Genomic DNA, 66,378 nt, shown 5'->3' with positions numbered 1-66,378 from the left:
GAGTTTGTATTCCCCGCAGGTATCACCCGCCTAGTAATCAGCACCTTTTAATCGTTTAATCCCGCTGCAAATGTTTGCACCTGTCCTAAGTCAGGTATCTGATGTACAGTAGTTGTCGTTTGTTTATGTAATATATACGTGTTTCTCGTTTCTCGTTTTGTTTATATAGATTAGACCGTTGGTTTTCCCGTTTGAATGGTTTTACACTAGTAATTTTGGTGCCCTTTATAGCTTGTTGTTCGGTGTGGGCCAAGGCTCCGTGTTGAAGGCCGTACTTTAACCTATAATGGTTTACTTTTTAAATTGTTATTTGGCTGGAGAGTTGTCTCATTGGCACTCACACTACATCTTCCTATATCTATATCATATTTATAAACTAGCTGTTGACAAAACTTTAAATTTTTGAAATATTAACTTGGCTTTTCTTCATGAATAATTTACCTTAGATGTATTTGGCAAAAGATTTAGGAATATTGGTCCTCAATACTCTTTGGCTTCATACGTATTTTGGCCTTTTAAACTTTTTTGGATTCGACCGTCACTGATGAGTCATTTGTCTAGCGCTAACAAAATTTAAATCCTGGTATCAATGATGAGTTTATTTTGCATTGAGTTTTTGTCAAATTTTCGGAATACTCTTGCTTTATCATCAATAAGTTGCAAATAAAACTTTTGTCTGTTCAATCATACTTTTTTTTATAATTTTATAATTAAAAGTTGTCAAGCCGATTTTAGATTTTTTTTTTATAAATCCTTGTTATTTTTTTTAAAAAGTTTTTGAGATAACATGGGCGTTAATATTAAATGTATAAAAATCTAAGATATCTAGAGAGAATAATTGTTGACAATGTTTTTTAGTATTTATATTTTTAAGACATGGACCTTATATATAAATTTTCTGCTTTTTGAATTTTAATATATATAAACTATCAATTTTAAAAAGTGTTTTGAAAAGCTGATACTTTGAAACAAGGGAGCGAACATCCTTAAGGGCATACGATACAGTTACAGGGAAGGTAATGACGTTGCTAAGTAAAATGTTATTTTCGCGACGTCAAACTGTATCATATCGGGAAAAGATGCATTTTTCGACTGATTTTGATCATTCAAACTGATTTAATTGGAAAACGAGTTCCTGGACCCCTATTTTTCAAAACAGCCATTTGTTTCATTTTGCAGGGAGATTATGTGACCCAAATTTTATAAAACTGTAAATAGAGGATTTTTTTTTAATTTTGATAAACATGCAGCAAAAAATGACATATTTTCCGAAATTCATGAACATTTGATAAATATGAGTTATGTCTGAATGCAAAATGCATAATTTTTTTGGGATACCTATAAAATTAAGAAATTACCGTTTATTTAACAAAAAACAATTTGTGTTTATCTTTTATAACAAAAAAGTTATGTCTTTCTTTCGAAAAAGAAATTACGGCCACAAATCTGAATTTTGAGAAAATATCAAAATTTTGACCTCATTTTACTCAAAAAGTAGCACATGAAGGTATATTTTTTATTACATATTTGATTTAATCAGGTAAAAAATAGCCTATATACAAATGTTCACGATCTTGTAAATACAGGATCAAAACTGTATCGTATGCCCTTAATGACTGTATTGGTTGCAGATATTTTTCAGCATCAGTGAGAGTTAATAGTAAACATGGTGAAAAATATCAAGGCTTGATTTATATACACTATGATACAGTATATTCTCAAATTTATGCAAAATTTATATAATAAATGACCCACAAATAAAACTGCTTGACATTAGATATATTTATGTCGTCTTTAGTTATTTTTGTCTCATATTATTAATTAGCATGCGTGTGATTAATTAATGTTTACATTAGTCTGTTAATACAAGAAGACGTCCCAGCGCCTGGGTCGTCGTGTAAAGCCACCACTATCTATGCACATCTGTTTAAAACTGCTTAGAGCTATAGCAGCAAAGCACAATTGTTGTCTGCAAGATCCTTGGTTTGATTAACGATGACAAAAAACCAAGTTATAATTCTTTTGTTTTTGTTTTTCAGCAAATGCAATGGAAAATTTCACAGGATCATGTTAAATTAGTGGGTGAGACTAGCAGTGTTAGGTCAAGGCTAGCGTGTGGTGTACAATGTAAAAGAATTTATGCTTATCTTGGTTGTATCGTTATTGTATAGATGTTTGCATGGCAATCCATAGTATCTCTCAAGAACAAGAACCAGAGACAACCAAACACAAATAATCACACGTATGAATAAGCCCAGCACTAGTCACAATTCGTTATAGAGTATACAAAAGTGACACAGAAAAATATAAAACTATCTAAATCAAATTTATATTAAGAAACTGACTCATTGATACTGCAAATAAGGGGTAAAGTTACAGGTTGTGACCACTTATTTAAACTGCTATGTTTATGCAAGCACCAATGGCACTGCTAGTTAAACTATATATAAAGAACTGTATACACAATAGATTTAGAATCAATGGAGATTCATATTCAATTCCTTTCAATTCGGGAAGAAGAATAAATGAATGTGTGCAAGCACACATACGTCAACACAGAATATCAAACAAATTTTCATCAGAAACTTTGAAATAATACTTTCTTTTTTCAATGACAAAAATTTCTAATTTGAACTCCTTTACCCGAAGTAATAATCGGCCAGTTACGCACTTACTACAATCATGTTTCTATGCAAAAAAGTCGATCTATCTAGTTGCAACCCATGACAATTTTGTTTCATTGAAATGGTTAGACTGATAGATGATTGTGACTGAATTTATCTGAAGGTAAACAATAAAGGCAACAGTAGTATACCGCTGTTTAAAACTCATAAATGCATTGACAAAAAACAAAATCGGGGCAACAAACCAAAACCGAGGGAAACGATTTTTCAAAAGTATTTTCTTAAGCATGATAATTGTTATCTTTAATGTACATTGTTACTTTTGTTTTATGTATTTTATATTTTTTCCAAAAAAAACCCATGCAAATACCAAAAGCATACCTTTTTCTCTTAAGGATATCTTTATTAATAGTGCTAAACATTGTATACATCTAGAAATAACCTTTATCTGGATCGTTACTTTGCGATAAGGGGAAGTGATTTCATAAGCGTGAAATCATACTACAAACTACGCGACGGGTTACTTAATTCAAATATGAAAACAACTTTTACGTATTTAAATGTGCGATTAAGTCGACATTTCTTTTTTTTTCTGTTTAGCATATAAAAAAAATATGCAAATTATAAGAAGCTATGCAAATAAACTCATATATACCAGAATTAATTTTGTATTAACGCCAGACGCGTGTTTTGTCTACAAAAGACTCATCAGTGAAACTTGAATTCAAAAAAGTTAAAAAGACAAAATAAAGTACAAAGAGCATTGAGGACCAAATTTCCAAAATGTTTGGCCAAATACACCTAAGGTAAATCTATACCTGAGGTAGAAAGCCGTAGTATTTAAAAAATCAAAAAATCAAAAGTTTCGTACATGTAAACAGTTAGTTTATAGAAATGATCATATCAATGGTAATTCATGTTAGCACAGAAGTGCTGGCTACTAGGCTGGTGATACCATCGGGGAATTAAAACACAACCATCAGTAGCATCCACCCAATGGTTGTAAATAAAGTCATCATAGTAACAAGGAGTAAATTTTGAATTTATGCCAGACGCGCGTTTCGTGTGCAAAAATACTCATCAGTGACGCTCGAATTAAAAAAAGCTGAAAAGGCCAAATAAAGTATAAAGTCGAAGAGCATTGAGGACCAAATTTCAAAAAAATGTTTTGCCAAATACAGCTTAGATAATATTGTCCTTAAAAAGCCTTAGTATTTCAAAAATTCAAAAGTGTGTTAATACATAAACTCATCATAGATACCAGGACTAAACTTGTATATACGCCAGACGCGCGTTTCGTTCAAAACAGTTGAAAAAACAAATAAAGTACGAAGTTGAAGAGCATTGAGAACCAAAATTGCTAAAAGGTGTGCCAAATACAGCTAAGGTAATATATGACTGAGGTAGAAAAGCCTTAGTAATTCAAAAATTTTAAATTTTGTAAACAGGTAATTTATAAATATAACCATATCAAAGATAATTCATGTCAGCACAAAAAAGTGCTGACTTCTGGGCTGGTGATACCTTCGGGGAAACAGTTAACTTATAAATATGATCATACCAATGATAAGTTATGTACTGAGCTGGTGATACATTCGGGGAAGACAAATTCCTACAGCAGTAGCATCGACTTTCAAAGAATTTCAATTTTTGATTTGAAAAAATTATATGAATATTAGCTACCGAACCACATGGATATGAAACCCACTGAAAAAAACTTGTTAAATCTGACGATACACAATTGAAGACTAAATTTGAGTCTAACGCTACATATGTATTCTTTTGATTGTTAGATCGTGCATTGTTAGAGGACATGTCAAAGAAGAGACCTTTATTGACATTGAATTCATCAGTCGAGAAGAGAGATAATAAAATTATCTGTACAAGTCTAAATAAAGTCAACATGCAATTTTATAGCCTAAGCCGAAATATTTATTCCCAAATATATATATATATATATATATATATATCAACTAAATATACAGCAAACTTTTATTATTATTCTGAAATTACAAAATGTATTAACAGAAATATAGAACTTGTAAGATGAAAGGGGGAGGTTCATAAAACTTGATAAAACCAACAGCTCCTCTAAATCAACCAATGTAACGATTTGAAAGTTTTTTAAGCCACTGTTGTTTTCCTGACTTGACACAGTTATACCATATAATCATACCATTGAGACTGTTTTGTCTGCATAGCGATCATATGGTTCGTTACATAGTAATATGTTTTGTGATATCAACCCTAGGACCTGAAGCACCATTAGCCTACATCTGCATTTGAAGAATATATGTATCGCTTAATTATTTAACTTTTGATGTAACATGTCTTCTGATTGGCTAAAAGTGGTGTGTCTATCAGTTCCTTATAAATAATATCGAAAATAAGATTATGATAACGAGTGTTATTATGTGTGCAACACAATTTTTATGTTATTTTTTCATAGGCAGAAAAAAAATAATCATTCCTTAAATTTAAAATACAAAATAAGAGACTAAATTACCGCAAAAAAAACCCAACAACTACAAAATGCTTGTATATAGAGAAAAAAAGTAGAATTAAGTATTCTTTACGTCTCTTTTTTTGTTTTTGTAGGGTGAGAAGCTATGTCGACTGTATAAATCTGGTGCATAAAAAACCTCTTTATATATGGCATATTTTACTGTTATTTTATAAATCTGGTACATAAAAAAACCTCTTTATATATGGCATATTTTACTGTAATTTTATATTCCTACATGTAAAGGGGATCGTGGAGTAGTAAACATGTGTTTTAATTATGATAAGACATATTTTGACAGTTATCTGTCACTTTTACATGTTCTAGTTATTAATCCCTTTTGTAAAAGCATTAGTTAAATGAAATATCATGGTTTAAGACAGATGTCACATAGCACCGAAGTATCCTACATTACCACTTCTGAAGTTGTAATTTCGTTCGATCCAGCAAATAATCGCTGAGTGGTTCGTTAAATTGAAAAAATGACACAATATATAAGTGGTCGTCAGTCTGTTTGCTTTTGTAATGTATTGAAAGATCGATCATATACATGGTTTATGTATCATAAACGTTGTCCTGCCATGCTTTCATATCAAAGATGATTGGTTGAAACAGTATCATATGTCATAATTGTTTCAATCGTGCATGTTTTCCTTGTTGCTTGATATCGATAGTTAAGTTTTCCAGCTTTGCTGAAATAGTACGTTTGGTATCCGTTGTTATTTCACTTATCAATTTTTCATTGCGAATCATTCTTAAGAAACTATGTAGTTTAAAAAATATGTCTGTCCCAAATAGAAGCAATTTAGTGATGTTCAAATATCATTAATCATGCACATAACAGGAAATAGAACATCCACATCAATATGGGACCAAAATCAAAACGAACCTGATGGTCATATTTGGTCTGTTTCCAACGATGAGTGTCTCTAAATAAATATGTTAAAATCTTGTAACTGTGTGAATAAACACTTGATATAAGTTATCAAATATTTGCGATGATTAATACTGCAGATGTTCAGCAACTAACTAGGTATAAAACGTAAAATTTCAAAAATACAGAACTTCAATGAATATTCGAAATGGAGAACCCTAATCAAACGGCAAACTCAAATACTCCAACACATCAAACAAATAGATAATAACTGTCATATTCCTGACTTGGTCAAGACATTTTCTTATATATAGAAAATGGTGAATTGAACCTGGTTTTATATCTAACTAAACCTCTCACTTGTCTGACAGTCGCATCAAATTTCATATATTGACAATGATGCGTGAACATAACAAACAGACAAAATAGGTATCATTGTCCAAATTACAGCAGTCAACATTGTTTTACAATCTTAATAACTACAAACACATACAAATATGTAACAAAGAAGGAAAAAATGGCTTATAGACCATGAGTTAAGGAATTTTAGCTTTTTATCTATCAAATAGGTCGCTATAAACAATTATATACAATACTGTACACTTAGGCCGTATTTTCCATGAATTAGGAATCCATTGACAGTCAAAGATCCACTTTTTTCATAGTACCTACTTTTTACTACGGATAATATAAATTTTCGATTATTTATCAGTGACGCTCGAATCAAACAAGGTTAAAAGTCCAAATAATGTTCGGAGTTGAAGAGCATTGAGGATGCCAAACTCCGAATCGTGTTGCCAAATACAGCTTAGTAATTATCCAAAAGAACCTTTCCTAAAATGTGTTTATTTAGCAACAGCTAAAGACGAACAATTGTAGAAACCTATATTTGCCAACAGAGATGAGTAGGTGTATTAAAACCCAAAGCCTGAATATCCTTCCATTAAAACCAAACCAAAAACCCATCCCCCTAAAAAAAAACATCCCCCAAACAAATGAGTATCTGATTTCAAAACTATATTATTTAATAAATTTTCATTATTTACAGGTATTTCACTTTCCAAACTAAGTGATATATAGTTATCCATTAACCTTGTTGTAAACTACCTAAGCTGACATGTTATGTATACATGTTATATAACTTTATAGTTCTTTGATGACCTATATAAAATTAATTTAACCACATTTTAGGCCGCCCTGTCTGTCTCATTATTAGAAGAGCAAATATACAGACTCAAAGAAAAATTCAGAACATACAGTCCTGTAATAAATGTAAGGATCAAAAGCTCAGGCATTTCAAACAAATGGAATACAACTGTCACATTCTTGACTTAGTTCAGACATTTTCTTACTTAGAAAAACTAGTATTAAACCCTGATCAATCTCTCACTTGTACGACAGTCGTATAGAATTCTTACTGAAGTTATAGTTTCGGTGACCATAGCAAACAAACAATACGTTTAATTTGCAGACGTAAAATTTTCTGATAAAATCAATCTTAATTCTATAACGACCGATAACGAATTGCAATATTTCACTGGATAATATTATGAAATTAAACAACGACAAATATTTAAAGTATGTCATATGTTTAGAAAACAATGTCTACAGATTAGGTCCAAAGATTTAACATCGCATTGGCACTCTCCCCCATCGAGCCATATTTACAGATGATATCGGAAATGTTCCTTACGTCTTAACTACAACCCCCTTTCTTTTCATGAATGTGACCTACCGGTTTATTTACCGGTTTTTTTATAACATGAGCAACATGACGGGTACCACATGTGGAGCAGGATCTGCTTACCCTGCCAGATCACCTGAGATCACCCCTAGTTTTTGATGGTTTCGTGTTGCTTATTCTTTAGTTTTATATGTTGTGTCATGCATACTATTGTTTGTCTGTTTGTCTGTTTTCATTTTTAGCTATGGCGTTGTCATTGTATTTTTGATTCACGAGTTTGACTGTCCCTTTGGTATCTTTCGTCCCTATTTTATTCAGAAATCGAATCAGATGGAGAAAGAGATTGGGTATCTAGTTCAACTTATCGCCATAAGATTACAATGTATATTTAAGTATATTTTCTTTATGATGTTTTTACTGCTTGTATCATCTTAATGTTTTGGTGGGTACCAACTCTCCCGTTTTTAATATTATTCATTGAAATTGGCAGTTTTTATCTTATAGATCGCTTTTGTGTGTGTTACAATGTCGTTTTGGTTTTTTGTTGCACTTACGTTTTTCTGCTGTTTCAGTTTTTTCCTCTTTTAGGCGATGTGTTTACCTTTCTTTTAATTTGTAACCAGGATTTCTTTTCTCCCAATCGATTTATGACTTTCGCGATAAACTAGTGTTGCCTTTATTAGCTATCGACAAGTAAGAAAATTCAAGGGGACATTTCAAGCTCCTAATCGCTGATTTAATAAGTTTTATAAACTTTTCTGACTTGAACTAGTTTATCATGATTGCATAAGGATAATGTGTCCCTTTACTGCTTAGTGATATAAACTGTATATAATTGTTCATTTTTCAAGCTAAATGGAAGATCAAACATAAATATGTCTAATAAAGCAAGTAAATTTTCACTCACGGTTAATCAAAGTGTGTTTACATGTATGTGCGGTTTCCTAAATTTACTTTTATCTTATATAATAAAAAAAAGCAATTGGAAACCGCACATACATGTAAACACACTTCTATCTTATATAATCAAATCCTCGCCGCGATATAAACTTTTTTTGATTATGCGGCGTAAAGCAACCAACAATCAATTAAATCTTATATAATCATCATTTTTAGGTCAAACATAACAACACGTTTACATAACACTTAGCTGGTATGAACACAAAACAAACTTCTTTCTTCAATGACTCCATAAATAACTGATTGATTGGCGGTTGTTTAACGCCTAACGCAAATACAATAAATAAGCATCACCATAAACATGTTATTGACATATTACAATGTTATACTTTGTATATTACTGAATCAACGAGTCATCTTTTCAAGACTGATGTTTTACAAGATAAAAGTTTGTAGAATGAAATGAAACCGTTATCATAGTATATTTGGAATCTGAACAGATTATTCTTTGATTTTACTTAATACTGTGTGCATGTTTGATTTGCAATTAGCAAACAATGTTGCGATTCAATTACTAATAGTACATATCAACTTTACAAGATAGAAAACAGTAGTTAACTGATATTTTAATCCCATAAATCCAAATAAAATATACAAATGAGGGAAAATAACCCTTGACGAAATTTCAAGACTCTATTCTGAGTGAATAGAGGGGCGTTGACAATGCGAGCGTGTCCTGTCTATGCCAGCATCTTCCTTCATGCAGACAAAAAACTAAGTCAAAGTATCACAGAAGGGAACATGACATTATCTTTAAATTTAAAGATTTGATGCTTTCTTTATATTTTTAGATTATAAAGCGTAAAACATGCATATACATATTTATGTTGCTTGTGAGTCTGTTTACAGACATACCATATCATTCGACCAATTCGTGGTCTCACGTTTTCAACTTCATTCAAAGATTGCCTCAGCAGTATTTGATTTAAGAAAAGAGAAAGATCCTTTATTGTAAAAGAAGCACTTGATTTTTTGATTGATAATATAGTTGTTAGGTTTTGGCGACATGTCTTTCAACTAACAATCGGCATCCCAATTGGATTCAACTGAGTCAATCGTCTTCTTTTTTAATTCCTGTATCCATATTGCAGTATCCCTTAACTTACTGTCCGATATATAGATAGTGTTCTCTCATTAATTATTTTAAAACTTTGTGACTATTTAGAACGCACCCATCCTATCGAACCTGAAAGTAAGAGTACAACAGATACAGTTATGTCTGACTCATCTATTGACTTACACCTAATACTTTACCATGAAAGTCGGTAGGATAAAAAGTTTTCGACTAAAGAGATGATTTCAGCTTCCAAGATGTTATTTTCCCATTTCTATGTAACAAGATTATTGCAACGCCTGTATAAAGAGTATTATATACCTTCCAGTTCAAAAACGATATCCCATGACTTGTTTTTCCTATAATTATTTAGCTGACAAAGGGTTGCTGCTCACAAGTTAAATATGAAATCAAGAGTTTCAGGTAGTGCAGTTAAAATCATCTCTTTGTAAATTTTGTGAACGCTTTTACAAATGTGTTGACCATTATGGAATATCTGTTTCACATATGGTCCGATTAAGACTTAATATTGGTTTTTTACTAACATGAACATGTGACATATGAGATCATATGTGGAGCACAATCTGCGTATCCGTCAGAAGCACCTGAGATCCTTCCCCCTGTTATTGGAGGGATTTTTGTTGCTAAGTTTGGAGTTTTCCACATTGTGTTTTGTGTACTTTTGTTTGTTGGTGTTTTTTTCTTTTTTTAGTAATGGCGGTGTCAGCTTATTTTTGATTTAATATGAGTTTGACTGTGCCTTCGCAATTTTTCGCCTTTCGTTATCAAATGTTTGTTTTGATTTTTATGCCTTTAAATTCATATTTGATTGGGACTTTTAATTGTTGTCATTTGCGCTGCATTATTGAATTGAATTTAAAGCAGAAGCTACGCACGTTCGGTAGACCTATTTATAAATTTAATATCGTGAGCGAATAACAGTGATGACGAATTTGGTACAGTAATAGAGATAAACGTGATTAAGAAATCCCTTATGACTACAAAAACTAAATCCATGAGATCAAGTCATACGTTTGTCGTTTACACTGGATTGCAGATGATCTGTTATCTCTTCTTATTACACGTACTATGTAATATGTCTTAGTGACAAAATAGTTGTCAAAGTTGTCAAAGTTAGAACCTATACTTTTGTGAATATCAAATAAAAAAATATTCAATGTCAAAGTATTATATCTAACATCACATATGAAATATTGAAACGATACGTTTAATTATGTCTTGTGTCCGAATCGCTTTTCTGGATTTACCTTCACCAGGAACGCTCAAAGCCAAACATTTGAAATCCGAAGATGTATAAGTACCGAAACTGTTGGAGAGTTATATGTCAAAATTACTTAAAGTAAATAGTCAATTTCTTCTACATTCAACTTTGCCTGAGAGAGTTGATACCCTCAGGGACTGATAGTCCACCAGCAGAGGTATCGACCCAGTGGTGTAAAATATTGAAAACAACCCATTTAATGATTTCTTGCATCCGAATCGCTTTTCTGGATTTACCTTCATCAGGAACGCTCAAAGCCAAACATTTGAAATCCATAGATGTATAAGTACCGAAACCGTTGAAGAGTTATATATCAAAATTACTTAAAATAGATAACCAAATTCATCTAAAGCCAACTATGCCTGAAGGAGTTGAAACCTTAGTTTCTTTATAATGTCAAAATTTATAAACGGACAATTTTTGTTAAGTTTGTTAAATCATGTCAGTACCGAAGTACTGAGTACTGAGCTGATGATACTCCCAGAGACTGATAGCCCACCAGCAGAGGTATCGACCCAGTGGTACTAGTAAACAATTTGGATTACATGACACCGTGCATGCGATACTGACATTACCTTTCATTACATGTAGTGACGACTGTCCTGTATATACAGTTCCAAAAGTGCAATGTGTACAGTTCCGACAGTGTGGTGCACACAGTTACGATAGTGCAATGGGAACAGTTCTGGCAGTGTGGTGTACACAGTTCCGATCGAGCCATGTGTACAGTTCTGACAGTGTGGGGTACACAGTTCCGATAGTGCGATGTGGGCAGTTCCGGTAGTGCAGTGTGTACAGTTCTGATAGAACCGTCCAGCCAGTTCTATAAGGGCCGTATTTGCTGTGGTGATCGATGGTGATATGTATGCAGATCCGATAGTGCCGTCCAGTCAGTTCTAATGATGTGCAGTTTCTATTATGACGTTCTGCCATTTCTAATAGTTCCGGGTGTGTAGTTTATATCTGACCCTCTATGCAGTTCTAATAGTGCCATGCATACATTTGTTTTATTTTGAAGTGCATATGCATGCAATTCTGATAGTTAACGTCCATACTATTCACCGTCTGTTTATCAATATTTTTTAGATTGCCTTTACTGTATTTTCTGCAACCCTTCGGAACTTTTGGTTTGTCTTCCGACTGGTTTGGTGTGGTCGCCCCTGGTGAGTTTGGTGTGGTCGAAACGGACGTCTGGCGTACTGAATCAACATATTTGATGAGTTTTCAAAGCTTGTCAAATTGACTAAACACCTGTATTCCAACTTTGTATCTATGTTGTTTGATTGGTCATCAGGATTCCAAGTTTAGTTGTTGTTACGTTATAATTGATTGAAACCGTGTTTATTTTTAAATTTTCAGTTGATGTCACTTTTTTTATTTCTTTCCTTTTACAAAACTTTGAATGTTTTTGAAAAACTAACGATTTTCTTATCCCAGGCATTACCTTAGTCGTATTTGGCACAACTTATTGGAATTTTGGATCCTCAATGCTCTTCAGCTTTGTACTTGTTTGGCTTTATAAATATTTTGATATTAGCGTCACTGATAAGTCTTATGTAAACGAAACGCGCGTCTGGCGTACTAAATTATAATCCTGGTACCTTTGATAACTATTTATATACGTAGCATGCTTATAGGCTATCATCTGAGCGGAAACTTGATGCCGAAAAGTTTAATATTTTTCTTTTAATATCTGTATATTTAGCTAGTTTAGTATACTTTATATATCACTTTTTCTTTTAGTACAGAAGCAAGGGTTTCAGTAATAAAAGTTTACAATTTGTTATTCTATAAGATAAGAATGTTCAAGCGTCAATTGATTAACCAAATCGTATAACTTTTACATGACCTATACATAAATGTACTTCAAGAACGATGTAGAATACTTACTAAGATAGATACCAAAATATGATCAATGATTATGTGTGATATCAGTCAGGTTAATTTAAGTAGTGCTTAAAATTCAACATCTTTAAAATTTAAAAGGAAAAATACCACTACGGTAAGTATTTATTTATGAAATTTGTAATCCCCGATAGACAAATAATAATTGCATCATGAAGCAGTTAATAGAAACAAAGCTTAAACAGATAAGATCGAGTCTAAACTCTGTGGGGGGTCTGAAAACATTTTTTTCATCGTTTGGGTTCTTTCTTTTTAAGTTTTAATTTGTTACAGCACATGTACAAATAGGCCAAATGATTTCTTAGTTATGCGAATATTTGTCATTTCCTGGGAAAAGGGGGATAAATCATGTACATAAAGACGCATATTTTGTTTAATTCTGAATTCAGCTAAAGATGTGCCAAAATATATCAATTCTTTTAACATGTTTAAGGTGTTGGTTTGATAAGATACTGATATACACTCGGTCTTACTAACCATCCTATTTTTAAACCTATGTTTTTAACTTCGTGTAATTAAGGCACTAAAACACTGCTTCACACACTAGGTACTTGTTAAATGTCTTCTTATGTATTCAGCAAAAAATTAGAATCGATACTTCATTTGACTTCGGCGAACTGTGTTTGACAATGTGTAAGCAGACAAAATGATCCGTTACTGAAAACAGTACCTGATTAACCAAAGGAGAAGGTCCAGTAATGGTCGATTTTAACCTCAAATTCCAGCTTCATCTGACGAAAGATTTTTAAATTCTACAATGTCCATTTTAATTTATTCAATTAGTTTATGTGAAAGATTTTGACTAATTCACTCATTGAAAACGCTCCGATTCTAGCTTAATTGTGAAAAATCTATCAGATCTGCAAAACAATACCACTTTTCAGATTGTTTTTGTCAAAAATGAAAGTGGCCGCATCCGTGTTCATCCTCAACCTTTATATATGTTATGTAATGTATAATCATTAGATACCACTTACATTTCAATATTAAGAATGAACACCAATGTGGCCACTTTCATTTAAGACCAAAACCTTCTTAAATTTAACAAAAATGCTAAAATTGTGAAGATTTCAGTACTTTAGCATGACTTTATGATGCTAACACCCAATACATGTATATGTACACTGATTTGTCAAAAACAGCCCATATCTATGTAGCAGAAGCATTTTACTTTCTAATAAATAACTAAAAGTTAATATTTTAACAATTTTGTAAAACTGTTATTTTTTGGGACTAAAAAAGGGTCTTACTGGACCTACTCCTTTTAATCATCGTGAAACGAAATACGATAGATGTGTAATTATTGGTACAAATAGTTATCAAAGGTACCAGGATTATCATTTAGTATGCCAGACGCGCGTTTTGTCTACATAAGACTCATCAGTGACGCTCAGATCTAAATAATTATAAAGCCAAACAAGTACAAACTTGAAGAGCATTGATGACCCAAAATTCCAAAAGGTTGTGCAAAATACGGCTAAGGTGATCTTTTCCTGGGATAAGAAAATCCTTAGTTTTTCAAAAAATTCAAAGTTATGTAACAGGAAATGTATTAAAATGACCAAATAATTGATATGCATGTCAACACCGAAAACAAAGATATCGTTTATCAAACAAAGATATATTGTGTGTTAGCTGGAATAGGCATTGAACTAGCATAGAGTTCTAAGTTAATAGAAATTTATCGAATATACCAGGCTTAATTTTTTGCACACCAGACACGTGATTTGCCTTTCTTAGACTCATTAACTGGTAAATAAGATCATTTTAAAGGCAATTTAAAAATTAAAGACCATTAAAAACAGACACTTCAAAAATGTTTGCAAAATAAGACTTGCGCAATATATACCTTGGGTTAGAAAGAAACCCTGATTTTTTTAATATTTCAACATTTGAAAACACTAATTTTACAGAAAATTTTGATTCAGGTGTATTGCCTCGATTTTTTTATTTCCTCTTTTTGGAAATCGGCTGCTTGATATTTCTACAATTGCTTATATATACGATGATGATTAAATGATATGTTAAAAAATAATATGTTTTAATTGCTGGTTTTCCTCTAGAAAACACTCAACGAAAAATCAATAAAGTCTGACTCAATGATATGTGAAAAAAATAATGGCTTTTAATTGCTGGTTTTCCTCTAGAAAATACCCAACGAAAAATAAAAAAAGACATATTGTAATGGGTTTACTTTTCTACATTGGCTAGAGGTATAGAGGGAGGGTTGAGATCTCACAAACATGTTCAACCCTGCCGCATTTTTTTGCGCCTGTTTCAAGTCAGGAGCCTCTGGCCTTTATTAGTCTTATATTATTATAATTTTAGTTTCTTGTGTACAATTTGGAAATTATTATGGCGTTCATTATCACTGAACTAGTATACATTTGTTTAGGGCTCAGCTAAAGGACGATTCCGGGTGCGGGAATTTCTCACTACATTGAAGACCTGTGGGTGACCTTCTGCTGTTGTTTTTCCTATGGTCGGGTTGTTGTCTCTTTGACACCTTCCCCATTTCCATTCTCACTTTTATAAGTAACGAAGAGAAAAGGGGATACCATTAATGCCTTTTGACAATACCTAAATAATGCATCTATCCTTTTGTCGACTTATTGTCTCGATATTCTTCGCGTTCATGCTAATGCTTTAGTTTCTTTTTCTTATGAAGTATACACAAAAGCATATATTAGCTTTTAAATATCAGCAAACTGTACTATAATGTACCAACTCAATGCAAAAGTTTTTCAATGAGTAATTCGACAATACACATGTTACTTTGAATGCGTAAGGGTTAATTTAATTGCTTAATTTGTTTTAATAAAAATTCATTAATAATTAATAATAATTACGTAAAATATTTTCATACAGTCATGTAACTTATCAAACGCTTTTATCTATATCTAGATGAATGACATGGAAATGAGGCATACAAAAGACAATTTGGAGTCACAAGAATATACCCAAAGAGAAAAGACAGTCAAAACTTTATTTCTGATATGTTCAATGTTTGCATTGGTAGGTATACAAAATGAATATGAGGAAATGATTTATTTAGTCAAAAGTAAAAATATAATGATAATGATCAACAGTAATATTTACACTCATGAAAAAGAGGTTTTGCCGTTTTCTTTCCTTTTATTTTGCAGTTCGATAAACTCATTTCTACAACAAATTCAGTTGGAGTTCTGAAACATTTATATCCATGATGTACGGGATGCAACTCTTGTTATACATGACAACATCAGTTTTAGAGAATAAAACTGTCACACGGAAACACACATAAGGAAAAATTAAAAACGATTCAATTTCTTATGTTCTCACAACATTTACCATTATTATTTTTTAAATCTTTGTTTGACGAAGTTACCGGTGTACAAAATTTTCATAGACCTTATAAACCAACTAACCCAGGTAAGGGGGAGGGTTGGGATCCCGCTAACATGTTTAACCCCGCCACATTATTTATGTATGTGCCTGTCCCAAGTCAGGAGCCTGTAATTCAGTGGTTGTCGTTTGTTTATGTGTTACATATTTGTTTTTCGTTCATTTTTTTACATAGATAAGGCCGTTAGTTTTCTCGTTTGAATTGTTTCACATTGTCCTATCGGGGCTTTTTATAGCTGACTATGCGGTATGGGCTTTGCTCATTGTTGAAGGCCGTACGGTGACCTATAGTTGTTAATTTTTGTGTCATTTTGGTCTTTTGTGGATAGTTGTCTCATTGGCAATCATACCACATCTTTTTTATGTAGACTAAGAAAGCATTATAATTCGGTCGTTGCCCGTAACAAAAAAAATCTTAAACTTATTATTCCTCTTTAACCAATAAGCAACAACTATAAACACAACTTGATGTTCTGTTTGATTTTAATACTGTTGCATTCTATACTTTCTCATGATATTTTTGTAGATAATTTTAAGGATTAAAGGGTTTTCTCAAATGTACCAATTGTGTATCATATGTATACAAAATCATTTGGCATATTGCCTTTTAGACCTATAACAGATTTAGAAAAACTAAGAATTTCAAAAATCATCAGCAAGACAAAATCTGAAAATACGGAAGCGTTTTTAGCGCCACACTTAACGCGTAAAACAGCTACATTCGTGCTCCTTAATGAAGTTTTTGATAGAAACTTTGATTATTACAGATACGAACAATTCCATCGAGTATTAATTTGTTATCATTTTAGGGTCTAGAACAAGAACTAACTGGTACAACTTTAAAAGATCTGATTATTCTAACTAATTCAAACTATGAAGTAATGGCACGTGCGATGGTTGGGTCTAGTGTAGGCTATATTATATTAGCAGTTTTAGGTGGGCCGTTGGTAGATAGATTTGGCGGATACTGTGACCTAATGGTTGCTTTATGCTTATCTGTATCTGCATTGGCTACACTACTTACTCCGTATACACCCTTGTTTGGGGTACTGTGGGCGTTATTTTGTGTTAGGGGCATGTGCGCAGGTTTACAAAATATAGGTGAGTAGATAAGTAAAGTAGAAGTGTTTAAGACCTTACATCCAAAAAGTTTTAAAAACAAAATTTGAATAAACGATTTTAAGATTTGAAGACTAGTATTAAGTATTTTAATCAAATGAAAGGTTGGAAACTAATATAGAAAACTAAACAATGATAAGTCGAACATAGATGGAAAATGACAAGGACAAACATACAAGCTACACTACAAATTTAACTAATTATAAAGATTAAGCAAAAAGAACCCTACAAACAACCAGGGAGGCATTAAGGTGCTCCGGACTGAAAGGTGAATGATGTGCCCGATAGGTGCTTGGTGTGATCGATAGACAAATACTGTGACAAATAGCTGAATGATCTGACCGATAGATGAGTGATGTGACCAACAAATGAATGATATGCCCGATAATGGAATGATGTCACTGGTAGATGAATGATGTACCCGATAATGGAATGATGTCACTGGTAGATGAATGATGTACCATATAATTGAATGATGTGACAAATAAGTAAATGATGTTTCCGATAGTTGAATGATGTGACCATAAGTGAATGATATGCCCGATAGTCGAATGATGTGACCAATAAGTGAATGATGTGACCAATAAGTGAATGATGTGTCCGTGAGTTGAATGGAGTGACCAATTAGTGAATGATATGCCCGATAGTGGAATTATGTGACCGAAAGTCGAAGTTTCATATAGGCGAATTATGTGACAAATAAGTGAATGATATGCCCGATAATCGAATGATGTGACTGGTAGGTGAATGATGTGCCCGATAGTCGAATGATGTGACCAATAAGTGAATGATGTGCCCGATAGTCGAATGATGTGACCAATAAGTGAAAGATGTGTCCGTCAGTTGAATGAAGTGACCAATAAGTGAATGATATGCCCGATAGTGGAATAATGTAACAAATAAGTGAATGATGTGCCCGATAGTGGAATTATGTGACTAATAAGTGAATGATGTGACAAATAAGTGAATGATGTGACCAATAAGTGAATGATGTGTCCGTTAGTTGAATAAAGTGACTAATAAGTGAATGATGTGCCCGATAGTGGAATGATGTGACCATTAAGTGAATGATGTGTCCGTCAGTTGAATGAAGTGACCAATAAGTGAATGATATGCCCGATAGTGGAATAATGTAACAAATAAGTGAATGATGTGCCCGATAGTGGAATTATGTGACTAATAAGTGAAAGATGTGACAAACAAGTGAATGAAGTGACCAATTAGTGAATGATGTGTCCGTTAGTTGAATGAATTGACCAATAAGTAAATGATGTGCCCGATAGTGGAATGAAGTGGCCAATAAGTGAATGATGTGTCCGTTAGTTGAATGATGTGACCAATAAGTGAATGATGTGACCAATAAGTGAATGATGTGTCCGTTAGTTGAATGAAGTGACTAATACGTGAATGATGTTTCCGTTAGTTGAATGATGTGACCAATAAGTGAATAATGTGACCAATAAGTGAATGATGTGTCCGTTAGTTGAATGAAGTGACCAATAAGTGAATGATGTGCACGATAGTGGAATCATGTGACCGAAAGTCGAATTGTGTGCCCTATATGTGAATGATGTGCCCGATAGGCGAATTATGTGACCAATAGGTGAATGGTGGTTCATAAAGGCGAATTATGTGAGATGTATGATGTGATGATTAGGTGAATGAAATGCCCGATATAAAGGTGAATGATGTGCTGATAATCAAATTGTGTGACAGATAGGTAAATTATTTGCCCGATATACGAATTATGTGACAGATAAGTGAATGATTTGCCCGATAGGTGAATGATTTGCCCGATAGGTGAATGATGTGACGATATCTGTCGCTGTATTTAGTACCGGTATGCATTCCTTGAGGCCTAAATATGTTATCCTGATAAGACGATTTTACAACGTTTTTGATTTAGTTGTAATTACTTGTTTCGATATTTGAAAACAATTTTCTAACCATTGCCGAGAACAATAATAAAAGTATAACTTTATAAAATTGCTTCATTTTTTTTTATAGCTGGTCAAACCATTTTAATTGGTCTGTGGAAAGAAAAAGCAACAGGACCGTTACATGTTCTACATTTTGGATATGGGATCGGAGCAATTATAGTGCCATTGATACTCAATCCCTTTCTAGCAGTCTTGTCACCTGATAGTACAAATGAAACGTCGTCTATTGGACAGATTCTAAATGTTACAGATCAACATATCCCATTGAAAAATGACAATGAAACAATTAGTCAGTATTTGAAAGTCTCGAGAATTAAAACCGGCTACCTTATTGTTGCAATCATTGTTGCATCAGTAGCTACTGTTTTTGTTTTCTATCAATTCTGTTATAGACGGATAATACATGTGTCAATCAAAACAGTCAAAGGAAAAATCAAAATCCGAGAATTAGCTAAATTTATTGATCCAAAGAAATGTACCGGTGGAAATCGTTTGTACAGTGTACAAATAATGGGACTGTTATTCTTTTATTTCTTCAATACTATTGGAGGAGAGATAATCATTAAAACGTATCTCAGAAGTTATTCCATAGATAAACTGAATTTTTCGGGAGACGATGGGTCAATTCTGAACACTGCTTTTGCCATAAGTTATACACTATCTAGACTGGCAGGATTAATAACCAGTAGATATGTACCAGTACGTATTTTAGTCGTACTCGAATCCTTCGGTTTAGTGGTAACAACAGTACTGTTAGAGATATTCGCTCGAAACAGTAAGCAGGCGTTGTGGATTTTAAGCATATTCCTGGGCATGTTTGTATCTCCTTTATATCCCAGTGGAATGGGATGGGGAAACTACTTTATCAATTTAACAGGAACGGCAATCGCTTTTATCGTAACCAGTTCTGCATTTGGTGCAATGGTGTATGGATGGTTGCTTGGATATTTATATCAGAATTATGGATACGAAATGTTTCTACATCAGACTTTAGCTTGTGGAGGAATGGTGTTTTTCTGTACGATCCTTATGGCTGTAGTTACACATGGTTCTAAAGGACGATATAATAAGAGCAATACTGATTTGAAAGAAGAAAGTGATGAATAAGATACATGTATGACATAATGTAATTAACTTATTAGTCTGAGCCTTTTATAGTCGACTATACGGTAAAGGTTTTAATTTTCTGATTATAAAAACTACAAAACAAATATTTTGACATTGTTATCATTTTTTCATAATTTCTTCAAAAAATATTTATGTGTTTAACGTCGCTTTCAGCACTATTGTTGGTAGCTAGATTTTATTATTGGAGAAAGACGGAATTTCTAGTCAGTTAAGATTGTACTCAAACGTACTTACCATGTGCAGAAAATTATACAATTGCAGATTGATGGTGATAATTTCTTAAACCCCACAAGAAACGGTGTTTCGTGTATAATTGTATAACATAAGAAATAAAACAAACAACATTTTATATAATTTTAATAGGAAAAAATAATCGCGAATATTTATGACCACTCTCTTGTCAAACTTTAATCAAAGCTGCTATATCAGATGACCTCCTGACATGGAGATACATAACATTTAAAATGATAGAGGGACTTCATGCAGCATCTTTAATGAGAAAAAGACGCCTTTCAGTAAACCGCAGCATACATGTACCTAGGCTCATATAAAAGTATGTCCGAATATCCTTTTCGGAAATATGTGGACAAATATTTTTCGATTTATATTTAAATTGTGTTTATTTGTTTCACAAACGTTTCAATCATTTCTTCATTCCGAATAAGGATTTCACCATTTGAAGGAATGCAGTATTCGTAGATCCTCCTCTACCTGCATTACCTGCATTACCTCCACCACGGCCTTGAAACGAATTTCCCCGACCACGTGGTTGTTCATTCCATATTGACCCGCCCTCTGTCGGTGTTGGTTTAGTTGGACCCTCACCTCCTGCTCCACGGGCAAAACTGTTAAACCCGTTATTGTTGTTAAATCCTCCGACATTAGGTGAAAAACCTCTTCCTCCTCCTGCTCCTCCCATGCCTCCCACTCCACCACCTCCTCTATTGTTGTTGTTGTTCATCCATGATGCAGTTGTTGGATATCCCCATGCATCTCTTCCTGTTCCTGAGAATAAACCTCCAGCTCCTTCTACGACTGCTCCCTCTGGAAGATAAGATATGTTTATTATAGCTAGACGGAAAAAGCTTTTGACAGAGTTTGGAGAAACGCTTTTATTTCGGCAGCATATTTGATATTAAAGCTATGCAGCACTGTTTTTATTTTGTTTTGTCTTACTATTTCGTAGTTAATGGTGAATTGACAGGTTATTATATTTATTAGCAATTCCTAATGTTCCTTATGAGAGGAGCGCATTTGAATAGGTATCAATCATTTAGACATTTATAACCAATGCCCGTCAGAATTGAAATGAAATTCTGAAATAGCATGGCAATATGATATTAGCATATTGATCAATACATGTATTCCATTCTTGACTTAAATGGAGAATGGAAATGTGGAATGTGTCTAAGCGACAACAACCCGAGTATAGATCAGACAACAGCCGAAGGCCACCAATGAGTTTTCAATGTAGCGAGAAACTCCGCACCCGAGGGGTCCTTCAGCTGGTCTCTTCAGGATCTTCGTCACTCTATTTTTTTAATTTTTTTGTCAAATAATCAGAATTCTCTAGTTTTATTCATGATGTGCCGAGACAAATGTTGCCTATAACCCACTATTTTTCGTTCCATAATATTATAACATTGAATTAATATAACTGAATGGGGGACTGCAAACAATAGACAAATGTAATTCAAGGTTATATGAGATTGTCAGAAAATATGTATACGAGTGACCATGGACAAGCAAATAGAAATATTTAAATCAGCAGTATACCAGCGACAAAGCAGCTTAACATGCACTTGCACATGCACACACAACAAATCCTTGAAAAAAGCATACGCATAAATCTAAAACTTTTGCTTACTTCAATTTTGATCTAAACATGATATTATTCCGATGAAAAAAAACGGGGAAATGTTAGCAATGGCTTTTTTTTTTGTTTATCAAATGTTGTTTTACATTCAATGATTGTTTCCCTTGTACTGCTAATCTTCTTTATTTATTTATTTCTTAGGAAATTGTTTCTAGTTGGAAAAAAACACACACAAAAAATACAACATATACAGTTCTAGATAAACTTTACACCTATACGCATAGCGTCCCTTAACCACTATTAATTTGTAGTATTATTTCTTCGTATACCTGACTATATGTATTATAAATATATATTTTGTATACATGTTCCTTATATGAACCATTTTATATTGATTTATATACATAAAAATATATACATTATCGAGGTTATTCCCTTATATATGATATATACGCAAATATCTAATAATTCTTAAGCTAAGATGTATACGAAAGCATTTTTAGGGTATATTAGAAAGAATGTTTACCATAGTCTGAAAGAAATATAAGAGGGGAAGTGAATTTTAAGTCCTCTAACTTTTGTCAGGATTTCGTCAGGCTGAATTTAGGTATAAAACTGAATCGATGCTTGACAAAACGTTTAACACGCACATCTATATGTTTGAATATGGATGAAAAGGTAAAAACAAAGAAAAGAAGGTTGAAATAACAATAAAGAGCCTAATTTAATGTGTTTCCATGTCTTCTTTTATTAAGATTGTAATTCAGTTCTGAAATACCGTGCACGTCTATCTTGATAAAATAAAATGAAAAGATTACGCATTGAACACGGTTTTAATCAAATAATTTGGATGCTTTTCTTAATTTTTCTCGTATCATGAAAATAGATAAAACATTTTATTGGATTCTAATACGTCTAACGATTACTAAAACAAATAAAAACATTTCGCCTCTCTTACAAAAATGCAGTTCGGACATTCTTGTGGACGTTAAGACAAAGTGTTACTGTCAATTCGTATCAGACCAAAATACCTCAGTGTTTACATGCCCAAGCAACAGTTCCGTTCAGAAAACAACAGCAAAGTTTTCATCAATATAACATCTTTTCATCAAAATGAAAAGAGTGTTTTTGTCTTCATATCTTAAAAGTGGTTAATATGCATACAAACGATTATCTGGTTTAGAAGGATGATGTTCTATTAGTGTAAAAAATTAAATACAGAAAGAAATACATAAATGAATATTTTGCGCAGAAAGGAGCTAAAATTAATAACCAAGAGAAGTAAAATAAAATCCTTTAGATATTTTAGAATGTTTAAATCCTTGACAAAGACTTTGCCATTGCTTTGACAAAATGAGTATCATGCATATACCTTGTTCTGATTCTGAAATAACAATGTTTGTTACAGCGGTTAAAGGCAGCGACATATCTTGAATACACGCATGCGCTGTTCAAAACGAATCCAGATTGTACATAACGAATAAGATAATTATAAAAACTTTTACCCAAGGAAAAAAGAAATAGTTTCTTTTAAAAGGGTATTTTGGAATTATTTCTATTTCTGCAAGATGATTAAAATGTAAAAAAAAAGTGCAAATACACATTGCTATATCTTCATGAGTTATAAGCCAACAAATTTCATTTTTTTTTTAAGCAATATGAAACTAACGGTAAATGAGCATTCAAAAAAAATATCCAATATGTCGTGTCTATCTGGATCCAACTTTGTTTTAGAAGATCATTAAAATTATCGCATATAACATAAGCATAAAAAGCAATCGAGATAGTTATCTCTACTTAATCATTTGCGCATTTCACATTCAAATCTTTAATATTTTCACTGAATTCTCAAATTTCTAGATCTTCTAACAGCATGTTAAAGCTAAAACTAAATGCTATAAAGCATGAACATATTAAGTTAAGAAGTGATATGGTTTTAAAATTGAATCTAAAAGAAATGAACAATTAGTACTGGTTATATATACTCACTAAACCTTAAAATATGAAGTAATTCATTGTAACTGGTTTTCGCAAGAGGTTTAACTACTAGTGTGTTATTTTGCATGTTAATTTGTGCAATAAATATGTAACTAAGGCACTACAGTTGAATCTCGAACAACAGAAGTTCTTCAAAAGTCATACAATTGACTCTCGAACAATCGAATTCTAGATAGTAAAGATACCTTTTGAACGATCGTAATGTCAGTATTACTGCCAACCCTCGAACAATCGAATTTTAAGTCATAGCTGACTCTCGAACAATCGAATTATAAGTATCTAGAGTTGTAGATTCGCGAACAAATGCAGTTCTGAGTTACCATATGTTTCATTGTTTTGTCAGCTAATTTAGTGATAAGAATCAAATCTCTTACTATTTCTTTATCTAAAATGAAGTGTGATGATAAGAGAGTATTATACTGTCCCTAATATTTCGTATTGTTACCTGCAGCTTGACCTTGGGTCATCACTGGTCCTAATATGTCTGTCCAGTATGTTGTTCTGTTTGTAACAACTGTAGCTCTGCAATGTATAAAATTTATATTTAAGTATTATTATAGTACAATTATAAAAATATGAGATGAAAAAAATTGACATGTTGTTTTTAGTTGTATAATTTATTTTTTGAGGTTCGGACGTTGGTATGGTCTTCTCCTCCGTTTAATGCTTTTGATCATTCCTTTGGTCATTTGTACGTTATGCTTTAATGTTCAAAATCTCAAACGATAGTTTGAGCCCATGGTTGAGTTCGTTTATCAACGATTTCGAATTTTTCACAAAGTAATATTAATTGAGGTCTGGGGCTGACATGTCAGTAACTGCAAGTATTCCTTTGATAATTTATGTGAATCATTGTCATTTTGCTTAGGTACTTCTGTTAACTATTATAACATTGAACTCAGACTTCCTGAGAGTTTCATAGTGCGTATTTTTGTGTGTTTGTTTACTCCAGAGAAATACGGTGAGTGTTAAAATCTCACAAACATGTTTACTGCTGCATTTTTTGCTCCTGTCATTTGACAGAAACCTCTAGCCTTTGTTAGTCTCGTGTGTTTTTTCTTCTTTGGTTCATTTATATAATAACATTAAAGTACCAATTTTTATGCACCAGATGTGCATTTGGACAATACATGTCTCTTCAGTGATGCTCGTGGCCAAAATATGCAAAATCCAAAGCTTATATAAAAGATAAAGAGCTATAATCCAAAAGTTCAAAAAAGTATAGCCAAATCCGTGAAAGTAACCAGAGCTTTGCCTGAGGGAGATATATTCCTTAATTTATAATTATTTTTATCATTTTGTAACATTATATATGTTTCGGAGTTTAGCGTGGCATTCATTGCACTAAACTAGTAAACATTATTCTTTAGGGGTCACTCGACTTAAGCTCAATACCGCATTTACCCGCTGCGTTTAAGAGTGATTGTTGGCCCGTAACACATGTTGTTTTTTTTTGTTTTTTTGTTGTTGTTTTTTTTTAACTTTCTAACATATCTATTGATCAATTTGAAACGTTTTCTTTTATTTTAAAGCAATTAACTTAACCTTTCCAAATTTATTGCTTTATAGATTGTAATCCTTTATATATAATATAATTGATAACTTACACAAATCTAATCATATCTGCTGGACTAAAGCTAGGTCCCCACCACTGTAACGTAACGGCATCCTTCCATCTGTCGTTTGAATGTGTGGCTGCGTCATTTCGTACAGAACACCACACTGTTCTACCTTTAAGGGGATCTTGGGAACTAAATGTACCGCTTGGCCAATCTTTTGAACCTTCTTCAGCTGCTATTATGAAAAATCCTTTAAAAGGTGCACCAGTTATTGTTACTGAAAGTGAAAAAAAATACTGTGAAAATGTTTTACAAATAACATAGAAAGTTGGAATAATACATTTGTTGTATTCGAAGTGGTCGTCTGAATTGACCCAAACATTTGAATACGTCAACGATGGACGTCAGGGACATCGTTTAAATTGTTTTTCATTTAGCATTCCGGGGCACTTTTAGAGATGACTATGTTAGATTGGGTTTTCTCATTTTTGAAGGCCGTACAATAACATATACATTGTAGTTGTAAAGGTTTGTGTCCTTCGGTCGTTTGTGGACAATGATCTCATTGGCAGTCCAACGAAGGTCAACTGTACCTGAAACGGCAGTAACTGTAGAAACTTTGAAGACTGTATTTCATCATTATTATTATGAACAATTTTGTTTTGTAATAATGTGTATGGTTTGGAGGAAAGATACATTCCGGAATTTCTCGCTACATTGAAGACCTGTTGGTGACCTTCTGCTGTTGTTTTTTTATATGGTCGGGTTGTTGTCTCTTTGACACATTCCCCATTTCCATTCTCAATTTTATTCACTTTTCAACCCTATTATAGAATTCAGTTTCAACCATTCGGCATTAGTTAACCAGCACAGGAACTACGTAGTTAGTCAAACTGATAAATACCAACATTCACAATAGTAAGCATATACTATTATCTCTTGATAATTATGGATAAAAAAAACTAATTTGTTGTTTCTATCTGAAATGTGTTGCTGTATGTAACTTATATGACATGTTCAAGAATCCGTAAAGTCGTTTCTCATAAAACAAAAAGGTACATTTATATGCTCTCACTCTAGGTGAATAAATGAAAACGTCTGCTAGGATACTACGTAAATGTAAAAAAATTGAGCTGTTATGCTTCATGAATGATCAATCATGAAAGAAACAAATATTTTATTTTTTCTAAAAACAAATTAATGAGTAATATATAAAAGCAATTTGTTTACCAACAATGTATAAATAAGGATAATAAAATAAAAAGTTGATATTTAAGTATTAAAAACCTAGGGCAAAATCTCGAGACATACAATGTAAGATAAATAAACAGATTTTTGTTTTCAACAATTAACAAACCGACTGAAATATATAAGCAAATAACAAACTTGATTATTACCGATAATATGTAAAGATATATTGCATTCTGAGTTCTTTCAAATCTGGCCTCTTTCGCAATCATTGATATTCAGAGGCTTTTTAAATGAATGAAACAACTGCTTTTCCTTTATAACAGTAAACATATTTTTCATATTGTTGTTTGAGAGTGTCCCCAGAAAAACTGCCCCAGATTTATTGCGATTGTATGCATATTCAACAAAGCTGGTCGTTTGTGTATGGTCCCTTTAATACGCCTTTGTAGGTTAATATATAAAAAAATAATTCATAGAACATTAAACGTCCTTATTTATTCACACGATACGTCAGAATGCCAGCTGATATAATCGAAAAGATAAGCACAACGACGAAACAATAACCAAACTGAGACGATCTACAGGTCAAACCACTGTTTCCTCTATCTTTGACCTCTATCAACGTATTTTGAATTAATGAAATAAAAATCATCGCTTCATATATTCAAATATCAAAGGACTAAAATAATAATGATTATAGTAATAAAGATTGTGCAAAGCACACAATTAAAAAAAAAGAAATGATAGAAGGACTTCTAGAATCTAACATTACATCTTTTCGTCATCGTTATGACCACCAAAGGAAATACACATTATATGCTTTGTCCGAACAATTGACCACCAAAGGTAATACACATTATATGCTTTGTCCGTACAATAAAACGATTATTTAAGGTTGTATGTTCATCATTTGATTTATGTCTGTAATGAAATGGACACTGAAGGAAAAAGACACAAATAGAAATATTAATCATGTGATCTGACATCTTATTATTACTGTATAATATAAGTAGATTAATCAAGATATGTCAAATGACAGGTACGATATAACTGCTAAAATATATAATAGTGTACCAGAAATTTCCTTGTATAAATGTGTTTCATATACTACTTGACTATGTCGGTTTTTTTTAATAGCGTTACAACCGTACGATCCATGCAGTCCTCTCCTCTCGAGACATATAAATAGAGAACATACAGTTTTGTTTTATTCTTCTTTTTGTATTATAAAAGAGATTTGCGATTAGTTCTTCCAACCATTAAATACTTGTATCTTACAGTCAAAAAGTTTTTTTTAAGAGAATACTAATTTTGTTAGTTTCTTTTCTTTATGAAAGGTCTTGTTAACATGTTTTTTATTGTACTTGACCCAAAATTTTGCAAATAAGAAAATATGACAAAATTAGCTGTTTCAATTTGCCCAAATAGAAGAACATGTGTTTGTTTGGTTTCCTAAACTACGAAAATATACCAAAGGTTCTTTATCCAATCATTCAGTCGTTATATGCTGCTGCTAGGCGATTATTAAAGGAGTTCCCTTCTCAGTTTCAAAGTAATTACCTTTTCAAAATACTAGTTTATATAGATAGCGGATAAATTAAGGAATCCAAAGAGCAAAACAAATATATAGGTCACTCTGCTTGTTTTCAAAATATAAGCCATTGAAATTTTGGCGAGAAAATATTCTCTCTTGACTTTTCATTGCTTTATCATTGTCAAGTTGAAGTTCTCAAATACTGTTAAAAAGTCATTAACATTTTATAAGACTTTTACAGATGGCTTATCATTATACATGTCAAAGATTTACAAAAAGAAACATGGGGGTCACCGGGCAATTTTTTTCAAGGCATTCAAATGGATAAAACCAGAGGATTCCGAAAATAAGACAAAAAAATCTAAAACTTAACAAGCCAGCTTCCCATGTTAGGAGTATATGAGAATTGGACACATATAAGTCGGAGTCCATAACAATCAAAAGTAAGCACTCAGTCCTGTAGAAGTCACAAGAACTCCCATCTTCAAAAGTTCACTATTTCTACGAAATCAGCAGTATGATAGGTCAATGGTTGCACTTTGAGTTAAAGAAAATATAACGGTATATTAATTTTTTATTTTCATTTTATGCATTGTTACGAATACGAATAGTGTTATTTAGATACCAGTAAAAAAAAATCGTTAAAGATTAAAACTTAGTACAACTTATTTAAAAAAGGTAGGTTTCATAACTTTCGAATACACATTACTGTATTCTAGTGCCTTCGGGTATTTTTTTAAACAGGTCAACAGTCGAGTTAAAAATAATTTTTTTACAATTTACTTTATGTGTTATGTCGACACAGTTTTTCTTTAAAATGATTATTTCTGTCAAATGTGTCCATTGACTGTACAGTGACTTTGCTACAACAATGAACACCTGTTTTTAGATAAATGAGACCACCGTTACCTACCCTTAGCCTTTGTTCATATAAGATATATCTCTAATTGGTAAGTAAATTATGATTCCTATTATTATTCAGTTGTTTTTATTTTGCTTACATCCAGATAGTTTGGATGATGTCTTATTAGCTTTATATATTGATATTAATTTATCATTAGTATTATTATCAATTATTATCAATAATCTATTAAATTGAGAATGGATCGGGGAATGTGTCAAAGAGACAACAACCCGACCAAAGAGCAAAAAACAGCCAAAAGCCACCACAGGATTTTCAACATAGCGAGACAATCCCGCACCAAGAGGCGTGCTTTAGCTCAGGACCCTGAACAAACTCGTATTCTGGTTCAACAAAAATGGACGTCACACCTAACATCGAAACATATGAATGAACGAAAACTAAAAAAGACAAACAAGACTAACATATAAAAAAGAAGATGTGGTATGATTGCCAATGTGACAACTATCCACAAAAGACCAAAATGACACAAACATTAACAACTATAGGTCACCATACGACCTTCAACAATACGCAAAGCCCATACCGCATAGTCAGCTATAAAAGGCACCTATAAGACAATGTAAAACAATTCAAACGAGAAAACTAACGGCCTTATTTAAATATAAACATGTTTACTTCTTATCTATACAAAATAAAATATAGCTATCAGAAGACTAAAAATAAAGAGTGCATTATTTGTCTTTTAATTCCTCAAAATACCCAGAATGTTTTTTGATTTGTGATGGTCATTTGTACAGGCTACAGACAACCTACGGATGTTGAGTGGTTGACATTAAGGTGGCAACAATGAAGGCATGCATTAATCTTATGTATATAAAAAAATGTACTAAATGTCATTAGCCAAAATTGTTAATTGGAACGAAAAACACTGTATTGTTTCTGCTTGAAAAATACTCATATAAAAACATCCATAACCTTGAAATAAAATGTATCGCTATTTTGACATTTTTACAAAACATTTATACAAAGTTAGTGTAAACATGAGTTGTACACCGACCAGGAAAACATACTGGAATATTTTAGAACAAATATTGGTTATCTCATTCAACGAGTAGCATCTTAATTGAGTCAATTCAATTGCATACATTATAAATATTTGATTTATAATTGTAAATAATTGCCATAAGTCCAGCGGCAAATATTTTATAATATTTCTTTTCGATTGCATCTTTTAGTTATATAAGACCAATTCAAACTTGACACAAATACCAAAGGAGGATAAAAGGGTCTGAGGATTAGGAAAGAAGTATTGAAAGGGGGGATAATGATTTGAATCTCCCAATTTGTAGACGATTTTGCCGATTAAATAATAAATGCAAAACAACAATTTAATCATCACATAAGCTATGATGAACAATGCCTTTATTAGAAAAGCTAAATCTTGAAAATACGACTTCCAGGACTTCATCTTCAAATTTTTATAAGTCAACAAACCATGTTCATGAAAAATAAAGAAATTGTATTTCGTGCCACATTGTACAGTTGTCTTTAGATTACGCCTTGAAATCTCCATTCTTAATGTAAGAATTGTAAAAATACAAATTTACATTAAACAGACTTTTTAAGTCGTACATGTATCAGTTAAAAGTGCAATAGGGTGTGACGGCTACAATGCTTGTCAGGAACTGGTGTCGACAATCGATAAAAGACAAAAGACAAAATCAGTTAGTATGTTACTCTTATGTAAGTACATTATGTACATTTAAAGGGTGCAACGGCTACAATACGTGTCAGGAACGGGGTGTAGGCAATCTTTTTAAAAATTAAAGTCAGACAAAATGCAGTTAGTATGTTACTTTTGCGTCTTCTTTTCGCAATATCTTACACATCAAGTGACGTACATACGAGGGTTTATTGCCATAACACTTGTTATTTGTCCGAGACTCTACCATTTCATACTATTTCCACTACATGTTAGTCTTCAGGGGTACCACCAGCAACACCAAGTCTCAGCCAATAACTGTTTTCGATTTTCTCTGAGCCAGAGAACGTTAATAATATCCTTTTGTTATTAGGGAGCTACTGTAACAAAAAATTTGTTCCGGCGTGACATTTGTTCCACGGGAACAAATTTCATAGGAAATATGTTCCACCGGAACTTATGTCACAGAAAATATATTCCAGCACTATAAAATTTGTTCCAGAACTAATTTTTTAACCAAGTGTGAAATAAGTTCCGGAACAAAAATTACAGCACCATGACAATGTATAAGTTTTGTTCCAATATTAAAATAAAAAAAAAGTGAAATAGGTTTGTGTGATATTAGTTTTGAAAGAAGGTATTTTATAGAAGTCAATGAAAATGTTCTGCTGGAACCTATTTCACAGGAAATACGTACTGTGCTTGCATGGGGTACATTTGCAACTGAAGGCATGACTTTAGGATGAAAATAAGAAATAAAAGCGATGATAATGTTTCATAATTTGTATCTATTTTTATCTTTTATGTGGTATTCCACCTCCTTGTTTCCTGTTGATCTGTCATGGGTGTTCTAATCATACATGTACTTAGCTATGGTCATTGCACATTTTTAAGAGAGTGTGTTTTTTGTTTCTCTATGTCTTTAAATATAATTGATCAGTCACTTTGTCCTTTTTGAAAACGTACAAATGTTCATCTTTAACTATTATAATATTTTTTTTCCTGAATGACTTTTATTATTATTTCTTATTCTACTCTTTCCTGGTTCATAAGTGTCATTTTTAGTATTATTAATTGAGTATGTTATTAACTTTTGCTTTACTCCACGTACATGATCCAAATTGGATGTTTAAACTTTTTCTATATTACCTTATGATGGCTTATCAATTAAGTACATGTTTTTTATAATGACTTTAAACTCACTGATGACAAGTGCTCAGTATAAAAGAAAACTTGTTTAACCAGGGGAACATATTTCATAGACAAGGAACTTATTTCACCAGGTGAGGAACAAATCTCACGAACATGGAACTTATTTCACAGATAAGGAACAAATTTCACCAACCCAGAACTTATTTCACCAGGTAAAGTGTGGAACTTATTGCATAGAGATGGAACAAATTATATAGAAATTGTCTGTGAAAAAAGTTCTCCCAGAACATATTTCCTGTGACATTAGTTCAACTGGAACTTTTTTCACAGGAACAAATTTTGGCTCACACTACCATTTGATTTTTATGGGGAGGCTAGGATGAAATTTGAAAAAAATAGGCAGGACAGGAGTTTTGAGTAAAAAAAAAAGTCAGGATGACAATATATGTAAAAAAAGTCAGGATAAACTAAAAAAAAATGCAGGACAGAGATTACAACCAAAAAGAAAGGCAGGACAAAAATTTTCATCCTAGCCCTCCCCCCCCATGCAAATCAAATGGTAGCTCCCTAAGTACAGTTGCTGTCTAGAATTTTGTACTTGTATCTCATGTTTACTTAATTGTATCTAATTATTTACACGTAAAGTAGGATAAACAAAAATATTTATGTGCTCCAAGTGAAATAAAATTGCAATAAATGCTTGTTTGTACATGAAAGATGTGGACAGGCTGTTGTATGTTTGATCCACAAGTTGAGGTTCAGGGCTGTTTTAGTTGTTTATGAATCATTAATCATAAAGCCACCATTGTGTATCATAATCATTCATAACCTAAGTTTTAAGGGAAACATATTCAAATATACTGGATATATTACATATAATCTGTCTACACCTATATTTCTGTAATAATAATCCAATTACTAGTATATCTCGCCCCCCCCCCTCCCCCATTTGTTTAAATATTGATAAGGAGAACTTGATATTTTCGGAAATGTCTTTCTTATTTCAAGTTCGTTTATGAGGAAAACAAATTAGATACAATACGTATTAACTGTTGTATGCGCTAGCTATACATATGAGGGCCCTCATGGGTTTTTTGATTATGTGATTACTTGGCCGTTTTTTTAATGATTATTTGATTATTAAGCCAAATATTTCATGATTATTTGATTACCTAGGACTGTATTTTTAGTTTATGATTATTTGATTACTAAAGATAAGCAAATATTAAATGATTATGTGATTATATTGACAAAAACATGGTGATTATGTGATTACTAGGACCCCCCATGAGGGGCCTCACATATCGTGTGTTGCAACATCCTATATTTCGACCATGTTAGCCAAGCGACTCAATTAGACATTGTAAGAAATTATGATCGACAGTATCAGACCGACACAACTGGTCTAAACACATATAACACTGATGGCAGTTCAAATATCACAAATAAAGGCACAAGCTTACAAGGCTGCAAACATAGATGGAATCACAATAGTTACACCAGATGTTGTGTACTACATGTACTAGCTAATCCTATTTTATAGGTAATGTGGATGTGGTATGATTGCCATTATGATAACTCTCTACAAGAGACCAAATTAAGAATTACACAGCTAAATTAAAAGGTCATCAGCCTTCAACAACGTGCAAAAACATACTGCATAGTAAGCTATTAAAGGCCCCGAAATAAAAATTGTAAAACAAATCAAAAGAAGAAACGTTTTGATTGTTTACAAAACAATAAAAACAAAATATGCATACACAATACACAGCCTTATCCTTTGTCCTTATCACAGCACATCGCATAACAAAATATTATCTGTGACGGATGCACAAACAATATACCACAAAAAAAATAAGGAATATTAACAAAAAAACTGCAGTGAATACTAGAGCATTTTGGCAATTTCACCCATGTACATATCTGACAAAATGATCGTGCTCTATCAAAAAGGTCATGATATTTGAAACAAGTCTGATCATATGACATAAATGTAGGCTAAATTATACTACATCAGCCAACATAATCCGACAAATCAAGATTCCTATGACTCAAGTCCTAATTAACGACACAGTACCTTTTATGAAATTAGTTTTTTAATATGAAAAAAAAAAATAAATCTAAACACAAGCCCATTTTACAACACGACGATCCATTATAAGACTCTAGACCTATCTAATTTAACAACACAACTCAAACAAAACAACACAACACAACACAACACAACACAACACAAGTAACATTTTTACGATACCATTTTCTGTTTGCGACTCTATCCTCAATACTGTGTGTTTAATGTTAAATGAAATGCGAGCACTCCAATTCCACGGCCGTAGCAGTTTACAAGACTATGTACTTTCAAAACACACTGTAGAACATACAGAAAGAAAATGTAGGGTACCTGAATAAAAGGATAATTAGGAACCATAAGCTGAAAAAACCACAGACTATACCGATGCCAGAACGAATACAAGGCGAACATTTAAAGATAGAAAGACTGCAAAAACTACAAAAAAAACAAGATTGAGAAACACGAACACCACTGAAATTTTGAAAGGAGAATCACTTTCAACTCTACTAGACTTGTGATACCATTTCCGGTAAGTTGCATTCGATAATGACACAAACGACGAAAATAGGACGTTAATTGTGATATTCAATTAGTATAATGACGTTGATTGAAATGAACGATACTTGTGGTTAATATGTTTGATATGGAATATACCTGCACCAGGAAAATGACTGTCATAAGTAATTATTGGACAAATAATGGACAAGACAAGAGAGAAAAAAAATCACAGTGACTTATGACGAGCGTCACGGACAACTATAACAATAGATGTCTAACAAAAAAACACTCCTCATTTTTGCCATAGTTTTGGATGATTATACTATCAGTATTGTGACACTAGATTTTGCTTTTATGACCAGTAAATAATAGATATAATAAAACAAATCAGAAAGATTTATGATAGTTTTATGTCAACGTCTAACACGAAAAATAACTTAAAGATTACATAGATAATATTTTACAATTAATAATAAATTGTGGTACATTGTTGTTTGGATATAACCACTTCAGAAAAGCACATGTTGAATAATAACACAATACTGTTTGTTTGTGTTTTTATTAAGGAATGACTGCAATATTTTTTCTGTCTATGAAGAACTTCATACCATAAAAATGTGGTGCACACTGAAAAACGCGCGTAGCGGGTTATTTAACAGTATGCACCATATTTTTTATGTTATTTCGAATAGACAGAAAAAATATTACAGTCATTTCTTATAATTCAATTCTAAATTTAGAAAACCATGAAAAACGTTGATGACGTCACGGTCACATGACTAAATTATGTCTATTGGCTGATAACAAAATAACGTCAGCCAATCAGAAGACGCGTTACATCCAACATTAAATTATTACAAAATATATAATACTAGTACACTGTAACATCCCGTTTTACTGCTTTGTGAAAATGCAAGATTTAGTTATTGGAAAGTGGCGAGTCACTTGATTTCATATCTCAAAATGTTGGTTCATAAAGTTTAATCTTTCTGCGATTTCTTTATAAATAAATGGTTTCAACAATAGAAAGACGCCCGAATTTGACCGTTCATTGTCTAAACACTATGTAAGGTTTCGACGTTTTTAATATACTGAAACTGCAAGTAGTCATTGCTAATAAGGGACGACATCAAAACATCAACGATAGATAAAAAACTTAATTCAAATAGTTAGGGGGAAGGGGGGTCATATTGCTGCAAGTTTTGTATAAATTGACATCGATTTTACATATATCCTTATTGATCAATCAATTTCCCCCAAATTAAGTTAAGAGGGGGGTAGGGGGGTCAGTAAAAAAACTATATGAATTAAGTTTTTTTATCCTTCATTGAACTTTTGATGTCATCCCTAAGGGAAGCTCAAATTGATTCAACCACATTAGCAATATTAAGGCTACATCTTTACTTAAGAATCATTTTTTCCTGTTTGAAAAATTGACATAGCTCTTCATTTGTATATGACCTTCTGTGTCTATTCTGTTAATATGGATATTAGGAGATGTTAGGTACACGTGAATGCCTACGAAAGCAACCCAACTACACAAAATTAAAATCAACAAAATACACCAAGTGGTAAATAATATTATGGTCCATATCAGAAGATATAGAGATGTCTATATAATAAGTGAAAGCTCTAAATCACCAAAGGTCTACTCAATAGCTGCATTTGTTTTAATTGGTCACTGAACTTGAATAGAAATTATTAATGAATACTAAGTAGTATCATAAATCGCACAACTGTTTAAAGCCACCAACTATCAATAAAAAGATTAAAGCAAAGTCTATATTGCTCTTTGAATTTAGAGACTATATCCAATAGATGCTTTTGAAATATTTTATCTGCAGAACCTTTATGATATACGAAAATTTAACGGAAGACGATATGTATTCATACTTGGTTTATTCATAATTTACCAATAGTCCTAGACAATTATTATAAATTATCAAAAGCTTTTCAATGATTTGATATTGAAATACAAAACTTACCGTGTATGGGATTTCCAGCAGTAAAAGTTGTATTAGAAACAGTTATTCTATATGGGGCTGGCCCCATTTGTTTTAAACACGGTTGGCCTGTATGTGGATGTGTATGTCTTGGTGTCATGTAAAAGCAAGCACGTTCAGGTGCCCCATCTGGATATCCAAGAATCACGTGAATGAAACTTAATAATAATATCCAAGCTTCGAAGTACATGTTTGTAAGCTATTCAAGATTATTATGGCAGAAACTGATGAAGACACAAGTATTTGAAGGTGTTTGCTTCGGGGCAGTACAACTATAGATGGAATGACAAGGAAAACGGCAAATGCACGGTCCGGTGATAAAATAATAAATGACCGATTTTGACCTTAGAGAATTACTTGACCTCAGTCGGTATACATGTGGAAACGGAGATATTTTCTGACATATCGTTTTTATGATTGACATTAAGAAAATGACACAAGAACATGAAACAATACACCAATGACTTTTATATCTTTTTTTCATTACAATGAAGTTGCATTTATTACGATTAATATATGATATAATGAGATACATATTTGTAACTAGGGATGTATTTTTCATGACCAGTTGTTCAGTGGTGATTGAAATCCTTACTGCATTCAAATGCAAAGATTCATTATGGTTCAAGGCAAATATTCCAAATAGAATAAATGTTCTTATTTTTGCATTATTTGGAAATATTTAAAACCTTACGTTTGCATTATTTGGAAATATATAAAACCTTATGTTTGAACTATTTAAATATATCAAAAACAAGTTGAGATAGATATATGCCAAAGTGACGTAAAAGAGAAACTTTTCAAGGATAATATAAATTTGAATTATAATTATGCCGTGTTATTGTTCAATTGACGGAAATATATGAAGTTTCAAAATCTAGAATTTAGTATATTTAGTTTTATGCCTTATAACATTAGGAATTTGTCTCTCTGATACTTTTCAGCTTTCTCTAAAACATGTATTACGGTTATCCTCCATAGAGAAACAGCATCATCAATTCCAAATTGGCGGCGGCAATTTAGCGCCGATAGTTTTCAACTGATTGCATCGCAGCAACTCTTCATTGTCGATATAATGCAAGCTTACGAAGCAACTATTCACGACGACCATAATTCCTTATTGACATATTTTCCAATGAGAGCAACAGCTAAACAGTAGTACATGTAATTAGAAAATGAATAACAATTCAGAGTTGGAATATTAAATAAGTAATACCTATAAATGTTGATAACTTAATGAGAAGTTGTTACACCATCAATTGTTAACTGAATACACCCGTAATCAGACATAAACATTTATAGCATGTACGACATGGTGCCCTCTTGTATATTTATTATCTGTTATACAACAGTTACACGGACAATAGACTGCCACTTCGCTGACATCTGGACATATTTTACATATATATACGTTGATATATTCAATACACTACACCATGTTACGAGTGACCGTGTGATGTAAAATACACAATTTACAGCAAATCATATGCAAGAACGTACATGAGGAGGGATAAGACCTTTAACGGGACTCCGAGATCGGGTGTTTTAAGCTCGGGATTTCGGGATTGACCCTTTCAAGATCCGGGAATTTCTTAATTCGAATTTAGGGACCTCGGGATTTCGTATTTTTAAGCCCAGGATTTCGGGATTTTGTGTTTCAATCCCGGAATTTTGGTATCAGGACCCCTCCTATCCCCCTCATACATGTAGAGATATAATTTCTTTGAAGTGAAGAACTCTGGGATAATTATCTCTTAATTACCTATTTTATTGAGGTCTTGACACCTTTTTAATTACACTGTAAAAATGTCGATGAACAAACTGACATTCTACAGCAAATAAACAAATAAAAAAAAATATATATGCATGTCGTCTTAATATTTTATACGTCAAGAATCTACATAATTATTTTGAATATATATCCAAATATAAAACTATAAAAAGAGTTGCCAGTGACTACAATTGAAGCAAAGGTGAAATCAAATTCATAAAATATTATTATTATAACCATTTATAAGTTCAAATAGAATCATAGAAAAATCGGTTTTATCTTTAGACCATGCAGTTGTCTTTATTTCTCGAGTTGTGTTATGCTCCCTCCCAACCCTATGTATGGGTAAATTCACTAAATAAATTTACGTCATTCAGGGACAGTCCATTTGGGGAGAGCTTTCTGTATAATATGAAGCTATTTTGATTGTTTGATAATGATTGTAATAAATATGTTTTCATAGATGAATCAAAACTAGAGTTGAAAAAAAAAAATGCTAAATGACTTTTTTTTTACTACAGGGTTGAAAAGTACGCGGGGTCAATGAATGCGTATAATGCGAATCTACAGTGTTTGTAAACATGGCCATGTGAATACCCAAAAATGCCGCATGACCCTATGTTTTTATTGTTGCAAAAGAAAGGGCTACATTTGTACTATCATGAATGATATATGAAATTTTTCTAATTTCTAAGGGTAAATCAGGTATATTAAATTTAATTCAAGACACAGATTAGCATTAAAATCAATGGAAGATTTTTTTACTGAATTTACCCCTGTATCTCATCTTTGAAATTGATGGAGAGTTGTTTCATTGGCACTAATACTACATCTTTTTATATCTGTTTGATTATGTCTGTTTCTACCTATTCGCACTAGTGTGTACCAAACTAACAATTGAAATATTCAACGTGTGGCTTAACCAGTATAGTATGTACATACATACATTAAAAAATCGTTTAACTTAATAGATATAGGAAGATGTGGTGTGAGTGCCAATGAGACAACTCTCCATCCAAATAACAATTTAAAAATTAAACCATTATAGGTTAAAGTTAACTCCATTTAACAAAAATGTCTCGAAGTCTATCATGATTCACCCGATTACGTATTCCAAATTAAGGCTTGAGATCAAATGGTTTCGGCTGTAAGTCTATAGTATATCCTTTTATCAGACGACTCTGCAGACAGCTAGACATGTAAATAAAACACATAAGTAAATAAATATAACATGGTTACGTAAAAAGTCACTCAAAATAATTATAACTTGTTGTTAAATGGAATACATGTAGTAATATAATTTATGGTGTAACATTAATTGATTCTATTATATAATTTACAATACACCATAACATGAAATTTTGTAGGATTAAACATGATTTCTTACTTGTTTTGGCCTCAAGGGTTTATTATAAAATATGAAATTTCTTGTTACATTGGTAATGCATTACAAATTATAAATCGATTAACGGTTTTGAATTAAGAAGTTACTGTATCTGAGTGCAAGTATTACTAAAAAAATGTATAAAGATTATGAAATGTTTTCCCAGGTGCGGATTGACAGTTATCTATCGAATCGACGTCATTGAAAAAGATCAAAATTATCTCCCTTTGGTGCAAAAATGATATTGTTTGGCATTAAAATTGAGTATCTCTTTTATAACACCGGCAACTTATATTATTTTTTCTTCCAATAAGCTGTACTTAAACTAAACAATTGTAAAATTTATGCGATTTAGTTTTAAGTTTTGTTTTTATTCAGATGATACTTCTATTTCTCCTAATACAGATCTACAGCAAAAAGTACTTTTTTTTAAAATTAACAAAAAATGAATGCTTCTTTATAAAGGAAGATTGTAAGCTTAAATGACTCCATTTTCAAAAAATATTTTTATCATTATTTTATAGAATTAATAGCAAAATCCAATATTAAAAAGAAAATGGATTTATACCCTCGAGCTTTGTACTTAATGTGTATCTGTCACATTAGCCGATTTGAGTATTTTATCAGATGATGATACAATTTTACAAGTCACATGTTTATCCTGACAAAAGCACCGAATGTTATTGTATTGTGGTTTATGTTTAAAGTAAAACTTGAAGAAACCCTTCTCATTTTGTTCATGATCAATTACTTCTAGAGTCGTGCATTTGACAACATGACTAATTGTAAAGTAAATTAACCTTTTTGGGGTTTTTAGACATATTCTTGGTACCATTAATTTGATGAGTTTATGATTTTCGGGGTTGCTGTCTCAAAGAAGAATATCCCGCATATAAATAAATTGTGCAACGCGATTTTTTTTTATAAAGTTTATCCGGTCGGATAGAAACAATGCCACATGAAAATGTTTTAGTCCTTCAACTAAAAAAGCACGCATTTTCCAATTGTTGATTCCTTTTATAATGGACTATGGAGTAATAATTATCCAAAAACATTTCAAAGTGAATGAGATTATAAGCCAGTTTTTCGTTTGAATAGATTCATATTTTGTCATTTCGGGGCCAGTTTTAGCTGGGGTTCGTGTTGCTTAGTCTTTAGTTTTAAACACACCTATCACAAAAAGCATTTAGATTATTCGTTTCAAATGTAGACTGAATACTATTCATATACAACAAAATTGAGAATGGAAATGAGGAATGTTTCAGAGAGACAACAACCCGACCAAAGAACAGACAACAGTCGAAGGCAACCAATGTATCTTCAACTCAACGGGAAAACCCCACACCCGAGGGTGATCTTAATCTGGCCCCTTGGTAAAATTGTGTACTAGTTCAGTGAAAATGTACTTCAATAAATATAAATGAACTAACATGAAAAAACCCCATACAAGACTAACATGGGCCAGAGGCGCAAATATGCGGCGCGGTAAAACATGTTTCTAGAGATCTCAACTTGGCCTTCACCCTTTACCCCTAGCCAATGTTGAAAAAAGAAACACATAGTAATACGCATATTGAAAACCATTTTAAAAGAAGTTACAGTCCGATGTCAGAATAGGTAACAAAAGAAACCAAGCCAAATGACAAAATGATATATAATGAACAAAGCACTACTAACAGTTACTGACATGCCTACTCCAGACCTGAATTAAACTGATTGCAAGATTATGTGTTCATCATACAGTGGAGATCACTTCTGAACACTCATTAAAACTGTCAGAATAATGTGTCTTAGGACTGTTCAAAACTGACCTGAAACAGTGCTACCTAGAACAGTTCTACCCTTGAACTGTTCTAAGTAGAACCGGCATAATCAATTCTAGGAAGAATTGACCAAATCGGTTCTAGGTAAATTTGTCACTTCTAGGGAAGTATTATATAAAAAAAATAGATGATTTTTCGTCTTGTTGATGTTATGAAGTAGTATGTTGGTTGTAGAGTTAGTTGTTCTTTGAAGACCCATTTTTTTCTCAACAGAAGAATGACTCTGTGAGTGTTGGTCTTTGAAATTCTACATGATACGGGAACTAGCCGGACGTAGATACCGCTGTTAAGGCATACCGCCGGCCGTTGTTGGCAATGTCCGGTACCTGTTGCCGATGTAGAGGCAGGCCGGGATCGACTGACACCTATAAGTTTCAAAATTCAAACTTTTTAATAAAATAAATAAAAACAAAAATAATACAAAACAGTTACAAACAACAATAAAGTAAAACAAATATTTTCAATTATTTCCCTAACAGAAAACAATAAATATTTTGATAAAACTTTATTTATGATCGCTATTAATTATCTTTATTTTAGTTAAACTTATGTAAAAATAATTTACTTTAAATCTTAATACTTTTTAAATCATGACTTACCTATAAGTTTCAAAATTCAAACTTTTTAATAAAATAAATAAAACTAAAAATAATACAAAACAGTTACAAACAACAATAAAGTAAAACTGTCTAAAACTGTTCTAAGTAGAACTTTCCAAATCAGTTCAAATCTTATAACTGTCAGCAGAATTGACCAAATCATCTCTACCCGTAGAACTTTCAGCAGAACTGTCAGGATTATTATAGAACAATTCTAAATAACGTCACTGCAGTTAGGGCTTCGTTGATGAGAAGAATGTTTTAAGATTTCTTAAAAACTGTTCTATGGTTATCACTGACTAAATCAATTCTAGCCGTAGAACTGACCAAATCAGTTCTAATCGTAAAAATGTTCTAGTCGTAAAACTGTTATAGCCGTAAAACTGTTCTAGTCGTAGAACTGTTCCAGCCTTAGAACTGTTCTAGTCGTAGAACTGACCAATGATTTGGTCATTTCTAGGTAGAACTGACTAAAACTGTTTTAGGGTCGAACTGTCACTGTATATATATATATATATGGTTTTCGATTATAATGACAGGCAGGAGACCAAATAAGATTTTTTTTATTGCAATTACCAATTGAGCATAGCTGTAGGGCAATGCATATGATAAAGGATAACATTTGTCTAATTAGCACAAACTAAATAAACAAATTTTGGTATGGATTATAAGAATATTGTCACAGAAACCAGGCGAGCTACATGTATAAGATTCATCGAAGCCTGAAGATGTTGTTCCCGTTGTCCGACATTTTTCTTAACGTCAAATGAAATATTGCGAGGGTATCAACCGAAAGGGTAAATCTAGCTGCGTAAGTACAAAGCAAAAAATACATTTTGCCATAGCCCTATTTGTAAAGGTTGTTTTCCCATAGAGTATCACACTTTCTCATAAATAAACTGTCGAAATATTTTTTTCGTTTAACACACTTAGACATAATCCATGTTTTAGCCTAGATAAATTATATAGACATATTTTACAAAGATTAATGTCTTTTTCTAAATGTATATTTCATTGTATTATTTGCATCGATATCTGTGCATCTCATTTCCTTTTATTTGTATATTGACGTAGCTATAACGATAATAACACAATTCACATTTTATATAAACTTTTACATTATTTACAAATTTACGTCAACTAAGAGCATTATAAGATAGGTGGACATAAAAAATGTGTTCAATGAGAGAAGAGAGTTTGTCAAATCGTGTAAAACAATTAATATAAAGAAGAAACGATCATTCCTACTTTTGCATTCGGGAAATTAAAAGTAATGCGTAATAAATATACAAACTGTACATGTATTAAAGTGTCAACTGTAAGATGATATAATCACTGGGTATCATCACCACCATATTAAGGTATCATTGGCCTGGTTATCTTGTTCTTCATATAAGAAAAACCTCATTACTGCAAAATATAATACCAGCATATAGCTACCTGGGTACTTATATGTTGGTATATTTACTATAAGGAAGCTTTTCTTAGACAATGAACAGAAAGCCAGACCAAGAGTAACCATATCTGTTGATGATGATACATAGTGAATATTTCGTCCACTTTGTACAGGATAAAAATAAGGTACCTCATCACATGACTATATCGTTTTTTTCCCACACTGTCTTACATATATATCTAAGATATAGGCGAAGTTACCAAGCAGTATTCTAGTTACACGTATGTCTGAAATCCTCTATCAATTGCACATCAACGCATCTTTAACAGTTACTTCTAGAACACTCCTGGTCGATAGCACTATATGAACAACACGTTTATAAACGCACAAAATTAGGAATCATCAACCAAAATTTGTTCATAATCATGACATATTCAACTTCGTTATTTTATAACATTAAGAATTTGGGTTTAATGGAACAAAAACCCGAATACCACAATAACGATACAGGTATGGTTTTCCCTATTGATATTTTTATTCCAGTCATTTTGGGGGCCCATTATAGCTTGCTATTTTGTGTGAGCCATTGTTCCATGTTGAAGACAGTGCTTTGACCTATTTTGGTTTACTTTTACAAGTTGTGACTTGGATTGAGTGTTGTCTCATTGGCACTCATACCACAGACTGATATATATATATGAACCAAAAAGCTCTTATCTTAAATGCCATGCACTGTACTCCAGTAAAAGTTAAAAATGTTTTCAGATCCAACAAATGCTCAAACCTGATATTTAATGAAAGCGAGGTTCAAACTCTTAGGACGACCGTAAATGAAGTTAGCTATGCTTTAAGGTCTCTTGTTTCCATATAGTCCCTTACGCTTTGACGTATTTATACATTTGTGAATTTCATATATTTTGGTTAGAACTTGCCTCATCAAGGTTAATAGACAAAAGCGATTTAGACGCACGAAACTTCTAAAAGGTTATTTTGTTCTAGTAACTTTCATGATTAAGCAAAAGTAGAACCTCCTTATATATCAATCATTGCCTATTATTTATGAGTGTGTTTGTGTAGTTCACATCGATATCTTGTCTATGCCTCCATCACATCATGGTAACGTCTTTATATTATAGGTATCGGTACAGATAGTGCAATTATAGGTAACTGAGATAAAATGTAAAGGCACTATCAAGCTTTAAGTCTGCTGGTACATAATTTCGATGGGAACAACATAGATCAATTCAACGCAATGCGTCGAACGGATTCTGTTGCATAGGTCATTAATTAAAGAACGCAATAAGATGCAAAATTTAAAAAAAAAACCATTTGCGTGATTTGAAAGTCAAATTGAAGGTGAAAATCTACAATATACAAATTTGTTTGATGTAAACAAAAACATTTGGAATACGTCAACATATACGACATACTTGAATTTCTATTTTCACACTATTAACGCAATTCGTGTCAAAACAATGGTAATTTACCTCCATTTGAACAAGTTTCAGCATGTTAACAACATATTTCCAATGTAGCTTCCGTCAGCCACCACGCAGTTAGTGGTTAAAGATAATTTCGGGTCACCCAATTCAGTATATAAATACAATTTATTAAGGTATATGCATATTAACGACAACTTATATTCGACTGCATTACCTAAACCCTTAAAAAACCAAAACAATGGTGGCTATCTCTGAAGAGTTTGTGAAGATGATGGTATCTGTATTTGTGATGTTGGTTGTTATTTGTTCTACTGGTTATTACGAGAGAGAGGACGGGAACGAAGGATATGAACGATACGACTAAATGTGAGTCTATTTTAGTCATATTTAGCTTAAAAATAAATATATTTAATATATTGTCTTTAATTGTGATCCAAATTGTGCAAAAATCTCGAACGGTGACCTGTAATTATTCATATCTTTTTGCTATTGCCGTTATTGGTACGGTTGTCAATCACAAATTATCTCTTTTTTCCATTTTGTTCTTTAATATATTTTGTGGTTCGAATTAGATCATGCAATTTTGAGGTATTGTTGGGTTCTCTGTAATATAAGTTTGCATCGAAGCATGTGTGTTTCTTGTCTCACAAAAAAGAACATCATTTAAGAAGTATAAAACCAAGCAAACATAAAGTTGCCATAACAATAAAATAAAATTGATAGTTAAAAGATTCAAGTTCTTCATGTTGAATTCAAGTTTATCAAATATAGTTAGAAAATTCTGTCACAGAATATATAGTACTATTATTATTTTTGGAAATGAAAATCTTAAAAACTATATAAATAAGAAAGAAAAAAAAAATTGCAATAACATGGATATTGCTTTTGTGTACAGCAGATGTTTTTCTGTGTTTTTATTGCACTTTTCGTACCGATAGCTTTTTATAGAATGTCCCATAGAGTTATGAATTGAATACCGTGGCGTAAGCGTACATGCTACGTAACAACATAAATTTGCGCCTTGCGCAATACGGTTTGTATTTAGAACACTAGCGATACCGAATTAGATAATAACATTACATTTTTTTAAATGATGAAGTTGGTGATCTTTATCCTTTACATGAGATGAAATGGTAAAACAAAGAAATATGACATTTTATTAATTTTATTTTTCAGAAGCTTTACCTAAAACCGAATTACAACGAATGGTGTTTTCTGTAGAAGGATGATCAAAAGAAATCTGCATATCATTAGCAATTCCATCAATGATTTATTTAATATATAAAATAAATAATGTAAAAGAAAAACTTCATTTTAATATATAAAAAAAATCTTCGTATGCCTATCCAGTCAGTAGTCTTTTGTGTAGTACTTGTCCTCGGTTTATTTCTTCATTTTTTGTTTTCGTAAATTGTTTTGTTATACATATAGCAGGTAGTTTTTTTCTTGATTGATTTCATAGTTTTCACGTTGGGGCCTTTTACTAAGGATGATGAAAATTAGAGTAATAAATTCAAATGATTGATTCTTGCTTATGTCTAGTCAAAAATATTAAATACAAATTCAGGATGAGAAGAAATTAAGAATCAGTACATTCAAGGTCTGTTTTACACGGCATGTAATTTAGGATGAGGGCCAGTGTGCCGTGCAACAAGCCATCAACAATCCTTCAAATAGTAGTTTTCTGGAATGGTTCTTACGGTTTTTTTTAGTAAATAGAAAAAGAATCGTTCACCTAAACAGGGCCAAATATCATTTGAAGATGCAGATACTGCTATTGGTTGTGCCATTTCCAATATATACTTTAAATATAATTGCTGAATTGATACATACATACCCGGAAAAAACAAAAGGTTTGCGAAAGCATATTTTTTGTTCTTCCCTCGCCGGTATTCGAACTCATGCTACTGAGATATCGTGACACCAAATCGCCTGCACTGTAGACGTCTCGCTGGACCACATGACCACCTGGGCTTCATAAAAATAAAGCTTTTGGTGACCGGGTGTTACCTTTCCACGTCAGTTTTAATCTAACGGCGTACTACAGTACATGATATATAATGCATGGAAATGTTTTATGTAGATAATAAATAGAGAATGACAATGCTTTCTACACATTGACGTTTTGTCACTATAAACAATATCTAACAGTAACAAAGTATAAAATCACAATATTAATCCATGAAATGAAAGTGCAAATTAAACATGATACTTGAAACCTTACTAATTAAGGTAACCTTAACATTTGACCATGGTCTTAAATTCTTAAAAGTCAAAATCACTTCAGACTTGATAGGAATGAAGCTGGTGTATGCCATCATATGACCATACGTTGAAAGCGTTAAAGTGATAATTATGCTATACAGGTTACAATAGAACCCAATGCCCAATCAGAAGTTCATCTGCTTTTTTTGTAATTACCCGTATCAGTTCTAAGATTTCAAAGTTAGAGTAAATATATGCATTTACATGCTTATACGGATTATTGATATAGTCATATTAAATATGTTTTCGGTGATCAAAACCAAATGGGTCTATCTAGATGCGTCTGTTTAAATAAAATAAAGACATTTTACCATTAACATATATGTTAACGTTGTTTTCCTTAAAGTGCTATTTTTATAAAAACACCGTCGAAGAGGTTTTCTTCATTAACAATCCTTGACATAATCCATGTTTTAAGCTTGTATATTTATAGATATAGGAAGATGTGGTGTGAGTGCCAATGAGACAACTCTCCATTCAAATAACAATTTAAAAGAGTAAACCATTATAGGTCAATGTACGGCCTTCAACACGGAGCCTTGGCTCACACCGAACAACAAGCTATAAATAACTAGTCTAAAACCATTCAAACGGGAAAACCAACGGTCTAATCTATATAAAAAAACGAGAAACGAGAAATACGTATATCTTACATAAACAAACGACAACTATTGTACATCAGATTCCTGACTTAGGACAGGTGCAAACATTAGCAGCGGGATTAAACGTTTTAATGAATCCAAACCTTCTCCCTTTTTCTGAAACAATAGCTTAACATCACAACATAAAAAAACACACGATAAAATATCAATTGGCAGACTTAACTCAATCAAAAAACGTAAATTACTACACAATGAAATTTCAGAATAATGTATATGTTATTGCAGTATTAACATAAAAGTTTAGGGTGCATCGATACCTGTTTTTCCTTTCATTGGTATTTTGATGATGTTATGACGACAATAACATAATATTTTACATTTTGATATACACCTTTATACTACAAATATGTATTAACAAATAAAATTATGAAAAATGATGACAAATATGTGTACTGAAGTAATGCTAGTATATGAAATCTTTTATAATGATATACAAGAATCAAAATAACACTAAAGACGAATGCGCAATCTATTTATAAAGTTATAAACTCTCAACTGTAATGTGTAAGATGAAATGTTTTATTTCATTCACTTTGTACAATGTAGAAGTAAAGATTATGGCTTTATCCTTATGCAACATTGCTTATAATTTTTTTAATTGTATAGCAAATCAGCCTTAATATTTATACGGATAAATCAGCAGTATTTAAGAAATAATTCATGACAGCCGTATATTTGTTTTCATTTAACCATGAATTGGGCATTTATATTCGTTCATCTTACCCTGAGCGTACAACAGGGTCAATACAGAAAAAAGCCGTATTGGCCAATGTGCTAAAACTTCCGCTTTTAATTTTTTGATGTAATTACTTAACTTCGGCTGTATCGTTATGCATAAAACATTTTTATTATGTTTTTTAAAATAAAATCATGAAATAAACAGGTTAAAAGATGTGCAACGTTTTTGTAATGTCTTAAAGAGGGAACAAATTAAGTGAATTGATATTTGTTTTAATTCTTCTTTTTCCTTCGCTTTGATTTTTAATACTCTCTTGATAGCTACTGGCTTGGAAAAGAACATAAAGTCAGTAACTAAGGGCGAATGTGCCATTGGCAATGCATCACAGACGTCATAGACAACATCGCGATTAACAGATTATCAATGGTGAGAAATACCCTTTTGTTTGAAAACCGTGGATGATCTTTAAACAATTGATTTAATTTGAACAAGGTTAAAAAAAAACTAGAATAACACTTTGCATTTTTAGTAATCTGTATAAAGGATACTTATTTTGTCTGCAGTCTTGTATTGACCTTTGTATACAAAACAAAATCGAAGTTATTGGCCTGAAGTTTGAGTTTAGTGAAGGTAACAAAAACGTTTTACAAATGAAATGGAAAAGTTCTAAGGATTGCTCGATTCATCTGTTCTTCCAGTTACATGTAACTGTGAAATAGAGTTTCGAGATAGAAGACAGATAGCTCACAAAGTCCCTTTATTATTCAATACTCAACAAAACCCGCTTCACACATCTTAAGAGAATTTCATCTAGAACGTATGAAAAAATGTGTTCCTACACGTATAAATCATATCTATTTTTAAAGGACTTACACATGTTCCAACATATACCCTCACGACACTTACCAAAGAGGAAGTCCTGGATAATCATAGGTGTGTTCTATGTTTCTTTGGAAATTCAACCAGAGATGAAGAACTGGATCTTCCATCCCCGCACTGGACACATAAACTACATAAGTGTCCTTACAAAAAAAAAAAACACGGGATATTGCTCACGAAACTTCTTTTTAAATTATCTAAAACATCTATTTTATCAGCAATCAAAACCGGGCTTCAAAGTTATTGTTAAAATACCTTTTCTAGAAGTGGCGTGAATCAGATGTGGATACTAAAAAATTCCAAAGATCTTTTGAAATTCATACAATATAACTCTCTTTCATCTTGCAATAGTATTAAAACATTTGACTTTTTTTACACTTTACAGATTCCACATTCCAAACTAAAAGACAAATTGGAAGAGTTGGTATTGCTTTGTTTCATAAAAAAGGAATGGATAACGTAGATACAAGTATCTTGTCTTACGGAGGGAAACATCCTACTTTGTAAAGGATTACTTTGATTCAAACAAAATATTCTCTGAATCTGACAATATAAAGATGCTTGATTTCTTGATTAACAAAATATTTGTTACGTTCGGTGGACGTGTCTTTCAACAGATTGTTGGCAATCAAATGGGAACCAATTGTGCTCATCTTCTTGCCGAGTTTCTTTATTATGATGAGGCTGACTTCATACAGGAACTTCGTAGGAAGAATGATAATAAGTTAGCAATATTATTGAACTTACTTTCCGCTATAAAGATGATGGTCTCGCATTAAAGAATTCAGAATTTGGTGACTATGTTGAACGCATCTATCCCATCGACCTAGAGATAAAGGATACAACAGATACAGTTAAGTCGGCGTTATATCTTGACCTACATCTAGAAATTGACAATGAGCTAGAGGGTCAGTTGAAAACAAAACTTTACGACAAAAGAAATAATTTCAGCTTTCCAATTGTGATATTTCCATTTCTTAGTAGCAAAATTCCTGCAGCACCTGCATACGGGTTATATATATCTCCGTATTTATACGATATTCCAGTGCTTGTATTGCCCATCACGATTTTCTAGATGCTGCTCACAAGGAAGCTATTAAACCAAAAGTTCTAAGTGGTGAAGTTGAACTCTTCCATTCGTAAATTTTGTGGACGCCATCATGAGTTGGTTGACCGTTATGGAATAACAGTTTCACAGATGATATCGGATACGTTCCTGACGTCGTAACACAACCCCTTTCCTTTTCATGAATGAACTTATTCTTAAGTTTTCTATGCTGATTAATGTGAAATATTATTTCTCTGTTTGTCTTTTTGATATTAAGCCATGGTGTTGTCAGTTTATTTTCGATTGATGAGTTTTACTGTCCCTCTGGTATATGTCGCCCCTATTGTATAAACAAGGTACACTTAATGCCGTTTTTGGATTTCTGACAGAAAATAGAAATGATTGGCTCACGTTAGCGGAGGCCTTCAAATATGAAAATACTCTTTCTTTTTGATAAAACCGAGGTTAAACTTCCGCAGACAAAGTTGACCAAATGTAAATTTAGCATCTTATTTGATGTCTTTTTGTCCTTTAGGTTGTAATTGTTCTACAATAAACGTATAGATACATCCCATTCTTTAAAATATTTGAGAAACGAGTGCTTTAGAAGCAAGAATCTTTTTAAGAGCTATTTCATTCTAGCAACTTTCAAGATTGAGAAAAACTAGAACCTTCTGATATTTTATTCATTGTCAATAAATTCTCAAGGGCGTTTGTGTAATTAAATTCATGTCATATCGTAACTAATATCACACTCTAACACCGTCTATCTATACAGCTTATATAATTAAACACAATAATAAGGTATGAAAACAATTTGGATTCACAATACGTTTTCTGCTTGACTACCATATATATTTTTTTCTTCAAACCATAACCCTCCCTCCTGAAAGAAATGATCGTTCCCTTAATCATTATCAAATGTTTAATACCGAAATTGAGTTTTCAGTTTTACATGTCGTAAATTGATTTTAATGGCAATCGAAATCATAGCCGTTAGTAAAGTACCTAACGCAACAACTTTGAAAGTCAAAATGAAGGTGAAAATATACAACATACAAATAAGATTTATGTAAACAAAAACATTTGGGATCCGTCAACATATTGGATTATCTTATTTCACAACATTAACGCAATTCATGTCCAAAACAATGGTCATTACTTCAAATGTAACAAGTTTAAGCTTGTAAACAACATGTTTTCGATGAAGCTTCCGTCAGCCACCACGCAGTTAGTAGTTTTGTATCATTTCGGGTCAAATTTTCTAAAATATAAATGAGAGTGTATTCTAAAAGCATACACATAATTACAACAACTTATATTCAACTGAACTACCAAAATACTTTGATAATTCAAAATGGTAACTGTCTCTAAAGGGTTTGTGAAGATAATGGTTTCTGTATATGTGGTGTTGGTTGTTATTTGTCATGCAGCAAGGTATTACGAGAGAGAGGACGAGTACGACAAATGTAAGTATTTTACAAGCATATTTTGTACACACATTGTGCCTTTGTACTATCATTTGTCTGTTTGTCTTTATATTTTTAGTCATGGCGTTGATAGTTTTTTTTTCAATCCATGAGTTTGACTGTCCCTCTTGTATCTTTTGTCCCTCTTCTGTACATTTTGAATTGTAGCTGCTAATGATATTTTCAAATGGGTCATTGTTGGTACAATTGTCGCCGGTTTTTAATCTCAAATGAAATCTTCTGATTTTCATATTAATTGTGTGTAACAAGTTAAATCAATGTTTAGTTGTTCATAATACTTCGTATGTTGTTATATCAAAAAGCTTGTAAGTTGAAAAAAACATGACACTTTTCCGTATTGCAATGTTGTCATAATTATGTAATAAAGCAGACAATTGATTTTTTTGAAAACACTATCAAGTTGATAATTAAAAATTTCTTAAACGTTTTATGAGATAATCATAATGATCTCTAAATTTATAGAATGGTGTTAAATAATTTCCGTTACAAAATATACAACTTTTAATTATTATTGTGGAACAGCAAGATCGTGAAAACCAAACTGTCCAATAACAATGATAACATTAAAACTTCATTAATTTATATGTATTTGGAAACTTATATTCTCCACACCCTTTTTATTGACTACTGTAAATTAACTTATTTTCGCGGATGCTTTATTTCGCGTTTTACCCTTTATTGACCACTTCGCGGCTAATTAATTTCGCGATTATCTAATTTTCTTGATGAAGTTTATTAGGTAAAGATCAAAGATTGACATATTCGCGACGATTTATATTCGCTTTATTTTTCTACTCGCGAAAGTCGCGAAAATAAATCGCTCGCGAAATTAAGTCGGTTTACAGTATCTGTCTGGCAGATGCAGAAGAATCTTTGTCTCTTATTGCTATTATAACTATTGTTAAACCACCGTGTTCACCATATTTTAATGAGCCTCTCCGATTGCCACAGCATTGCAATTAACTGTGTGGCGATAACTACTTTCGTACCAATATGTCTGGTAATAAGGTGTCCTCTAGTGTAGCAAGTCAGATTCTGAGGTTGCTCGTATCTGTCAAATGATACCACGTGAATGGGCGCGATGCATAATAAAATTAGTATTCATTACATAAGTTTACAAGGAAATAAGACTTAACGGTTTATGACGGTAAAAATAAGATTAGATAGTATCAAATCAGAAAATATTATCATTTGTTTATCATCATGATGCTGGACACCTTTACATTATACATGATTCTGATTAAATATAGAAGTATGACATTTGATTCATTTTAATTTTCAGAAGCTTTATTTACCTGGACCCAACACGAAAGATGCTTACAGTAGGAAGAGGATCGAAAGAAATCTGTATATCATTAGCAAATCCATCGATAATTTTATTTAATGTATAAAATAAATTATATAGAAGAAAGTCTTTCATTTGCATAAATGAAAAACGTACCCGTCCTACTAAGATGGTCATGATTATTGTATCATGTTTGGGTTGTTTGAAACATCCAGTATTGGTATTACACCTCTATACTGCAGTTACCGGCTACATGATATAATCAAAAATCGTCCCTTATTCAATCACCAGATATTGACCCAATAGCCATTGACGAGGTAAATACAAATAATGGATGCTTGATTGCTAAATATCTAGTCAAAATATTAAATCCATATTCATGTCTTAAACATTTTGTCCGACAAGGCATTGCATCTAGGATGAAAGTCGAGGATGTTTTACTCACAAAATAGTATGCATTGTATACATGAGAAAACAATTTTGCAATGCAACAGACCACAAAACCCCCTTCATATAGAAGGAGGCATTTAATCGAACTGGGTGAAATAAAAATTTGAGCTGAATAATTATTGAAACATATTTGTATTATATTATATATCTACTTTCAAAATTGAATTGTATCACGAAAGGTTCATCAGAGGTGAACTTATGTAGATACTTAAAAGAGTATGGTGAACACGTTATCAGAACTATCTACATGCTAACATTTTATTCCTTATACGTTCAACCTATCATTCGGTAAATGCGAGGACGTTTAGATCGATAGTTTGTGTCTTTTGTGTTTATGTCAATACTAATGTGTGCCGGAAGAGGCAGGCCATTTTATTGATTTATATTTTTCGTTCTTGTGCTGTGCTGTTTCACAATCATCACAGACTGGGGTAGATTAACTGCTGGGAACATGTTTAACCTTGCCTACCTCCTGTTTGTGCATAGACATTAGGAGGTTGTAATTCATCGGTTGTTATTGATTGCTGTCTATCTGGTTATCCTTTCAATGTTTTAGTTTGAGAGATGCTGGAGACTCACAGGTAGACGGATCGGTTCTGACTGACTTATTTTAAGCCTTCAATTTATAATTTGTATTTATATCAGTTTTTATTAGATTGTAATGCCAAAAACCAGGTCAAGGGTTTTGGTTAAATTTGATTTACATTTTGTCCTATCGGTGTTTGGTCTTTTTTAAAAGCCGTACGATAATCTTAGATGACGTAAATCCACATTGTTTGGACTTCGATGGAAAGTGTTATCATTAGATTCGTTATGTTTTAATGTCAATTAAGATTGGAATCGACCACACCTGTCAAATGCAGGTTTCGAACCTACAAGCTCAGTTGTTATAGGCTAGTTATAAAGGGATTGAACTCGAAGGCCATCGAGTTTTCTGATTGGCGATCATGTCACATCCCCGAAGTTTATATCAATTGATTTTTGTACCTCAAATTTCAGCAAAAGTAAATGAGAAATGCGTACATTAACACTTTGTTAAAACAGATACTGGTAGCCATTAAATCCATAGATAAATGATCTAGATAAATTATTGTTTCTGAGAGATTTTTTTTTTATGAAATATCTATAAAAAAATTGGTGCAGTACACATGGTATATCTGCATAATATGTGAAGCAAAGGTAACTTTATCCGTTTTTGGATAGTACTTAAACTATACGCTTTAGCTCCTGAAGTTGATTGCACGTAGCTGTCCAAGTGAAATACTCTTGATAGAGGCTATTTCAAAATATAGTATACCCTATGATAAAGGTACTTTCTTTTAATTTTAAACCCGTAACCTGTTGAAGTTTCTTATTGCATTGAAATTAGCAGTTATTTGTTGGTAAATAATTGACATAAAGAACTTTTTTTTTTCGGTACATAAAGTTATAAGGAGAGTAAAATCACAAAAATAGGGAGAGTAAAATCAAAAAAATACTGAACTCAGAGGAAAAGTTATAAGGAGAGAAAAATCACAAAAATACTGAACTTCGAGGAAAATTCAATCGGAAAGTCCCTTATCAAATGTCAAAATCAAATGACAAAACACATCAAACAAATGACATCAACTGTAATATTCCTGACTTGTAAGAGTGCTAATGAAACAACTAAAGTCGCAATATTTAAATTGTAAAACCATTATAAGTCAAAGTACGTTCTACAACACGGAGCCTTGGTGCTGACATGAAATATAACACACTTTTATTTAATTTCCCCTGATGAATTTAGAAACATGACAATACTTTTATCATGCTGATTTAACCTGAAAAAATGCAGCTCTGCCTTATGACCACCAGTTTGGTCGTTAAAATGGCAAATATTTCGAAATATTTATGACCTTATACTCACTCCACGTAATCATTCTGACCAAGCTAACGACCTTGTTCGTAAACGACACAAATAGTAATTTTAAGATGACGATGTCCTTTTAAGTAAAATTGGGAAAAGAAAAACAAAACTACTTCAGCTATGGACGTCAGTATAAAATGACGTACAGTTCTTTTTCCATTGGGATGCCCATTGGATGTTGTTATGAATAAAACATCATGATAGCAATGATCATTATTATATAAAGTAATCTAGAATATGATAAATCATTCATGTTAAACAGATCCAAAATTGACAAGCTATGTTTGATACATTTTGTATGGGTTTGCTGTTGTACCATGATAAGTTTAAGTATTCGAACTGTTGCTTAAACATAATAAAGAATTAATACTATACACCTATTGACTGGTTGTGAGAGTAATAGCAAGTTTGTTGTCCCTGAGGTACCAACTATTGCTCGAGGCAAAGCCAAGAGCAATAGTTGGTATGCGAAGGGACAACAAACTTGCTATTACCCGCACACCCAGTCATTAGGTGTTTTATTATACTGAAAAACACAGCCGTTAAGTATTTTATATATATACCAAATAACTAATTTTCTAAAAGTGTATATATATATATATATCTTCTGAAAGAAAACAAAAATGTCACTTTAATTTAGATGCACATGATGAGCTATACTTTTTTTTATAATTCGTTTTGTATTAATAAATATTTCATTAATTTCAACCAAGACTAGAAATACTTGTGTTAAACTTTCTGTGCTTATAAAAAATTCTAGCTAAAATACACCAAACGCAAATTCACTTTTAATATACAGGCGAACCCATATTAAGAATAAGGGACTATATTTTATATCTTTAAAAAATTCCCCGTGAAGATTTTTTTTCTTTTTTATAATTGCTTCTTATAATTGAAATTACAATAAACACAAACAGATTCCACCGTTTACAATATTAGCGGGAGTTTGACGTTACTAAGCATACGTAACCAAGCAGAGTAGTCAATGGCATCATTATCCTCCAATGAAAAAAAAGCACTAAAAAGTACGGGAAAGATGATTATAAAACTATTCCCCGGGGCAATAGTCTTTGAAACTATTAACTGGCAAATGGTTCTGTGGAATGAAATAGCACAACTATTTCATTACTTTTTATATAGAAAAAACACACTGAAGTATAAAATTATTTTATTAGTTCATTTCTTACACTTCTTGCTTTTCAAATATTCAGTCGACATCGAGTTATTTATAAAATGCAATCTAAAGATTCAATATTTGTAGGTCTTTTAATTTTATTTTTTTTTGGTTGGCGTATTTTTCAAACTCATTTACAACTAGAACATTTGTGATAGCGTCTTAACCAGAATAATTATATAGTACAATAGTTTTACTTTGGCGTCCATCTTAGATACATTTGTACGAATATGTACATAGACAAAACGCGCGTCTGTCGTACTAAATTATAATCCTGGTATAGTTTATAACTATTGTATATAGTATTGTAATAGCTATAACCTTACAAGTAAATCACAGTGCCCTTGATATACTATATTCTTTAGTAGTCAACATGACGCGCTACACAGATCTTAAGAGAAATTAATATAAGATTTTTCAGTAAATGTTTTCCTACACTTGTATATAATATAGTGGTATCCGACACTTTAAAATTTACCATATAAAATGGAATATTTGCTAGTTGTAGAAAGCCGTATTCGTCCGGTGATATCATATGAAGATTTGTTTCATTCGTACATATATCACATATTAACATATCGTTATTTTTAAAGGATTCATACATGTAAAGAACAAGATATACTCAGAGCCGTATTTGGCCTCCTTTTAGATAAACAAAGTGTTCTTCATAAAAGTAATGAAATTATTATCGGAGTTATATTGCATATATCAGTTCTTTAGTAGCACTTGTGGATTTATCTTTTAGCAAACTAGAAATTTCGGATTGCTTGAACATGTTGAAGTGCTTTGATTACGTCAAAATATAGAAAAAAAGGTTTTTTTTACTAAAATCCTTCGTTTTGAAAGTCCTCCGCCAACGTGAGCCATAAAACAGATGATGATAAATTTAAGATTGCATTTAAACGGGATTGTCTGTTGGCGGAGGCCTTCAAATATGAAAACATACTATCCCCTGAAAAACAAAAACTTCTCCAAAAATAGTTATATCGGTGCGAAATCGATGATAGGGCGTATTTCAAGCATGATGCATTGTATAAGTTAGATTTGAAAGTTTTTAACTCATTTACAGATCAAACAATTATTCCAACAAACTATTTGATAAAACCGAGGTTCAACCTACTGACAAAAAGTTGACCATAGACACATTTAACTTTTATTTGATGTCTCTTTGTAATTTAGGGCGTAACGTATCAACATATATATACACATCCCCGACTTTAACATATTTTGGACGCAACAATATTTTTAAGGGGGCTAGGGCGTCTTAATTAGAATAGAAAGAATTTCTTTTATCATGCTCATGTTATGCCATATTGTCGGATTTTGTATAGGTTATGCAAAGAAAATCAAATTTTGTGTGATTAAAAGAAAATTACTTCATAGAATTTTACGATAAAATTGAGAAAGAGATCTTATTACATGCTTTCCAATAAGAAAAAATAGAGTCTCCGAAATTGTTTTCTTTCTTCATAAAAAATGAAAATAGGTTAATTATAACACTTTCTATTATAAAAATAACTTTATCTGAGTTAATTCCCCTTATCTGACAAAGTTAAGATTAAATAATCAAACACGAATAAATTATTTTTTTTGGGGATGCCGTAAAAACACAAAATTTTACATATTTACATCAAAAGTCTTATACATAAATTACATACTGCTTTCAAAATTTGCACATTTCATCAAAGATCTAAGATCTAGACCAACGTTTTCTGCTACTAAAAATTCCAGATATAGGAAGACAACTTATCCACGAACACAGACTGTATCGCCAGTCAAGGTCAAGACATTTGTTGCACCTTAAGAGTATTTTCATTCTAGCAACTTTTAACAGTAATCAAAACTAGAACCGTCTGATATAACATTTATTGTCAAGTATTTCACGCGCCGCAGTGCGTTGTGTCATAAACATACATATATCATCGTTACTTGTATCAAACTATTTTACTGTCTATCGTTACAGCTGTCAATCAAATAACATTTTTCCAAATTTTCCACTATAAGGTATGAGAAAAATCTGCCATCTGCTTGACTACAATTTATTTGTTTTTCATCAAATTGCGAATTTTTTTACTAAAATAAACCTAACCCAACCCTTTTGAAGTTTAATAATCGTTATGTTTTGGACACCCTGTTCTTACAGGTATATTGATTAACCAGGGTGCCTTGTCTGTGAAAGCTGTGACAATAAGGTAATTGTAATAGCTTAAGACCAATAAACGAATTCGTATAGTCTTAAAAAAGACAGTTACATGACTGTTCCCTTATTTATTAACTTATATATACTTCCTGAAATTGAATTTTTAGTTTTTGGTATGGTAATCAAAATGATATTCGTTAATATAATACCTTACGTACTTACATACTTGTGTTATTTTGAAAGTCAAAATGAAGGTGAAAATATTAAACATACAAATTACATTTATGTAAACAAAAACATTTGGGATCCGTCAACATATTCGATTACCTTATTTCACACAATTAACGCAATTCATGTCCAAAACAATGGTCATTACTTCCATTATAACAAGTTTGAGCATGTAAACAACATGTTTTCGATGAAGCTTCCGTCAGCCACCACGCAGTTAGTGGTTTTGTATCATTTCGGGTCAAACTTTCTATAATATAAATAAGAGTGTTTTCTGAAAGCATACACATAATTACAACAACTTATATTCAACTTAACTACAAAAATACTTTGATAATTCAAAATGGTAACTGTCTCTAAAGGGTTTGTGAAGATCATGGTTTCTGTATATGTGGTGTTGGTTGTTATTTGTCATGCAGCAAGGTATTACGAGAGAGAAGATGAGTACGAAGGGTATGAACCATACGACAAATGTAAGTATTTTATATGCATATTTTGTTCAAACATTGTGCCTCTGCACTATCATTTGTCCGTTTGTCTTTTTATTTTTAGTCATGGCTTTGACAGTTTATTTTCAATCTATGAGTTTGACTGTCCCTCTAGTATCTTTTGTCCCTCTTCTATACATTTAAAACTCTAGATGCTGATGTTATTTTCAAATGGGTCATTGTTGGTACAATTTTCTCCGGAGTTTAATCACAAATGAAATCTTCTTATTTTCATATTTATTATGTGTAACAAGTTAAATCAATGTTTAATTGTTCATAATACTTCGTATGTTGTTATATCAAAAAGCTTGTAAGTTGAATAATACATGACACTTCTCCGTATAACAATGTTTTTATAATTATGTAATAAAGCAGACAATTGATTTTTATAAAAACACTATCAAGTTGATAACTTAAAATTTCTTAAACGTTTCAATGAGAATCATTATAGAATTCTGTTGAAAGTGTCAACATTGATTGAAAAGTTTTGATCTCTAAATTTATAAAATGGTGTTAAATAATTTCCGTTACAAAATATACAACTTTTAATTATTATTGTGGAACAGCAAGATCGTGAAAACCAAACTGTCCAATAACAATGATAACATTAAAACTTCATTAATTTATATGTATTTGGAAACTTATATTCTCCACACCCTTTTTATTGACTACTGTAAATTAACTTATTTTCGCGGATACTTTATTTCGCGTTTTACCCTTTCTTTACCACTTCGCGGCTAATTAATTTCGCGATTATCTAATTTACTTGATGAAGTTTATTAGGTAAAGATCAAAGATTGACATATTCGCGACGATTTATATTCGCGTTATTTTTCTACTCGCGAAAGTCGCGAAAATAAACCGCTCGCGAAATTAAGTTGGTTTACAGTATCTGTCTGGCAGATGCAGAAGAATCTTTGTCTCTTATTGCTATTATAACTATTGTTAAACCACCGTGTTCAGCATATTTTAATGAGCCTCTCCTAATGCCACAGCATTGCAATGAACTGTGTGGTGATTACAACTTTCGTACTAATATGTCTTGTAATAAGGCGCCTTCTAGTGTAGCAAGTCAGATTCTGAGGTTGCTCGTATCTGTCAAATGATACCACGTGAATGGGCGCGATGCATAACAAAATTAGTATTCATTATATAAGTTTACAAGGAAATAAGACATATCGGTTTCTGACGGTAAGAATAAGATTAGATAGTATCAAATATGAAAATAATATCATTTGCTTATCATCATGATGCTGGAAACCTTTTCATTATACATTATACTGATAAAATATAGAAGTATGACAATTTTTCAATTTTAATTTTCAGAAGCTTTATTTACCTGGACCCAACATGAAAGATGCTTACAGTAGAAAGAGGATCGAAAGAAATCTGTATTTCATTAGCAAATCCATCGATAATTTTATTTAATGTATAAAATAAATTATATAGAAGAAAGCCTTAAATTTTAATATATGACAAACATACCCGTCTTACTAAAATGGTCAGGATTATTAGACAGTGAAACCTGTTTAAACCGAACCTCTTCGGGACTTAAGATTGTGTTCGGTTTTCGGCAATGTTTGGTTTTATCAGGTTCACAACGCACATTATTTTATATGACGGTGCTCAGGAACATGTTTGGTTTATACAGGTTTTCGCTTTATACAGCAGGATTCGGTTTAGTCAGGTTTCACTATATCAAGTTTGGGTTGGTTGAAACATCCAGTATCGGTATTACACCTATCGGCTACAGGAGTTGATCAACAATCGTCCCGTATTTAATTACCTGATATTGACACAATAGCCATAGGTAAAATAATCTTATTGATTCTTGCTTGCTGAATATTTCATCAAAATATTAAATCGATATTCGGGTCTTAAACACTTTGCCCGACAAGACAAGGAATCTATGATGTTGTACTCACAAAAAAGTATATATTGTATACATGAGCAAACATTTTTGCAATGCAACAGGCCACAAAACCCCCTTCGTATAAGTTCATACAAAAGGAGGCATTCAATCGAACCGGGTGAAATACAAATTTGAGTTGAATATATATTGAAACCTATTTGTACTAAACTATATACCTACTTTCAAAATTGAATTGTATCACAAAAGGTTCATCAGAGGTGAACTTATGTAGATACTTAAAAGAGTATGGTGAACACGTTATCAGAAATATCTACTTGTTAACATTTTATTCCTTATGTGATTAACTTATCATTCAGTAAATGCGAGTACGTTTATATCGATAACTTGTGTCTTTTGTGTTTATGTCAATTATAATGTGTGCCAACTGGAAGAGGTAGGCCATGTTTACTGATTTATATTTTTTGTTCTTTTGCTGTACTGTTTCACAATCATCCAAGACTAGGGTAGATTAACCGCTGGGAACATGTTTAACCCCGCCACCTTCTGTTTGTGCATAAACATGAGGAGGTTGTAATCCATCGGTTGTCATTGATTGCTGTCTGTCTTGTTTGTCTCTTTTAATGTTTTAGTTTGAGAGTTGCTGGAGACTCACAGGTAGACGATCAGTTCTGACTGACCTTTTTAAAGCCTTAAATCTATAATTAGAATTTATATCAGTTTTTAGTAGATTGTTATGCCAACAAGGTCAAAAAGTCTTTGGTAAGAATTGATTTTAATTTTGTCCTATCGGTGTTTGGTCTTTTTAAAAGCCGTACGGTAACCTTTGATTGCGTAAATCCACATTGTTTGGACTTCGATGGAAATTGTTATCATTGGATTCATTATGTTTTAATGTCAATTATGATTGGAGTCGACCGAACCTGTCAAATGCGAATTCGAACCTACAATCTCAGTTGTTTTAGGCTAGTTACACAGGGAATGAACTCGTAGGCAAGCAAGTTTTCTGATTGGCGATCATGTCACATCCCCCATGTTTATATGAATTGATTTTTCGTACCTCAAATTTCACCAAAAGTAAATGAGAAATGCGTACCTTAACACTTTGTTAAAACAAATACTGGTAGCCATTAAATCAATAGTTAAATGATCCAAATGAAATATTGTTTCTGGAAAATTTTCTTTTATAAATAATCTTGTAAAAAGAAATTGTGCATAACACATGGTACACCTGCATGATATGTAAAGCAAAGGTAACTTTATCCGTTTTTGAATATATATAGTACTAAAATATATCCTTTAGCTCCTGAGGTTGATTGCATGTAGCTGTCCAAGTGAAACACTCTTGATATAGGCTATTTCAAAATATATTATACCCAATGATAAAGGTACTTTCTTTTAATTTTAAACTTGTAACCTGTTGAAGTTTTATATTGCATTGAAATTAGCAATTATTTGTAGGCAAATAATGGACATTAAGGATTTCAGTGTTTTCCGTACATACAGTTATAAGGAGAGTAAAATCACAAAAATACTGAATTCCGACCAAATTCCATCAGAAAGTCCCTTATCAAATGGCAAAATAAAATGACAAAACACACCAAACGAATGGACAACAACTGTCATATTCCTGACCTGTAAGAGTGCTTATGAAACAACTCAAGTCGCAATATTTAAATAGTACAATCATTATAGGTCAAAGTACGGCCTACAACACGGAGCCTGGGTTAACGCCTACATCCTTGGTATTATAATATTTAGATTTGCGCGTTTCTGACGAAGAGACGCATAACATTTACAAAATATTAAGTTCATTTTTTATATTAAAGAAGTCAATACCACTGCTTGTGAACTGTTTTACCATAGGATATCATCAGATCATTAATCAAATGAAGCAATGACATAAATTAAGTATAACAAACGTTTATCTTATTTCCCCTGATGAATTCAGAAACATGGCAATATTTTTATCATACTGATTTAACCTAAAAAAAATGCAGCTCTGCCTTATGACCACCAGTTTGGTCGTTAAAATGGTAAACATTTTTCAAAATGTTTTTGACCTTATACTGACTCCACATAATCATTCTGACCAAGCTAAAGAGACCTTGTTCGTAAACGACACAAATAGAAATTGTAAGATAACGATGCCCTTTTAAGCAAATTGGGAAAACAAAACAAAACTACTTCAGCTATGGACGTCAGTATAAAATGACATACAGTTTTTTTTATTGGAATGCCCAATGGATGTTGTTATGCATAAACCATCATGATAGCAATGATCATTATAATGTAAAGTAATCTAGAATCTGATAAAATCCTTTCATGTTAAAGAGATCCAAAATTGACAAGCTATGTTTGATACATTTTGTATGGGTTACTGTTGTACCATGATAAGTTTAAGTATTCGAACTGTTGCTTAAACAGAATAACACATCAATACTATACACCTATTGACTGGGTGTGCGGGTAATAGCAAGTTTGTTGTCCCTGAGGTACCAACTATTGCTCGAGGCAAAGCCGAGAGCAATAGTTGGTATGCGAAGGGACAACAAACTTGCTATTACCCGCACACCCAGTCATTAGGTGTTTTATTATACTGAAAAACACAGCCGTTAAGTATTTTATATATATACCAAATAACTAATTTTCTAAAAGTGTATATATATATATATATATCATCTGAAAGAAAACAAAAATGTCACTTTAATTTATATGCACATGATGAACTTTACCTTTTTTTTATTATTCGTTTTGTATTAATAAATATTTCATTAATTTCAACCAAGACTAGAAATACTTGTGTTAAACTTTCTGTGCTTATAAAAAAATCGACTTAAAATACACCAAACGCAAATTCACTCTTAATATACGGGCGAACCCATATTAAGAATAAGGGACTATATTTTATATCTTTAAAAAGTACCCCGTGAAGATTTTTTTTCTTTTTTATAATTGTTTCTTATTAGTGAAATTACAATCAACACAAACAGATTCCACCGTTTACAATATTAGCGGGAGTTTGACGTTACTAAGCATACGTAACCAAGCAGAGTAGTCAATGACATCATTATCCTCTAATGAAAAATAAGCACGAAAAAGTACGGGAAAGATGATTATGAAACTATTCACCGGGGCAATAGTCTTTGAAACTATTTACTGGCAAATGGTTCTGTGGAATGAAATAGCACAACTATTTCATTACTCATTATATAGAAAAAACACACTGAAGTATAATAATATTTTATTAGTTCATTTCTTAAACTTCAAATATTCAGTCGACATCGAGTTATTTATAAAATGCAATCTAAAGATTTAATATTTGTATATCTTTTCATTTAATTTTTTTTTTTGGTTGGCGTATTTTTCAAACTCATTAACAACTAGAACATTTGTGATAGCGTCTTAACCAGATTAATTATATAGTACAATAGTTTTACGTTGGCGTCCATCTTAGATACATTTGTACGAATATGTACATAGACAAAAAATTGTATATAGTATTGTAATAGCTATAACCTTACAAGTAAATCACAGTGCCCCTGATATACTATATTCTGTAGTAAAAATACTCTCCCTGAAAAACAAAAACTTCTCCAAAAATAGTAATATCGGAGCGAAATCGATGATAGGGCGTACTTCAAGCATGATGCATTGTAAAAGTTAGATTTGAAAGTTTTCCACTCATTTACAGATCAAACAATTATTCCAACAAACTATTTGATAAAACCGAGGTTCAACCTTCTGACAAAAAGTTGACCATAGACACATTTAACTTTTATTTGATGTCTCTTTGTAATTTAGGGCGTAACGTATCAACATATATATACACATCCCAGACTTTAGCATATTTTGGACGCAACCATATTTTTAAGGTGGCTAGGGCGTCTTAATTAGAATAGAAAGAATTTCTTTTATCACGCTCATGTTATGCATGTCGGATTTTTTATAGATTTTGCAAAGAAAATCAAATTTTGTGTGATTAAAAGAAAATTACTTCATAGAATTTTACGATAAAATTGAGAAAGAGATCTTATTACATGCTTTCCAATAAGAAAAGAATAGGGTCTCTGATCTTGTTTTCTTGCTACATAAAAAATGTAAATAGGTAAATTATAACACTTTCTATATAAAAATAACTTTATATGAGTTAATTCCCCTTATTTGACAAAGTTAAAATCAAATAATCAAACACGAAAAAGTTATTTATTTAGTGATGCCGTAATTATGTTTAAAACACACAATTTTACATATTTACATCAAAAGTCTAATACATACATGTAAATTACATACTGCTCTCAAATTTGCATATTTCTTCAAAGATCTAAGATCTAGACCAACGTTTTTTACTACTTCAAAATCCAAGATATAGGAAGACACCCAATCCACGAACACGGACTGTATAGCCAGTCAAGGTCAAGACATGTGTTGCACTTTATGAGTGTTTTCTCTTTCTAGCAACTTGTAAGAGTAAGCAAAACTAGAACCGTCTGATATAACATTTATTGCAAGTATTTCACGAGCCTCAGTGCGTTTGTGTCATCAACATCCATATATATCATCTTTACTTG

General features: G+C 32.1%; 2 protein-coding genes across 2 annotated transcripts; one reads left to right on the top strand and one right to left on the bottom strand.

Moving 5' to 3' along the window:
• Positions 1–15,790: 15,790 nt before the first annotated feature.
• On the top strand, positions 15,791–20,436 carry LOC134692220 (sodium-dependent glucose transporter 1-like). The gene is made up of 3 exons (XM_063552671.1): positions 15,791–15,901; positions 17,080–17,371; positions 19,397–20,436. The coding sequence occupies exons 1-3, from the start codon at positions 15,791–15,793 to the stop codon at positions 20,434–20,436; spliced, it is 1,443 nt and encodes a 480-aa protein (XP_063408741.1).
• Positions 20,437–20,797: 361 nt separating this feature from the next.
• On the bottom strand, positions 20,798–37,172 carry LOC134692937 (ferric-chelate reductase 1-like). Its single transcript, XM_063553581.1, has 4 exons — positions 36,829–37,172; positions 25,879–26,107; positions 24,717–24,793; positions 20,798–21,501 (listed from the first exon to the last, which is right to left on the bottom strand). Exons 1-4 carry the CDS (start codon positions 37,034–37,036, stop codon positions 21,101–21,103), a joined length of 915 nt encoding a protein of 304 aa, XP_063409651.1. The 5' UTR covers positions 37,037–37,172; the 3' UTR covers positions 20,798–21,100.
• Between the last annotated feature and the right edge of the window lie 29,206 nt (positions 37,173–66,378).

The sequence above is a fragment of the Mytilus trossulus genome, chromosome 12 (genome assembly GCF_036588685.1).
Source record: "Mytilus trossulus isolate FHL-02 chromosome 12, PNRI_Mtr1.1.1.hap1, whole genome shotgun sequence".
NCBI classification, from domain to species: Eukaryota; Metazoa; Mollusca; class Bivalvia; order Mytilida; family Mytilidae; genus Mytilus; species Mytilus trossulus.
The sequence above is the reverse complement of the archived record's forward strand: the minus strand, read 5'-3'. Positions and strand labels throughout refer to the sequence as shown.

What these genes read in the sequence shown, in the direction of transcription:
- LOC134692220 (XM_063552671.1), top strand. Translation starts at nt 15,791, where the DNA reads ATGAATGACATGGAAATGAGGCATACAAAAGACAATTTGGAGTCACAA. An exon ending in TATGTTCAATGTTTGCATTG is followed by an intron (nt 15,902 to 17,079) that starts GTAGGTATACAA and finishes TTATCATTTTAG; the next exon opens with GGTCTAGAACAAGAACTAAC. An exon ending in CGCAGGTTTACAAAATATAG is followed by an intron (nt 17,372 to 19,396) that starts GTGAGTAGATAA and finishes TTTTTTTTATAG; the next exon opens with CTGGTCAAACCATTTTAATT.
- LOC134692937 (XM_063553581.1), bottom strand. Translation starts at nt 37,036, where the DNA reads ATGTACTTCGAAGCTTGGATATTATTATTAAGTTTCATTCACGTGATT. An exon ending in TGCTGGAAATCCCATACACG is followed by an intron (nt 26,108 to 36,828) that starts GTAAGTTTTGTA and finishes TTTCACTTTCAG; the next exon opens with TAACAATAACTGGTGCACCT. An exon ending in GCAGATATGATTAGATTTGT is followed by an intron (nt 24,794 to 25,878) that starts GTAAGTTATCAA and finishes TATACATTGCAG; the next exon opens with AGCTACAGTTGTTACAAACA.